Here is a 72,089-nt window from a genome sequence, read left to right on the forward strand (position 1 = left end):
CTGCTGCTGACACGCCTGAACCCATGCAACTGGGCTTACTTAGACCAACGCTCACCACCGAGGAACGACAACGCCGGCAGTTCAACAATCTGTGTCTTTACTGTGGGGAATCCGGACATTACGTGAGATCCTGTCCTGCCAAACTCCGTAAGCATTCTTCTGTATTTTCTCCTGTTTTACCTGCTGTGCCTAGTAATGCTACTCACCTGGCTGTTCCCGTCTCTCTTCAGCTACCCGGAGGGAACATTCAAGTCCCCGCAATAGTTGATTCTGGAGCGTGCAGTGGATTTATGGACTTATCATTTGCCCAAAAGTTCCAAGTGCCCTTACGGCCCAGGGTGAAGGGGTTGTCTGTACACCTTGCCGATGGGTCAGCTATCAAATCAGGACCGGTGACACAGGAGACATGTCCTTTGACTGCTACTATTTCCGGTAACCATCAGGAACAACTCTGTCTGGACATTATTGAATCTCCTCTTTTCCCTATCATACTGGGTATGCCCTGGCTCCGGGCACACAACCCGCAAATAGACTGGTCCACCGGAAACATCTACTTTCTCTCTCCCTATTGTCGTCAACACTGCTTCCAAGAATCAATTAAGGTCTCACCCCATTTAATGTGTATGGAGACCGACGTTGAGACACGCCAGCACGTTCCTGAGGCCTACCACGACTTCTTGGACGTGTTCAGCAAGAAGGGGGCAGAAACACTTCCCCCTCATAGACCCTACGATTTCCCAATTGAGATACTTCCCGGAGCCGAAATCCCTTTCGGGAGAATATTTCCCTTAACAGAAGTGGAATTGGAGACTCTCAGGACTTACATTGATGACAATTTGAAAAAGGGGTTCATACGTCCTTCTACGTCCCCAGCTGGGGCAGGAATCTTTTTTGTAGAAAAGAAGGACCATTCTCTCCGCCCTTGTGTTGACTACCGGGACTTAAATAAAGTTACAGTCAAGAACCGGTACCCACTGCCCTTGGTACCCGAATTATTTCAGCGCCTTGGATCAGCTAGTATCTTCACAAAACTGGATCTGCGCGGAGCCTATAATTTGGTCCGTATCCGAAGTGGGGACGAATGGAAGACTGCCTTCCGCACCCGCTTCGGACATTTTGAATATCTCGTAATGCCCTTTGGGCTGTGCAACGCTCCTGCGACTTTCCAGCATTTTGTGAATGATATCTTTAGAGATTTTCTCGACCTGTTTGTTATAGTATACCTGGACGACATCTTAATTTTCTCCCCCTCTCTGCCAGCTCACAGGGAACACGTTAAGAAGGTTCTCACTCGGCTTCGCCAACACGGCTTGTACGCAAAACCTGAGAAGTGCGAGTTTGAACGTCGCAGCATTCAGTTTTTGGGGCTGATTATTTCGGTGGATGGAATCAAGATGGATCCGCAAAAAGTTTCGGCCATCCTGGACTGGCCAGCCCCTACTGATAAGAGAGGAATTCAACGCTTTGTGGGGTTTGCGAATTTTTATCGAAAATTCATCAAGGGATTTTCTACAATCATCGCTCCAATCACCAGATTAACGAGACAAGGTATTAAGTTCCAGTGGACTCCGGAGGCACAGGCCGCATTTTCTTCCCTTAAAGAACAGTTTGTGTCAGCATCTGTCCTGAAGCATCCTAATTCTGCGCTACCCTACATCCTTGAGGTGGATGCATCCAAAGTTGCAGTGGGAGCAGTCCTTTCTCAGAGACAGGGCCCCAAGGCTTTATTGCATCCGGTGGCGTTTTTCTCACGTAAGTTGTCTGAAGCGGAAAGGAATTATGATGTCGGGGACAGGGAGCTACTTGCTATCAAAGCTGCACTTGAGGAATGGCGCTATCTCCTAGAGGGAGCAGCCCATCCCATTCTGGTATACACTGACCACAAGAACTTAGAGTATTTAAAGACTGCTAAGAGGCTGAAGCCGCGTCAGGCCAGATGGGCACTTTTCTTTACAAGATTTTCCTTCCACATTGCCTATAGACCCGGATCGAAAAACACCAAACCCGACGCGCTATCCCGGATGTTCAGCGAGCCCGAAGTTCTTCAACCCACAGACACCATCCTTACGCCCGGAAATTTCCTTATGCTCCAGGAAGATCTTCTATCCCAACTTAAGCAGGCTTCATCTTCAGCTTCACATCCCTCAAACACCACCTTACTCTCTAGCAATGACTTATTATGGCATGAAAATAAGATCTACGTGCCCCAACAACTACGGGTTGCTGTACTTAAGTCTTGCCACGACCACAAGCTGGCCGGTCATTTTGGGGTACACAAGACCGCCGAACTTCTCCAACGCAACTTCTGGTGGCCTCAGCTGCTAAGAGACTGTAAACTTTATGTAGAATCTTGCATTACCTGTACCCAGAACAAGAGTAGCAAGGCCAAAGCCTGGGGGTTGCTGAAACCACTCCCCATCCCGGAAAGACCTTGGAAAATGATTTCCATAGACTTTATTGTAGAACTACCACCGTCAGAAGGCTTTACCACTATCCTTGTGGTGGTCGACAGATTGTCCAAGATGGCTCACTTTCTGCCCATGAAGGGTACACCTTCTGCCCCTGAGACCGCAAGGATCTTCATTAAGGAGATTGTAAGACTCCACGGTATACCTGCGAACATTGTTTCCGATCGTGGAGTACAATTTACATCAAAATTTTGGAGAGCTTTATGTAAATCCTTGAAAATTGATCTTTCGTTTTCTTCTGCCTATCATCCCCAGACCAACGGCCAGACCGAACGAACAAACCAGACCCTTGAGCAATATTTGCGTTGTTATTCTTCTTTTTCCCAAGACGATTGGGTATCCCTTTTACCACTTGCCGAGTTTGCCTACAATAACTCTGTTCATTCTGCAACTAATCAATCTCCCTTCTTTGCGAACTATGGTTTTCACCCTTAGTTCTTATCAGCCAATATCCCAGAATGCACGGTTCCAGCAGCTCAAGAAACTTTGAACTTTTTCTGCATCAATAACAAGTTGCTTCAAGAAACGATGGCAAGAACCCAAGAGCGCAACAAAACAGTTTTTGACAGAAAGAGGAGAGGGGAGCTCGATCTAAAACCCGGAGATTTGGTTTGGTTATCTACTCTGAATCTAAAATTAACATGCCCATCTAGAAAACTGGGCCCAAAATTTGTGGGTCCTTTCCCAATCACCAGGAAAATTAATAATGTGGCTTATGAACTGAAATTACCAGAATCGCTGCGTATTCACCCGGTGTTTCATGTGTCCCTCTTAAGACCTTCAATCCAGGATCCCTTCACTGATCGGAACGTGGGCCCTCCTGAACCTGTGCTTATTAATGGTGAAGAAGAGTTTGAAGTAGAAGCAATTTTGGATTGCAGAAAGAGACGCAACCAGGTCCAGTATCTGGTGAAGTGGAAGGGGTATGGTCCAGAAGAGAACTCCTGGGAACCGGAGACTGGCATCCACGCCAAGAGGTTGGTTCTGGCATTTAAAAGATCTCACCCAGGTAAGATGTCCCAGTTGGGCATCCGGAGGCTGCCCATTGGGGGGGGGGGGCAATGTCAGGAAGATCCTCCTCACGGACATCTGAGCGGCGAAAGTCGCAGAAGATCTTTTGCCCAGTATCAGGAGCGTTACCGCGATCAGCGGTGCGCGCGTGCGCGTGCACGTGCGCGTGCGGCCGTTTGACGCAAATTGGCGCCAATAGCGCTATTTAAACTGGAGCCATGCTTCAGTGCTTTGCTGCCTGATCAACAGCGTTCCTGTGCTTCCTGGTGATCCGTATCTGAACCTGAACCTGTACCTGTACCTGTATCCTGATCCGTATCTGAACCTGAACCTGTACCTGTACCTGTATCCTGATCCGTATCGAACCCGGCTTGTTCCCGACTCTGCTGATTGCTGCCTGCCTCCCCGACTTTGGCTTTGTACCCGACTACTCTTCTGGATTCCGTTTCTGTACCTGATCTGCCCGCCTGTGCCTGACCTGGACTGTTACACCATCCGTCAACTGTAAGTTGCTTGCTGTTGTACTACAGGACACCTCCCAGTCCTCCGCAATATTTGGCTGTACTCCTTCTGTGTTTGTAGCCTTCTACCTCTGGCTGCAGACTACTGGACTCTTGCACTTCCGCTTATCCATTGCACCTGCATCCGTTGTTGGACTACAATACCCCTCCGTTGTTTGTCACCTCCTGCAATCACTTGTATGCCGTTGCTGGACTACAGGAACCCTTCTGCTGTCTGCTGAGCCTTATCTCACCTTTGCCTGCATTCTGACACCGGACTACAATACACCTCCTCCTTCAACGGTCTTTTGCCTCTACCACCTGCTATCCAGTCAGGCACTTGTGCCCCTCTGTGCTCCTGAGCCCCTGTCACCACTACCAGGGTCTCTCGAGTCAGAGGTTTACGAGAGGCCACTCCCTGCACTCCGGGCTCTGCTTAAAGGTACGTGACAGGTGGTCTATAACAAACTCCAACGATTAACTTTGAACTACACCCATCTAAATGCAGTTCCACCCATAATGCTTCGGACTCATCACACTCTCCATCCACCAGGTCCTCTTTCACACTTGCTTTGAGATCACTTCTCACATAGAGACAGACCCCGCCACCTTTCCTTTTTACCCTGTCTCTCCGAAAGAGTGCATAGCCAGGAATATTAATAGCCCAGTCATGTGAGGTTCATCAGAATTTTTTAAAGAAAAACGATCGGACTATCTCACATACGATCGGATTATCCGACGGAATGGTTCCGTCTGACCTATTCTGCCGGAAAGTCTGGTCGTGTGTATGCGGCATTAGTGATCCTGCCAGCAACCTACTTTCTAGGGTAACAATGCTTACTGAACTGTATTAATGGCAGGTTTGTCGCCCTGGGACAGTAGGTCTTTTAGGACTACAAAACACAGCTTGGGATGACATAGTGAGGTCCAAACTCACTGTATTTTTGGCAGAATCATTAGGTACTCTTTTAACAAAAGCTTTCAATGTTTTTTTAACGGGCCAAAGAGGAACAAATTAGAAAACTTAATTGTTAGGGTTGAAATACAAGTCTCTCCTGTGGGGTGAACTTGTTATCTGCTCAGCATGGGCACCTTTTGAGGTGTATACCCCCGAGACCAGAGCCAGACGCCTCCCTTGTGGTCTGTGAAGGAAAGATAAAGATGATCCCTGCTGTAGTAAGCTCAACAGACAATTGTAAATATTACTCTATTGACCACTCCTCGGCGTTACATGATAAGATACCCGTGAACAGTATGCTCTATGTATATTTTGTAGGTTCATTGCCAATTAAAGCCATTGTTCCTTGTTAACAGCCTGTGCTGAATTTTTTGACATTTGTTACAAAAAAGCTCTTTTGATGCAGAAATATGCGCTCGGCGGTGGAGCGTTTTGACAACTTTCCAGCAATTATAATTATTACTTCACAGTTCATTTATGCATTTCAATTTCATTTCCTTTTTCCTTTGTCCATCAGAAATGAGCCCCACGCTGCTGCAAATGAAAGTGAGTTTTCACCGGAGACGTCACAGCAGCAGATTGTGCTACAATGGGGCCCTGAATGGGCCTCGTTCATTGTTCCAGATCCTCATTTTCTTCGCATGGTATAGAACCACATCAAGGTTTGATTGTAGCAGGTGCAGACCAACTCCTGTTGAGAATTATTACATTCATACCCACTGACACTCCATTCCAGAAAGATATTATGCAGATAAAGCTCACATATTCTGTTTAACTCTTTGGTCAGCTGCTTGCGGAAAAAAAGTTTTCGTTTGGAGAAAGCTAAAGAAAGCGCCAATTTTGTAGTGAAAACAGAAATCAACTACTTTTTTGTTTTATTTTTTATTGGTTGAACTAGATTGGACTTTTTGTCAACCTAGCTAACTATGTAACATACATCGGAAGGATGTTAGATTTTTAATTTTTTATTTTTTTTACCCTCTCTTCTGCAGATACTGAGATAGGCATTTCCAATCTATGTACATAAAGCTGTAGGCAGAAATAAAAGACATAAAATAACACATCTCTGTATTCATTAAAAAAACATTAAATGTTTTTGTAGAAACAGTTAATAACCGATTACAGCTTAAGAAAAAAATAAAATAGATGATTTATATTACATGAACTGTACATAGCAAGCCATCTTCTAAAGTGTGTCCTTTCCTTACTTTAATTGATGAGCCATTATGATCTTTAGCACTCTTCTCTCTGGCTCAACTGGCAAGATAATTGAGATACATTATTAAAGTGTATGCATAGCCAGAATATTTGTTAGTTTTAAATAGGGGGGAAAAAAAAAAACCTGTGCCAATTGTTTCCTCAACACCACACACACACAGTTTTGTTTTTTCCTGTCTGTGTCCTACTGGGGGAATTACTTCCAATGTCCCGTCTTGCAGAAACCTACAGGAAGCCAGAGGAAACCTCTACAAAATAAGGGGAATTCTCATATGAGACAGTTGTCACATGTTCCCATTTTCCTGTAACGACTAGAAAATGTAAGATTTCCCCTTACATTCAATTGAAATTTTTGAAGGAATAGAGCAACATTTTTCAAGGCATATAATATTTGCAGCACATCCCCGTAGGGACTGCTTATGAACGTGGATCCCCCACTACTGCACAGCCAGGCACACCAAAATTCCACAGGTGACCATAGTCAGAGAACAGTTTGTGACTTTGTTTTGTTTTATTAGAGGGTTAATAGCTTGGATAGGGATGGAGGGTGATGGGATGCCCACTTGACTGCAACAAAACTTCAGCAAAACCTCAGGGACGTCTTTCTATATACAGTCTATATACAGTCTTCTTCACTTTCCTCCTGCACAGCACTTGTTTGCTCCAGCTGAGTCACTTTGGATGATCTAACAGGCTCCCAGTCAAATTAGCAATAGCCCATTACAGGCAGGAACTCGTAGCCCCTCTTTTGTGTAGCACAGATGTAGTGAAACAGCTGGTTGCAGATGCCCCTTTCACCAGCCCTGCTGGCTGTCTCTCTACATCAGTCCACCCGACTGACTCTTCAACAACCCACCTGGCTCACTCTCAGGAGATCGCTCAGGGAAGGATGAAAACTTAAGCACACTGCTGTCTTCAAGGGAGACTGGCTACATGTGGGAGTCTCCCCTCTGTGTTGGTTCCTACAGTGTTGCTCTACTCACTATGTTCTCTCTCGCTGCAATGCCTGCAGGAAAGACTTCCTCCTGTGTGTTTTGCCAGAATTCTTCCAGTGCCTGAGCCCCAGCCCAAGGCAGGACACCCCCCCCCCCCCCAGACTAGGGGAAAACCCTGAGGGCCACAGACTGCCTCCTCAACACTGTATCTCCATCTTTCACCCAAACTGCTCCCACTGGCATGGCCCATGTCTATTTATGGAGTGGTCTCAGCTACCTGCCAGCCTACCTCTGAGGATTGGTCAGGGCTCATTAAATATTCAAGATAGCGCCTCCCAACCTCCAACCTTCTAGATAAGGGTGAAGCATCAGAAAGCTGCCAAGATGAGTCACCCAACCCTGAACTTTAGTAAACCCCTGACCCAGATTCAAGAGACTCATTTTACCATGAGCCAGTAAATCTACCTGCAATAACTCCTAGCATACACTAGAGGGGGCTACATATTGATGAAATGTCATGTATTGAAGAGATGTACTTGAGATATAAATTATATATAGTCATGGCCGAAAATGTTAGCACCCCAGAAATTTTTCCAGAGAATCAAGTATTTCTCACAGAAAAGTATTGCAGGAACACATGTTTTGCTATACACATGTTTATTCCCTTTGTGTGTATTGGAAAAAAACAATAAAAGGGAAGAAAAAAAGCAAATTGGACATAATGTCACACAAAACTCCAAAAATGGTCTGGTCAAAATACTTGGCACCCTTAACTTAATATTTGGTTGTACACCCTTTGGAAAAAATAACTGAAATCAGTCGCTTCCTATAACCATCAATAAGCTTCTTACACCTCTCACCCGGAATTTTGTACCACTCTTCCTTTGCAAACTGCCCCAGGTCTCTCTTATTGGAAGAGCGCCTTTTCCCAACAGCAATTTTAAGATTTCTCCACAGGTGTTCAATGGGATTTAGATCTGGACTCATTGCTGGCCACTTTAGAACTCTCCAGCGCTTTGTTGCCATCCATTTCTGGGTGCTTTTTGACGTATGTTTGGGGTAATTGTCCTGCTGGAAGACCCAAGATCTTGGGGTCTTGGTGTCAGCTTTCTGACACTGGGCTCTAAAGTGCGACCCAAAATCCTTTGGTAATCCTCAGATTTCATGATGCCTTGCACACATTCAAGGCACCCAGTGCCAGAGGCAGCAAAACAACCCCAAAACATAATTGAACCTCCACCATATTGTTCTCCCCTCGGCGCCGGCTGGGGAGAACCTTTAATCCCATTGTTAGTTTTATCCACTGCTACCCGGTAGCAGTACTACGAGATGGGCTTGGCTTGTCTCGCCTGTTTTTTTTTTTTTTTCTAGTTATAATTGCCCTGTGCAGGGGCGGTAATAATGTAGTAATATTCTAGTAATATTGTAGTATTATTGCTGTTATTGCTGTTATGTTTTGCTATTTGCTAGCTTTGTGGTTGGTGGTAGAGCCACACCTTTTAGTGTCCTGTAGCAGGATGCAATGCCCACCAATTGTGGTGTTTATGTGTTTCACTTGTCTACTCTGTGTTTCCTTTTCTCTCTCTTTCTCTTTCTCCCTGTGTTTCCCTCCCTCTCACTCCCCTAGTCGGGTTCGGATTGCCTCGCCATGGGACCAGGGTAAGCACGTACCTTGTTGGCCGCTCTATAATGATATAGACCTTCCTTTACCCTCCAGATGGCTCAGAATGTGCTGAAAATATTCTCGCAGAACATCCATGGGTTTAATTCCCCCATTAAGAGGTCAAAGGTTTTCCGTCATCTAAAATCTCAATCTATTGATGTGGTGTGTCTGCAGGAAACCAGGTTCTCCCTGTCCTCATCCCCCAAATATTTGTCCTCCCATTATCCAGTGTTTTATACGGCTTCCGCCTCTGAGAAGCAAAGAGGGGTGCTGATGGCCTTTAGGCGTAACCTCCAATTCACCTGTTCTAAGGAAATCGCGGACCCTACGGGTAGATATTTGATCTTGCAGGGCACCCTGTGGGACCAGGAGGTCACTTTGGTTGGATACTATGCTCCTAACTCATTTCAACAGAGGTTTTTCTCCCATTTGCTTCAGGTGATCACTAGGCACCAAAAAGGCCTCCTGATTATGATGGGAGACTCCAACTCTGTTTTTAACTCCGATTTGGACAGGCGTAGTCTCCGGGAAGTGCCTCCGTCCCGTGATGCCTCCCAAGAGCAAATATTGCGTGATCTCTTCCAGTCATATGGCATGGTGGACGTGTGGCGCGAGCAACATCCGTTGTCACAGGAATTTACCTTTTTCTCTAACCCCCACCAGAGTTTTTGTAGGATAGATCACGTGTTTCTGCAACTTAATTCCCTGCCGTTGGTACATAAGATCATTATCGCCACTTCTCCGTGGTCTGATCATGACCCCCTGATCCTCGGAATCTCCTTGGCGGGATTCTCCCGCCCGGCCTTTCTCTGGCGGATTAATGAATCCCTCCTGAGTACGCAAGCAACATCATCTCAAATAGAAACACATATCCAAACCTATTTCACAGAAAATGTAGGCTCAGTTGATTCTCCAGTTGCCTTGTGGGAAGCTCACAAGGCGACGGTCAGGGGACATCTAATCCAGATCACTTCCCGTACAAATCGGGCCAGGGAGCAGCGGATACTGGAGTTGACTTCCTTGTTAGAAGCGGCAGATGCGATGTGGAAGGCGCGTCCTACGGTAGCCCATAGGCGGACACGTGACAACTTGGCCACTGAGTTGGACCTACTCGCCTCTGCTCAGGCGGAGAAAGCCCTGCGCTGGTCCAAGTATAAATTCTACAGTTGCTCGAACAAACCTGGTCCTATGTTAGCTAGGAAACTTAATTCAGCGGGATGTTCGGGCAGGCCAATTCGATTACAGGTGACAGGTGGGGGACTCACGTCAAATCCATCCAAGGTAGCGGCTGGCTTTGCCTCCTTCCTCTCCTCCCTCTATAGTGGGCCAGCTGCCTTCGACCGGGACAAGGCCGAGAGATTCTTCCAATCGATTTGTCTCCCTTCATTGTCCTCGGCGGCACAGGCCAATTTGAATGCTCCTATAACGGAAATGGAGGTCGCCCAAGCCCTAAAGTCCCTTAAGCCATCCAAAGCCCCGGGCCCGGACGGCTTTACCGGTCTATACTATAGGACATTTGCGTCCCTGCTTACACCCCATCTAACGTCTTATTTCAACGCCTGGCGGGAAGGTGCAAGACCCTCGCCAGACTCGCTGAAAGCCTATATCTCTATGATTCCTAAGTCACACGAGGAAGCCACAGACCCACAGTCCTTTCGTCCCATATCCCTGTTGAATGTTGACCTGAAGGTTCTGGGAAAGGTTCTGAGCACAAGGGTCAACAGATATCTTCAGGCCCTCATTCACAGGGATCAAGTGGGCTTTGTGCCCGGTCGCCAGGCGGGGGACAATGTCCGCAAGGTGGTCCATCTCCTTCATATACTTCATCAGCGTAAAATACCTGGACTTTTGCTCTCCCTAGATATTTATAAAGCGTTTGATTCGCTCTCCTGGGACTACCTTTATTTTGTTCTAACCAAATGGGGATTTGGACCACATTTTCTGCAATGGATCCAGGCCCTCTATTCCGCACCGTCGGCGTCGGTTAAATATGCGGGCTTCCTTTTTGACCCTTTCCCGATACTCCGGGGGACTAGACAGGGATGCCCCCTGTCCCCGGCACTATTTATCCTAGCATTGGAGCCGCTGGCGGCGGCGATTAGGGCCAATAGCGATATCTCGGGAATCCCTTACGCGGGCACTCAATACAAAGTGAACCTCTTTGCGGACGACGCCCTTTTGACCATATCAAACCCGCTTATCTCCCTGCCCAACCTGCAACTGGTATTAGACCGATTTTCAGCCTTCTCGGGTCTTCAAATTAACCCTGCCAAGACCACAGCGCTGAACGTTACTCTCCCTCTGGAACTGGTGCAGCGTCTCCAGGATCATTTTCCATACCGTTGGGCATCCCACTCGATTGATTATTTGGGTGTCAAATTAACACCGTCTTATTCTTCCCTTTTCTCGACCAATTACTATCCCCTGTTGCGAACGGTGTCCACCCTTATGCAAGCCTGGCAATTCTCCACGCTCTCATGGGTAGGCAAGATTTCGGCGGTGAAGATGACGATTCTTCCTAAAGTCCTTTATTATTTTCGTACTTTGCCTGACCGGGTACCCACTTTTTTCCTTAGACTCTTGCAGAATAAAATCCTCCAATTTATATGGGCGCGCAAACGCCCCAGGGTACCTAGAGCGACCCTTTATACCCATAGGCTCCGGGGAGGCTTGGGGGTCCCCAATATCTCTAAATATTACACAGCAGCCCAGATCTCTCCGTTGACTATGCTCCATGCAACCGCGGATGTCCCTCTGTGGGTGCTCCTGGAGGTGCCTGGCTGTGACCCTTGTGCACTTCAGGCACTCCTCTGGCTCCCCAGGAATCTGCGCCCCCCCCTCCCTAAGCCCCATGCTGCTCCATGGTCTGCGGGTGTGGGACTCAGTTCGCTATTCCAGTAATCTGATGTCCCCCTTTCTACCCCTACTTCCCATCACTCATAACCCTCTTTTCACCCCGGGTCTGGAGGAGCCCCAGGCATTCTCCTGGTGGTCCTCACATGGCTACCCACGAGTCCAAAATTTTCTTTCCTCACGCTTATTCCCCTCCTGGGAGAGTATCCGGGAAACACATGAGGCGCCGGCTAACGAGCATTATCACTTTATCCAATTAAAGCACTGGATTGCAACGTTGCGCCGCATGTCCACCTACCCCTTCCAAAAAACTTTTTTTGAACATTCATGCCAGCACACCCCAGGGTCCCCAGGTCTTATTTCGGCCATTTATGCCTCTCTGAATGGTCGCCCGCCATCAGCACCCCTCTCTTACATGACTCAATGGGAAAAGGACCTTCAGGCCCCAGTAGACCCAGAGGACTGGAGCAGGGCCTGGAAAACGGTCGCTAAATGCTCGTTCAACACAAATACCCTAGAGGCTGCATATAAAGTAATGTTCCGATGGTATTGGGTACCTGCCCGCACAGCCCGGGCTTTCCCTGGGAGTACTGACAGATGCTTCCGCAACTGTGGACAGCGAGGTGATGTTCTGCACACATGGTGGGCTTGCCCAAGGCTGGTGGGATTCTGGTCTAGGATTTTCGGTTTGCTGCAGACACTCTTCCACCTTACGATCCGAAGGGACGCTAAGCTAGCTCTTCTACATTGCCCGGTACCTGGTTTGCGAGGCCCTCAACAAAAGCTGGCTACTTATTTATTTATAGCGGCCAAGCGGACCATTGCCCAAGCCTGGAAGTCCCAACGGGTAGATTTTCAAGGGGTTAAAACCCGCATGACTGCTATGTTACTTCAGGAACGTATGTCCAGTATTGTCCATAATTCTCATGCTAAGTTTCTAAAAATCTGGGAGCCGTGGATCTCCTATGAGTTCCCCGGGCTCCTAGCTGCAGGCCTGGGCTTGGTCTAACTCCTCTTGGCGAGGCGTCCACACCCGAACTTTCCCCCTCCTTTCTTCCCCCGCTTTTCTCCCAACCTTTCCTTCTTCTGTTCCCTATCTCTTTTCACTCTTCTTTGCAATCTCTCTCATTGCTAACAAATACTGCTGCCCCCCGTAGGAGGGGGTAGTGGGAGAAGGGCTTGCCCTCCGGAACCGATAAAGGAACGAGTTGCTTGGTACTGGAGCCTGTCTCGATACCATTCCCTACACTTTTTCCTTCCCTTCTTGTGTTTTTATAAGTATAATGTGATGGTTTGCCCTTCGGTTTCATATTCATGTTTTGTAGCCCCTGCGAGGGCGCACAAGGAGCAGATTGTAGTCTCTTGTTTATTCCTGTTTATTCAAAATTTTCAATAAACATATTGAAACAGAACCTCCACCATATTTTACTGTAGGTACTGTGTTCTTTTCTTTGTAGGCCTCATTCTGTTTTTGGTAAACAGTAGAATGATGTGCTTTACCAAAAAAAGCTCTATCTTGGTCTCATCTGTCCACAAGACGTTTTCCCATAAGGATTTTGGCTTACTCAAGTATATTTTGGCAAACTGTAGTCTTGCTTTTTTATGTCTCTGTGTCAGCAGTGGGGTCCTCCTGGGTCTCCTGCCATAGCATTTCATTTCATTTAAATGTTGACGGATAGTTTGCGCTGACACTGATGCTCCCTGAGCCTTGTTTGGGGCTGCTAATCCACCATCCGGACTATCCTGTGTTGCAACCTTTCATCAACTTTTTTCATCCGTCCATGCCCAGAGAGATTAGCTACAGTGCCATGGGTTGCAAACTTCTTCATAATGTTGCACACTGTGGACAAAGGGAAATCTAGATCTCTGGAGATGGACTTGTAACCTTGAGATTGTTGATATTTTTCCACAATTTTGGTTCTGAAGTCCTCAGACAGTTCTCTTCTCCTCTTTCTGTTGTCCATGCTTAGTGTGGCACACACAGACACACAATGCAAAGACTAAGTGAACTTTTCTCCTTTTTATCTACTTTATGGTGTGATTTTTATATTGCCCACACCTGTTACTTGCCCCAGGTGAGTTTAACCACTTTCAGACCGGACCAATGGTCTGGTCAAAGACCAGACCACTTTTTGCGATTTGGCACTGCGCCGCTTTAACTGACAATTGCGCGGTCGTGCGACGTGGCTCCCAAACAAAATTGACGTCCTTTTTTTCCCACAAATAGAGCTTTCTTTTGGTGGTATTTGATCATCCCTGCGGTTTTTATTTTTTGCGCTATAAACAAAAATAGAGCGACAATTTTGAAAAAAACGCATTATTTTTTACTTTTTGTTATAATAAATATCCCCAAAAAATATATATAAAAACATTTTTTTCCCTCAGTTTAGGCCGATACGTATTCTTCTACATATTTTTGGTAAAAAAAAACGCAATAAGCGATTATTGATTGGTTTGCGCAAAAGTTATAGCGTTTACAAAATAGGGATAGTTTTATAGCATTTTTATTAATAATTTTTTATTATTTTTTTTACTAGTAATGGCGGCGATCAGCGATTTTTATTGTGACTGCGACATTGTGGGGGACCCATCGGACATTTTTGACACATTTTTGGGACCATTGTCATTTATACAGTAATCACTGCTATATAAATGCAGTGATTCCTGTGTAAATGACACTGGCAGTGAAGGGGTTAACCAGTGGGTGGCAGTGTAGGGGTTAAGTGTTCCTAGGGATGTGTTACTAACTGTGGGGGGGTTGGGCTTTCATTTAGTGAACACTGATCTCTGCTCCAATCACATGGAGCAGAGATCAGCGTCACTAGTTGCTAGGCAGAATGGAGAAATGTTGTTTACAACGGCACTTCTCCATTCGGCCGCTCCGTGAGACGATCGCGGGGATGTCCAGCGACCGGACTCACGGGGGTCCCGACCAGCGCGGCAGCGTGCCGCCGGCGGCGCGCTCCCGATGGCAGGGCGGCAAATTTAAAGGGACGTACATGTACGCCCATTTGCCTGCCTGTGCCATTCTGTCGACGTACATCGTCGTGCGCTGGTCGGCAAGTGGTTAAAGGTGCATCGCACGCTTTAAACAATCTTATTTATCCACAATTTAGAAAGGGTGCCAAGAATTTTGACCACCCCATTTTTGGAATTGTGTGTGACATTATGTCCAATTTGCTTTTTTCCTCCCTTTTTTTGTTTTGTTCCAATACACACAAAGGGAATAAACATGTGAACAGCAAAACATGTGTTACTGCAATACTTTTCTGAGAGAAATCCTTGATTTTCTGGCAAAAATTCAGTGTGTATATTAATAATAATCAGATATATGATATACAAAATTAAATAATATAATTAATATAATTGTCGCATAACCCAATAAAATTCATGATACGATGATAATAATGAACATGACAAAGTAAACAGTAGACCGACAGTACATTCCAAAGTGTGTATATAGTAATAACCATTAAAATGAATTGATGATTGAAGTAGATCAAACCCATAGTAGAATCACAGGTGTTCCAATATACAGCTGCTCCTGATGAGTGGAGACAATCCACGAAAAGCCTCAAGCTCTTTACCAATGGATGCCATGCCCCAGTGGCCATGATTCTACTATGGGTTTGATCTACTTCAATCATCATTTCATTTTATTGGTTATTACTATATACACACTTTGGAATGTACTGTCGGTCTACTGTTTACTTTGTCATGTTCATTATTATCATTGTATCATGAATTTTATTGGGTTATGCGACAATTATATTAATTATATTATTTAATTTTGTATATCATATATCTGATTATTATTAATATACCCACTGTACTACCTTTTGATGTGTTTCCAATAAATTAGTAATTTAATATATTATATTGATTGAATTAATTTACCCTAAGTAATTTGTTTCATATAAAGTCCCATTGCCCATTTTTTGCCCCCTTCCCTTTTCTTTATCAAATATCGGGGATGGAGTCCTGTTTACTGGATGGTCACGGCTCATATAAAGTCCCATTTGCTCTTGTTTTTATTTTCCATTTTTTCTAGAAAGTAGAAATTATCATTTTTATTTTCTTATTTTTTTTTCACTTTTTTTGCTTATATCGCAAAAAATATAAACCCAATGGTGATTAAATACCACCAAAAGAAAGCTATATTTGTGTGAACAAAATGCTAAAATTCAATTGGGTACAGTGTAGCATGACTGAGTAATTGTCATTGAAACGGCGAGAGCATTGAAAGCTGAAAATTGGTCTAGGAAGTAAGGGGGTGAATGTGCCTGGTATTGAGGTGGTTAAAAAACTGTGTGCAAGTGTACCTAGAAGAACAGATGGAATTTTGAAGTCAAAGGGTGGTCACACCAAATATTGATTTGATTTGGATTTCTCTTCTGCTCATCACTTTCCATTTTGTTAATTGATAAAAAAATTAACTTTTACTACTTCTATTTCTGAAAGCATTCTTAATTTACAGTATTTAGTTTGCCCTGTTTTTAATAGACTTGCATGTCGTTTTGCAACAGTTCCACAATTTTATTCTTCATATCAAACTCACAGCCCAACTATTTTTGAACTCGCCGCTTTTAAAATAGGCTCTTTGATCCAACATATTCAGATTGGATTCAACTAAAATAACCTAACCGGTGGCAATCGATTGCCTTCAAGAAGGAACGTTGTCATGAAAGAATAGCTTTTTGTTCAGCAAACGTTGAATGTGTGACACATTTCTCATCCTTCTGATAGGTTAATAGACCATACTGAGGAACTTACAGTCCTATAGCGTTATTCCTTGATGCTTATGTGATCACTGCAGAAGTTATGATGCAGAGAAATACATTAGGGAAGCTAAAGAAGATGTTTTTATTGTCCTCGACCACAACCTTCTGCTCCAAAAAAAGTGAAGTAAATGGAGATATGGGGGTAATAATGCAGAAATGTATGCCTCCTGGGTAATGTAGTATATATTTTTTATGGTTTATGCACTGCAGTGAAAAAAAAAGTTTCTTTGTATATGTCGTATTTTAAAGGGGAATTTAGTGTTTTAGCCAAGTTTTCAAGAAATATAAAAATACCCAATTTATGACTATTGACTTCACTTCTTTATTTAATTCTTAAAATTATATTTGCACTGTTAGTGCTTGATGACAGGTGCTAAACATGTGCTAAGTTTTATTTTATCGACGGACATTTCAGATAATCCCCACTCCTTCCTGAGGACCCCTTCTGGAATTGAAAAAAAAATCAGGACGGCATAGTTCAGTCAAGCAACCTGTCCTCTGCCTGTGTGTCAGGGTGGTGCCTGTGGACCCTCCAGCTACACGGTTTGGCATTTACAAGGGGAGGCAGTAGGTATACCCCAAAAATGTAGGTTGTCAGCCAGCTTTTAGGAGGGTGAAGCGTCATGGAAAAGATTAGACCTTAATGCTAAATGTGTGGGATAGAAACCATGCAGGATCCATGCAGAACCATGTAGGATCATGCCAGAACAGGTGAAACCTTGAAGTTGGGTCTGTGCAACATGACCCACACTAGAGTACTGTGGAGCAGAAAAGACCACAGGGCTAAATTAGATTTATGTCTTGGAAGTGAGAGCATTTGATATGGAAGTCCACAGGATGGGTAATCTAAGGGTCAGTTGGTATTCACTAGGGACCCCCTCATGGGGATTTGGACTTAACTGTATGCTGACCACAGGTCACGATCCTTGCGTTTATTCTGCTCTAAGCACCATGGACCACACAGAGAAGGAAGCCTCCAGGAAGTAAGTCTGGAGCGGATAAGTAGATTGTGGGTGTCTACATAGCCACTGAATTACATGCACATAATTACATACATCCATTGCACACTGATCAGTTTGCTCTCTTCCTGTGACCTTCTGGGGTCTGGTGTCCACTGGTGGCCTTGTCACTTCCGGGAGCTGCAATGCCTGTTCAGGGTCCTCCCCTTCCCCACTGGTTTCTGGATGGTGGGGGCGGGCACCTGATGCGCATCAGCACCAGGCCTCACTTGCGTGTGATGTCATATTGGCGCTGTGCACCGGCTTGTGTTCTTTCCACCTGCGGTTGTTTTGAGGATTTGGATGCCTACTGCCGAGCGTTTGATTGCTCGGGTTGGCGCTACTCCTCACGTTCGCATGCTTTGTGTGGCGTTGGTGTGGCCCCGTGACTTCAACCTCAGTATAGATGTCACGTGGGCAGTATCTTCTTTCTTTCTTGCTCTTGATTCACCTGGAAGCACATGCACATGGCTTCATGCTCTGGCACCATGATCACAGTTATCACTCACTTTTACATTTCCCCTTATGGGCCACCCTTGGTGTCTTCTAGTGCTCAGTATACCCTCCCTTACTCTATATTATGGTGAGTGACAATTGTGTACCACCATTTTAATACACCTATTTACTACTTAGCCCTTGTACACATGGTCGGACATTCTGACAGAAAATGTCAGATCAGACCGTGTTGTCGGATAATCCGACTGTGTGGGCTCCATCGGACTGTTTCCATCGCAATATCCGACAGACAAAGTTTTAGAGCTGGGCTATAAAACTTTCCAACAACATGATCAGATCGGACTTTGTCCAATTGTGTGTAGAGAATTCCGATCGGACAAAGTGCCACGCATGCTTAGATCAAATTCCTAGACCAAAGCTATTGGCTACTAGCCTGAACGTAGTCCCGTCGTAACAAAATAACGTCATCACGTTACATACGATCGGATTTTCTGACAACTTTGTCCAACCATGTGTATGCAACACAAGTTTCAGACAAAATCAGTCAGACAAAATCCAACGGATTTTGTTGTCGGAATTTCATACTGTGTGTACATGCCACGTATGCTGCGTACACATGACCGGACTTTCCGTCGGAATGAACTCTGATGGACTTCTCGACTGACTTTTCGCCGGAGTTCCACTGAAACTGACTTGCCTACACACGATCACACCAAAGTCTGATCGTTTAAGGCAATGATGTATGATGGGACTGGAAAAAGGAAGTTCAATAGCCAGTAGCCAATAGCTGCCCTTGCGTCGTTGTTGGTCCATTGGACCTGCATACAGACGACCGGTTTTCTCGATAGGAACTAATTCCAGCGGAAAGATTTGAAACATGTTCTATTTCTAAAGTCCATCAGATTTTTCAACAGAAAAGGTCAGATGAAGCCCACACACGATTGAATTGTCCAACTGATTCATTCCATCGGAACCTTGCTGACGAAAAGTCCGGTCGTGTGTACACAGCATAACTGTGCAACTAGCCTCACCACTTCTGGCACCTTTCTGGGTCTTCGGTCTCATCTTATTTTCATTTTTTTCCATATGATCTGTCTCACTTTTTTTTAACTCCTTGGATCTAATATCCCACCTAGATGTTGGCATCACAGGGCTTTTTCCACACATGGTTGCCCACTGTTGTATGTGCCCATCTGCTTTCTGCCAGACCATTACCTCAGCTCCTGTGCTAGACATTTCCACCATGTCCTCAGCTTCATGCCCATGGGATTGTTTTTTAGGGTTATCTGTGGGGATGTATCTATTGTTTTCTCTCCTTTTCGTTTACGTTATTTTTAATTTTTATTCTATTTTTACTTTTGGTTCTCCCTTTCACCCACGACAGATCATTAGCCTTTTAGTCATGCATTTTTCAGATACATTTAGACGTACCCCGTATTGAGCCTGACGAGTGGAGGTTTCCACGAAACGCGTAGAGCTTTCCTAGATGCGACGTCACCACTACTCATTTATTATCTGGATAGCCACTGGGGTTTTTCAGAAACATGATTGATTCTATATAACCTTTTACGTTGTCCATGTGGAATTAGGGAGGATGCATTGTTTTAATTGCAACTATCATGTTGAATTTTATGTATAGTTATACATATTTATGGTCTGTTACACATTTATGATTTTTCCTCATGAATTTATATGTACATGTCCATAAATATTATTACTTATTTGTAGCCCATGCCTCATTTAAAGTCCCGACCTTTTCCTTTCAAACAATTTATAGGTACATGACGATACCAAGTCATGGCCTAATTTAAGGTCTTGCCCCTCCTCCTTTTTAATTAAATTCTAAGCAACATCTGCCTCATTGCCAGCTTATAGAGCAAAACATAGCATAAATATTTATACACAAACATTTTTCCTGACCTTCACCAAAGGCAGGACATGTACGTAAAAAAGCCAAAAAACAACAAAAAAAAAAAACATTAGATAATTCTAAAATGCTGCATTTATTCCAACTATTAATACAACGTCCCAAATGCTCCCTTTAAACTTATCTAAAAGCCTAGCCTTTGAACTTCATGCAATGAGCTATGACTTTGTGAAACATTGATGTCACATGGAATAAAGTCAGATACCGTTTAATGAGGTTAGCAAGATTGTTTTGATGTTCTATCATTTTGCAATGCTCATTTTTCAACTGCTGCCAGTATGACCCATTAAAACTTTCCTTTAAAGCTCAAATCCTGCTAAAACTTTTTCTTTAGTCTTCGATAGAGTGTGGAAAAGCTGGGACTTCTGTAGACTTTTTATTTCTCTAAGAGAAATTCCTCCTCACTTTCTATTTATTTAACAAGTGTCAGAAAGAAAAGGAAATAAGGTGAAATCCCTCCAGTGGCAACACTGTGAAAAGAAACTTAGGATGTACCAATACCATTTTTTTGCAAGTACCAATGCTTTTTTTTAATACTCACCGATACCAATTACCGATACCTACAGCAACTGTTTTGTTCACATTTCAGCTGTCAACAATGGTACAAAGTAGGGTTGCATTGATACCACTTTTTTAACACTGAGTAAGAGTACCGATACTTTTTTGTAAGTACTCGCCAATACCAATTACCGATACCTATCGGGTAGGTTCGGGGGGTGGTTTGGGAGGGGGGTTGTTAGGGAGTTGGGTGAGGCTGGGGTGAGGACAGGGTGGGAAGTAGAGGGGTAAGTGAGTGCAGGGTATACTACACTAACCTGTTTGCAGGACTTGATCTCCTCATTACTGGGTTCTGCTTCAAGGGACGATTCCACAGCTGCCTCACATATAAACACATATAAACACATGTACTGATGCTGTCCAGCCTCTTTCCCTTGGCGACCCACCCACTCTCTGTTATTGGATAGCGGCCAGCCATCCAGCTAGCTCTCTTTCTCTCTGTGCAGGAACAGGATGGGAGGAGTCATGACATCACCCTGCCTCTTCTTGTTTACAGAGACAGGAGAGGATCGCAGCAGTGCTGCATAATGAAAAAAAGACAGCCGGGAGCAGGAGTGTTGGTGTGGCCAGCTGTCAGCCTGTTCCCGTTGTGCTGTGGATTTTCCCGACCTCGCCTCGTCCTGGTGCCATAAGGCACGTACTTCTCCGAACCCCACTGCCAGAGGGGAGGAGGAAGTGTCCTGCCCTCAACTGTCCTCAATTCCGGTATCGGTTTTCAGTATTGGAGCATTTTCCCGAATACGATACTCGGGAAAATGCCTAGTATCTGCACTGATACCAATACCAGTATCGGTATCGGTGCATCCCTAGTTCAAAGCATTTAAATGAAATATACATATATTTAAAAAAAATTTTTTTATGTGAAACGTGTTAAAGGTGTAAAAATTTTAACAAACAAAGCAAACACAAAAAAGTTTTAATTATTAATATTTTATGAATTAGAAGTGAACAAAAAAATTGGCAGGAAAATAATAATTTAATGGAGAAGGAGAATAAGGAGTAAATTAAGGCTGATCAGAGTAAGTTAAGGGTTAATAAGGGTTAAATAAAAAATATTTAATATATATATATATTTTTTTTTTTACTTGACAGGTTGCTTTCAACTGACTTCATCTGCAGATCTAAGTTCATCCCTTTGATCTGTAGATGAATAAACAGCAAGATACAAAAATAAATAATGTTTCTTTTTATCTTTCTGTTTCAATGGCTGAGCAATGTTGTTGATAATTTGCCGAGACTTTGTTTACTCTTCAGCTGCCAACAGGGGAAACTCCACTGACAGCTGAATGAGTCATCGTTGTTAAGGACACGGGACCTGGCCCTTAAAAACCGACAATTACCAGATTTTTTTATTTTATTTCACCTGTCAGTGGGGGAATCCCACTGTCAGCTGAAAGAACCAAGCCTGAAAGTATCTGTTTCAGGTATTGGAACATTTGCACTATTACCGATTCTCGTGAAAATGATTAGTATTGGCACCAATATCGGTATCGGTGCAACGCTAATAAAAAGTACAGTACTGAAAGGAAGAGTTAGACCTCTTTTGCGATGTTATTGATAAAGATTAGATTATGCACAGAAAGGCTTGCAGAGTCACCTTTAACTACAAAATATTTAAACTCTAACTTTGTATTAATTTGCTAAATGAACATTGCTTATAAAGCACATAGCACCAAATGTCTCTGTGTGTATCAAAATATTTAAAAACACAGGCCTGTCCAATTAGGTATATTTAGTAATTACCCTTATTAGGAACATCAATAATTCTTCTATGTGAAAAAAGAGCCCTTGGATTATCACTTCATCATGTATATTACGTCAACAGAAATAGTTTGAGCTTAAAAGCGAAGTTCCAATTAAAGAGGAAGTAAACTCTGATGAGTTTACTTCCTCTTTCATTCCCTGCAAAGGTAAAGCATAATGGACGACTATGCATCACATAATAGCCCATTATGTGTCACTTACCTGACACAGGAGCCAGCGAAGTCACCGCTGTCCCCTGTAGTCCGGCGCATCCATCTTCTCGGTGGGGTCTCGCTGATCCGCCACTGTCATTCGGCAAAGCCGCGATGACGTCACTCCCGCGCATGCGCAGGGAGCCGCCACGTGTGGCATATCGCCGTTGACGGCGGCGCACTCAGTGCGCCTGCGCGCCGCTGTCTTTCGGCAAATATCTTGGACCTACAGGTAAGCCTTAATCTAGGCTTACCTGTAGGTCAAAGTTGGTTGTAAGGGTTTACAACCACTTTAAAAAAAATGTATTAAAAGTCAGCAGCTGCAGCACTTTTAATAATTGGACACTTACTTGTCCCAGGGTCCAGCGATGTGGCGGAACAAAGCCCCGCTCATCTCCCCCTCCTCCCTGAGGCGCTGGCATTGTCACTGTGGGCGCCCAGCTGTGACTTCACAGCCGGTCATGCACTGCACATGCGTGAGCCACACTGCGTGCTGTGACTGGCCGGGCAATCATCTGGGACCTGTGACCTGTCCCAGATGATTGCTGAGAGGGAGGGGGGAGAGGTGATCTTATTCTGGCACCACGGGTGCGCCAGGAGGAAGTGGGCATGTGAGGGAGTCCCCTCCCTTAAAGGGGAAGTTCCATTTTTGGGTGGAACTCCGCTTTAAAGTAGAACAAGGCAAAATCTTTTTTATTTTTATTTTAGATAAATAAGGGAGAGTTATAATCCCCGTCAATGTTTTTTTTGTCACCTATTGGGGAGATTTTCCTTCACTTCCTGTACCATAGCAAAAACAGAAAGTGAGAGGAAATTCTTTTAACCTTACGGACCACCCGCCGTCGTTATACGTCCCTATTTTGAAGAGTAATATCGTTGCTATGGCAGCAGCTAGCTGCCATAACCCTGCGATCCTCTTCTTCAGTGGGTGGTTCGCTTTCAGATAAAAGTGGTCTCTGCGGTGGATTTGCCGCAAGATCACTTTTATTGGTGGAAGGAGAGGGGCCCCTCTCCCGCTGCGCTCCAGTGCCTTCTGACGCTTACCGGAGTGGTCGTTAGCAGCAGAGGCGATCGGGTTCTATGCCCTGTTAGGCACGAGTGAGGGGAAGATGGGCCCCACTGGTCTCCATATCATTGCAGGGCGGAAGCGATGTCAAAACGTCCTTTCCGCCCATTTTTATTAATTTTTTTAAAATGACATTTCATTTTTTTTTTTTTATTATTGCATTTTAGTGTAAATATGAGATCTGAGATCTTTTTGACCCCAGATCTCATATACAAGAGGTCCTGTCATTCTTTTTTTCTATTACAAGTGATGTTTACACTGTTCTTTTACACAGTGTAAAAATAAAAAATAAAAGGTAAAATAAATATGAAAAAATATTAAAAAATTTATTAAACGCGCCCCGTCCTGCCAAGCTCACGTGCAGAAGCGAACGCATATATGAGTAGCGCCCACATATAAAAACAGTATTCAAACCAAACATGGGAGGTATCACCGCGATCGTTTGAGTGAGAGCAATAATTCTAGCTCAAGACCTCCTCTGTAACTCAAAACATACAATCTGTAGAATTTTTTAAACGTCACTTATGGAGATTTTTAAGGGTAAAAGTTTGTTGCCATTCCACGAGCGGGCATAATTTTGAAATGTGACATGTTGGGTATCAGTTTACTCAGTGTAAAATCATCTTTCCTAAAAAAAAAAAAAAAAAAAAAGGGATTAACTTTACTTTTTTTTTTATTTTATTCAAAAAGTGTATTTTTTGCAAAAAAAGTGTGCTTGTAAGACCGCTGCGCAAATACTGTGTGACAGAAAGTTTTGCAACGACCCCCATTTTATTCTCTAGGGTATTAGAAAAAATATATATAATGTTTGGGGGTTTTAAGTAATTTTCCAGAAAAAAAAAATGTTTTTAAGACTCGGTCCTTAAGTTGTTAAAGTCAGGGAATATCTGGTTGGCACCAGGATCACCAGAACTAGTTGTCTCTGTTGAAAGAGTTCCTCTCTATTCCTGTTCTTGGGACAACCAAAAATCGGTGATTTTTCTTTCACTTTTACTCTTGGTTATAAAGGTAAGCATAACAAAAAGAGAGGGTGAATCTTCTCCTTATCGAAGGCATAAAAGCAATACTAATTTTCTATAAAGAAAAAGTTTACCTTTCGTTATGCTTTAAAGTTAAAAAAGCATAGGTTACCTTTAACATCCGGCAGATTACTCTAAAGCAATGGGTAATTGTATCAAATAAAACAAGGAATCGTGACTTGGAGAAGCCTCTATGGTCAGCATTCAATTATCAATAGGAATTCTTCTTCTTAGATGGTAATATTTCCTGTGGGATATCGCAAATACATTGTGGATATTAAACATCAAGAGAGCACTCTAAATACTCCAAAGGTTGCAAATAACTAGAGTTCCTCCAATGTGGTCAATTACGCTCTTCAATAATTCTACCACTCTGAATGCTACTAACATAAGCGTGTTTTCATGTGAAACCCCACAAGAGGGTAATTGACCATACTGGAGGAATTATAGTTATTTTTAACCTTTGGAGATCAGAGTTCTGTCCTAATGGCTACTATCCACAAGGTTATTGTGATAGATCATAAAAGCCATTACCAGCTAAGAGGACAATTTTTTTTAGATATAGATGAATATCATACCGACTATAAAATAATGTTCAAGCCATGATAACTTTTTTGGGTTTTGACACAAATACTCATAAGTATATAGTAATTTCTCAGAAATGAAAGCTAACCTAAGCTTTTATTACTGTGAGGTGAAACTATTTCTGTGGAAATAATATATAAATGGTAAAAAATATGGATGTGCCAAAAGGTTGGTCCCTGTATGTTCTCCATTGGAAAAGCTTATGCAGATGCTTTCATATTTTGATATACTTGATGATGTTGTTTAGGTGCTGCTGGTATATACTTTTTAATTTTTGCCAATTATTTAAAGACAGATTTTAAATATTTGTAGCTGATGGTAACTATGTAGCTCTTTTATATTCTAATCTTAAGTTTATATTCCACCATAAATGTGACTCCACCATAAATGTGTTTAGTTGATGGGTTATCATTGGATGGTATCAATGTTTCTTTTTTTTTTTACTTGTTCAAACCTTTTTTTAAAGGGGTGTTTCGGCCACTATTATAATTTTTTTAAAAGTCAGCAGCTGCAAACACTGTAGCTGCTGACTTTTAATAAGGACACTTACCTGTCCAATGATCCCGCGATGTCGGCCGCCCCGAGGCCGATCCGTCCATCGGATCATCTGCCGGCGCCTCCATTCTAACAAAGGGAAACAGACAGTGGAGCCTTGTGGCTTCACTACCCGTTTTCTACTGCGCATGCGCGAGTCGTGCGGCGCTTTGTGAATGACCCCATTGTTTTTTGGGACACACACATGTCCCAGAAGGCAATGGGGCCGCTCACCCAAGAGGAGGAAGCGCCATGGAATAGGAAGAGGCAGATTAGAAGGTTGCCTAGCAATAGTGTTTCAGGTAAGTGAAAAAAAAAATATATATATATATATATTTTTTAATTTTATTAATGCATTTTTTTTTTGGGTGGCCCTCCACTGTAAATAATAGAGTAAGAATACAAGCATAAAGGACACAGAAGTATTATCCCCAAGGGAAAAGGGGACAAAACCGAGTGCACATTAATGCAGTATAATGATAGCAACAGAGCCCATACAAGTGTAAGGTAAGTGGAGGAGTACACACATGAGAGCTGTTAAAAGTACATATCATTGAAGAAGGACTTGGGTATACAGTAATATGACTGCATATTATTAAAGTGTCAGAACCTTATAAAGTAGTACCGTATAACAATACCTTATAACATAAGTCTCAAGTGAAAATGGACTTATTGCAAACCAGAAAACAGGGCACTAGGGGGCCCTAAAAATAAAAAGGGGGGACCTTGGTTGGTAGAAGCCTTGAGTCTTGTGGAACAGATGTGGTTGGCATCCTGTCAAGTCAGTGCGTACCGACGGGTCTATACTAATAGCATAGACCTGCAGAAAAGAAAAACTGACTGAAAAAAGGGAAAAAAATAAGAAGCCAAAGGAAAGAGGAGGCTAAACAGGAAAGAAGGAGGAGAAAAAATGTCAGATCGTGGAAGAAAGTTGGGACAAAATCTGACCTGGGATAAGGGCAGAGAGCTCCTGAACAGGAGCTCTTATTGACTGTATTGGAAATATATAGGGGAATAAAAAATGTGTTGTCAAAGTCAGCCAGAAGGTAATGATCCACCCAAGGTTTCCATAAGCACTCTTATTTCTTAACTCTATACAGCAGGATTGTTTCGACCTTGGCATGTGTAGCGGATGACATTTGGGATCAAATGTCACACGCATTGTAAATTTAGTTTTTGACCTCAGGACAATAAAGGTGCTGAGGGTTAATTATTGTAGGGAAGCCTAACACCAGTCTGGTCAGGCTGTGTTTAAAAGTTCTGCCTGGTCATGTGGACGGTGAGGTGCACATGATAGGCCAGAACCAAGTCTGGTTGGAGGTTTTGGTATCGGCCCTCTCGGAGCCAATCAGTGGGAGTGTCGAGGCCCGCTGAGGAGTCTGGGAGGGGGTACCTAAACAGGTGTGGGACACGTGTTCGGGGTTCCGGAGTTGTTTGTGAGACCCATGTGGTCTGTTCTGCTTCCAGGACCAGGGTAGCCCCGTGAGGGGTCCCGGTCACAGGGTGTTCGACATCCCGCAACATGTTCCTGTCAGTGGCCCCTGACAGACCCGCCTGGTCTGGGGTAGGGATCCGTCTGTTCCCGAGTCTCGGAACCTGTTGGTCCGAGGCGCAGTAACTGCGGGAGGATTCAAAGTGTCCGGGTCTGCTCTCGGCTTGGAGGGACACCACAGCTCGTGGAAGTGACCGGGGGAGGAATCTTTGGAGGAGGGCCGGCAAGTGGCATCCTGAGAAGTGCCTGGTTACTGAGTTGAGAAGGACATTGACAAATTAACACTTTTCCAGTACCATAAAGGAGACAGGAAATGTTCCAGGTATGGAGGAAAAAGGTTCCTGTTTGCCCTTAGTTGTTTGTTCAAGTCTGAGTCAACGTGCTGACTGCCATGACCTCTGGCTAGAGATCTGTTCAGCCTTGAAGTGCCCAGCTGCGAGTGGCTACTCTCTGGGTGGAAATAAAGACTTTGCTAAACCTGCAGATGCAGAGGAGCAGGCCAGGAGAAGGTAACCGGTAAGCCCATTAAGTCAAGGCCACCCTGCAACGGGTTTTGGCCGCTACACATGTATCATGGCTCTGGTGATTCTTTTCTTAGTTTCTGTGATGCTTTTTATTATTATTATTATTATTATTATACAGGATTTATATAGCGCAGACAGTTTATGCAGCGCTTTACAACTTGAGGGTAGACGGTACAAATACAACACACTTTAGGAATCGGAGGGGCCTGCTCATTAGAGCTTACAATCTAAAGGGATGGTCAAGAGAGACAAGAGGTATTACCTGTGGAGGGTGTGCTGATGGAGAAAATAAATGTACAGTTGTTAGGTGGGGGCAGGATGGCTTCTCTGAAGAGATGAGTTTTCAGGGATATTCTAAAAGTGGACAAAGAGATAGTCAGACGGATTGGGGTAGAGCATTCCAGAGGATGGGAGAGGTTTGGGAGAATTCCTGAAGCATGCTTGTATGTGTGTGTGTGAGCATGCTTGTATGTGTGTGTGTGAGCATGTATATGTGTGTGTGAGCATGCTTGTATGTGTGTGTTTGAGCATGCATGTATGTGTGTGTGTGTGTCTCAGCATGCTTGTATGTGTGTGTGTGTGTGCATGCTTGTATGTGTGTGTTTGTGTGTGAGCATGCATGTATGTATGCGTGTGAGCATGTATGCATGTGTGTGTGTGTGCGTGTGTGAGCATGCTTTTATGTGTGTGTGTGTGTGTTCATATATGTATGTGTATGTATGCATGTGTGTGTGCATGAATATGAGTGTGCATGAATGCATATGTATGTATATATGTGAATGTGCATGTGTTTATCAGTGGCGGTGCATCCAAAAGGGCGCACCAATGGATAGATTCATGCATAGCATAGCATAAATCTATCCATGGCCACCACTGCCACCCCCATATTTAGGTGTCTGGTCCCTTTTGGGGTGCCATAGGCTCTAATAGGCTTCAAAATAGGTGAACTGCGAGCACCATGCTTGACGCTCACAGTCCACCCAGGTGTGTTAGAAAAGTGAATAAATATTCACTTTCCTAACACTGAACCGCCTCTCCACCAATCAGGTGTGCGGGTCTGTTACCCGTCACCTGATTGGCTGAAATGATAGGCGCAGCTATTGGATGCCTATCAGGAAGAGAGGAATGGAGATGAGGATGGCAGGAAATGCATGGAGGACCCCGCTCATGGCCGTTACCCGCTGCCCCACCAAAACAGGGTAAGTGGCAGGCAGACAGCGAGCGGGCGGTGGGGATTCATGGTGCCAGCATTTGATGGACACACCAACAGCATTTGATGTGCACAGTGGCGCCATTTGATGGCCACAGTGGCAGAGCTTGATGTGCACAGTGGCAGAGCTTGATGGGCACAGTGGCAGCATTTGATGGGTACACTGGCAGCATTGGATGGGCACACTGGTGGTATTTAATGGCACAGCGGCAGAGTTTGATGGCACAGCGGCAGAGTTTGATGGCACAGTGGCAGAGTTTGATGGCACAGTGGTGGCGTTGGATGGTACAGTGGCTGCAATTGATGGGCACAGTGGCTGTAATTTATGTTTTTTTCTGAATTTTTCAGTTTGCTTGCGCCCCCCTAAAAATTTTGAGCACCAGCTGCCACTGGTTTATATGTGTGTGCATATGTGAATTTTCCTGAATGCCTGTGGGTGGGAGAGGAGAAGCGGGGGGAAATTGAGAAATCGGTTCCTTTATATGCAGCCACCCACTTGGGACTGGGCCCTGGTGTTCCACCATCGGGCTCAGAGAAAAGAGACCTGTCCGGAGTCCGGGGGGGGGCCCTCCATGGTTTCTTGCATCGGGGCCCTGAAGGTTCTAGTTACGCCACTGCATTTATATGTACTTGTATGTAATCTGATGTGCACCTTTTAAGTTAGGTTTTAATCTTGGGCTTTATTTTTTTTTATTTTTCTACACGTGTAAATCAGAGAGTTCACCTCTTTTGAGTTGCTTTTTTTTTTTTTTTTAATACAATTTTTATTGAAAAAGAAAAAGGCACTGGAATACAGAGGTACAGAGATCTCCAACAACTGGAGGAGTAAGATGCTAACAAAGTTTAAAAATAAACAGGAATTGAGTATGGTGAGGTTGTGCATGTAAACACTCTTAGAATGACATGTCCATAAAGGTGCGAGATACAGAGATACAGTCTGGTAATTTCAGGTCGGCAACCAAGAGTGAGAGAGAAGGGAATTAGAAAATAAGAAGGGCCTGATATGGTTCGCAACATGGCACTATGGAGGTCTCCATCTCGGTCTGTTAAGGGGTCTGTCTGGGGGTGGAAGTTGGGACCAAAAGTGAGGGGGGTTGATTCTGCCCCAGTGAGGTCTTGGAGCAAATGGTGGGTCATTCTAGGTGTCAGACTTTCCGGGTCGCATCGTGGGGTTACCTGAAAGGATTCCATAGATAATGGTGACAGTGATGTGTTGTTGGGAACCTGTGCCGTTGAGATGTAATGGCATGTGTGTGCGCCTAAGCTGGGATGCCAGGGGACAGAAATCGGTCGAAGGTAGGGGGCAGGAGGGGGAAGAGGAAGAAAAGAAAGGAAAAAGAAAGAGAAAATGAGGGGGGGGGCAGTCGGGAGGGCTGAGGGGGTGAGCATGGGTTCAGGAGAAGCTTACGTTTTCTGGGGTCCCCTTCCCCATGACCCCCCTCAGAGCATGTTAAATGATACGTGGCTTGTCTCCTCACCCGCCTCCCAGGTACTGAGATCTCCATCTCCAGTGTATACTAGGATTTGTAGGTCAATGGGCTTTATTTTTAATAAAAAGTAATCTTAAATATATGGAGAACACTATGTATAGCCTTCTTTTTTGAACTTCCTATATACAACCACTTAAGGATTCCTGTGGATGGAGGTAGATTGAATTACATCTCTATACAGCAGAGGGGAACAATACTTCTGGTATATCATACCCTGTTTAAAGGGAAAATGCATGCAATTTTTATTGGGTCAAACCACAAGTTGAGTATCGGAATGTTGGTAATGGGTTTTGCACAATGGAAGTTGGAGTGTTTCACAAAAACTTTGCAGAAAAAGTACAGTATTTATGAGTACTTTTGATGTTGGCCTAGCAAGATTAGCACTCTTTTCAGGGATATCTCCGCTTTAAGCATGGCCCGCTGCCCGCTGTTTGCCTAATGTGTTTTTATTGTCATGTGAGGTTTTAACAAATTTGTTGGGTTAAATAAAACTTTTTTTAATTTGTGTCTTTCTGGGAGTCATGTCTGGCACCTAAAAGTCCTATTTTCCACTCTTTCCTTTTCTGCCGTAGAGAAAATTCAAGTCTCCTGCCCTGTCAGTCAGGGTTATGCTATGTGACAAACCTGTAAAAATCTCAGAATTGGATGAACAGAAATACAAATTTTTTGGCAAGTAAAACAGCCACCATCTATGTATCTCTTCTGTGTATTTAGCTTTTGGGATTTCAGTTTGTATTTAGGTTGCTTTTAAACCGAATTTTCGAATCAGTATATATTTTTTAAATAGTGTTATTTAAAAGTAAAATATCAGCAGTTAGAAAGGGAAAGAGTAAAAAAATTATTTTTAGCTGTAAGATTATAGCGGTTGTTTAGGGCATTAGCAAGTTTAATGCTGACCAATCAAGTCCATCTGGGTAAGGTGACCTCGTTATAGGAGGTGGAGGTGAGGGCGTTTCTGGAACAGCCAACATCTGTACAATGTTCCGGAAAATTAGTTTTTACTATCTCATCTGTGACACACAGGAGGCATAAATCAGGTGTGATAACATTTAGAAAAAAAAGAAGTAATTTGTGTTAAAAAAAAAAAAAACTCTAATAAGTTACCATAATGTAGCAGTACTATAACATGTGCATTTGTCAGAAAATATGGAAATAGAAAACAAGCATTTAACAAAAATAAAAAAATTTCCACTGGTGAAAACTGCATGTCAAAATGTTCAGCAGTTCCAGAGAGATCCAGAGGAAGCCAAATCGATTTACACATTTTGACTTTCTCTGTAAAACTAAAGGTGCCCCCCCCCCCCCCCCCATCTCCCAAAGCTCTCTAGTGGTCTTTTGATGCAATGGGTGGTCTTCCTGAAGCCTATAAGTGTCTATGACAGAAGTCTTGGCTTGACTTGCCAGGTTGATTACCCTGGTAGATTTTTTTTTGTTTCCATAAAATTTGGTAGATTTTCATAGTGCACCAGTCCACTGCACATTTTTTCTTTCAGTAATCAGAGAACCTTGGCTTGTGTAGGAAGTTCAAAAAATTCAAACACTCACAGCAGGTCCTTTACTGTCTCTCAGATACAGATCCCTGATGTAAAAAAATAATAAAATGAATGTAAAGGGGTGTCCCCTTAATTTAGTAGTCTTGCACATGGGTTGCTAGGGCCCTTTTTGGTAATCATCCTAGTCAGCAAAAGGCATATAACCCAACTGTGGAAGAAGTTGAAGGAGAGCTAGTGGATAGAGTCTAGTGCATGGGTCTTCAAACTATGGCCCTCCAGTTGTTCAGAAATTACAATTCCCATCATGCCTAGTCATGTCTGTGAATGTCAGAGTTTTACAATGCCTCATGGGATGTGTAGTTTCGCAACAGCTGGAGGGCCGTAGTTTGCGGATCCATGGTCTAGAGAGATCGGGGGGGGGGGGGGGGGTTGAATCGAGATGGCGATTTTTTAACAATTAATCATGCAGCTCTACAATGTAGTGGCATAGTGATACACTGCTGCCTGTTGGAAAGATGTAGGACTACCCTTAAATGGAAAGGAAGAATAGTGCTCTTGTGTCTTCTCCACCATGTTATGCTCAACTGAATTGGAATTTGGAGCACTAGGTCAACACCTCAAACTTATTGTTGTGTTCCTTAAATCATTCTTGAATCCATCAGACCAGGCCACCTTCTCCCATTGGTCCAGTGGTCCCGTTCTGACATACCCATTATAGGCACTTTAGGCTGTGGACACGGGTCAGCATGGGCACTCTGAACCGGTCTGCAGCTATGCAGCCCCATACACAACACACTGCAATGCTCTGTGTGTTCCGACAGCTTTCTATAGGAACCAGCATTACATTTTCAGCAATTTCATCTACAGTGGCTCTTCTATTGGATCGGACTGCATGGCAAGCCCTCCCTCCAGTATATACTGTATATACAAAAGTATAAAAAGGCCATGCATGTTATAAAACAAGCAATAAATAAAAACTTGCACCAACAGTCCCCAGCATAATTACAGAGATGTATAATTACACATTAGATGCAGTATGTTGGACTACCATAGATGGGCTGTACTTTATACATTTCATGAGCATCAGTTCACTTCTTCAGAAGATACGGATGAAAATTGTCTATAATGTATAACAGTACAGTGCCTTGAAAAAGTATTCATATACCACATTTTTGTCAGGTTACAACCAAAAAACATAAATGTATTTTATTGGGATTTTATATGATAGACCAGCACAAAGCGGTACATAATTGTGAAGTGGAAGGAAAATGATAAAGCGCTTTACATTTTTTTTTACAAATAAATAACTGAAAAGTGTGCGGTGCATTTGTATTCAGCTCCCTTTACTCTGATACCCCTAACTAAAATCTAGTGGAACCAATTGCCTTTAGAAGTCACCAGACTAGTAAATAGAGTCCACCTGTGTGTAATTTTATCTAAGTATAAATACAGCTGTTCTGTGAAGCCCTCATATATTTGTTAGAGGATCTTAGTAAGCAAACAGCACCATGAAGGCCAAGAAACACACCAGACAAGTCAGGGATAAAGCCGAGGAGAAGTTTAAAGCAGGGTTAAGTTATAAAAAATATCCCAAGCTTTGAACATCTCACAGAGCACTACTGTTCAATCCATCATCCGAAAATGGAAAAGTGTAGCACAACTGTAAACCTACCAAGACATGGCCGTCCACCTAAACTGACAAGGAGAGCATTAATCGGAGAAGCAGCCAAGAGGCCCATGGAGGAGCTGCAGAGATCCACAGCTCAGGTGGGAGAATCTGTCCACAGGACAACTATTAGTCGTGCACTCCACAAATCTGCCCTTTATGGAAGAGTAGCAAGAAGAAAGCCATTGTTGAGAGAAAGCCATAAGAAGTCCCATATGCAGTCTGCGAGATCGCTACTTTATCTTTTCACAGGCTACAGATGGGTTCAAAAGCCAGTGACCAGATGCTTCTTACAGATGACTATCTATATATGACCTTGAGGGAAATCCTTGTTCCCTCTGTGAGACTTATGCTGCGTACACACGACCGGACTTTCCGGCAGACCAGGTTCGATGGTCTTCCCGACGTACTTTCGGCGGAGTTCCGACTGACTTTCTGAACGAACGGACTTGGCCACACACGAATGGACTAAGTCCATTCATTTTGAACGTGATAACATAAGACGGGACTAAAAAAGGAAGTTCAATAGCCAGTAGCCAATAGCTTCCCTTGCGTTTTATTTGGTCCGTCGGACCAGAATACAAATGAATGGTTTTCCCGATACGAATTGAGTCCGTCGGACAGATTTGAAACATGTTCTATTTCTAGGTTTGTCTGATTTTTTTTACAAAAAACAATCGGATTAGCCCACATATGATCGGATTGTCTAGTCTGCCGGAAAATCCGGTTGTGTGTACACGGCATTAGTCTTGGATCTGAGAGCAGTCTTTGCTCCAATAGGTTTAATATCCTTTGAAGTACCTCACGGTAAAACTGTAAAACTAGTTCTCCTGACAGCAACTACTTCAGACAGAAGGATGCTGAAGATTGCAACACTAATCAAAAGTGCTAATTTTAAAGGCTTATAATGCAAGTTATTATCATAAAAAGTGTTTGGGGATCTGTATCAATGAAAACATTTTTTTTTTAAATGGCATGTCCGACAATGTCCATTCATCTATCTCGCTGCGACGGAACAAAAAAGAAAAAAAATTTTTGAAACCGATCCTCCTCTATGGGACGCTTCTTCACTGATGACAATTCTTATATAACTGAGGGCGGGGCTACATGGTGACATATATGGGTGACCCCACCCCCTCTAACGCCACAGGGACTTCCCTATGGTTTACCCGTGGTGAGGGGGTGGGGTCACACATTTATGTCACCAGGTGGCCTGAGCCCTCTGACGCCACGAGGACTTCCCGCCCTATTGATCAACTTGGGTACACTAAGCCTGACCATACATGGTTCAGAACTGGGCTAATTTGAACTGTCTATTACCAGCTTAAAGCAGAGTTCCACTCGTTTATATTCTTTATTAAAAGTCAGCAGCTACAAAAAGCCTCGGTTCTCTCCCCTGCCTCTTGTGGCACTGGCATCACTAGCGTGAATGGCTGAGCAATCTTCTGGGACCTGTGACATGTCCCAAAGGATTGTAGGGAGGGAGAAGGAGAGGAGGAGTCGCCTAGGAGGCACAAGAAGAAGTGAGAGATGGTTACCTGTCAAAACTAGGTACCCACTCCCCCCTCACCCCCCCAAAAAAATGACATGCCAAATGTGGCATGCCAGGGGATGGGAGTCCTTAAAGCAGAAGTTTGACTTTTGGGTGGAACTCTGCTTTAAGCCACCACCTACATGTACCATCTTTTTTGTGCTGAGTTCAGAACCTTGTAAAGAAACACCTCTATAATGGCAAACATTCTGGCACATGGAACATCCAGAAGCACCCAAACTTGGGGATAAAGAAACTACAAAGGATAAAAAGACACAGAACAACAGCCATGGCCCTGCCGCATGGACAGTTGTTCAGAGAAGTCTAAGCCCTTATACACATGGCCGGACATTCCGACAACAAAATCCGTCTGATTTTGTCCGAAACTGGTGTTGCATACACACGGTCGGACAAAGTTGTCGGAAAATTCGATCGTTTGTAACGCAATGACGTTATTTCGTTACGATGGGACTACATTCAGGCTAGTAGCCAATAGCTTTGGTCCAGGAATTTGATCTGAACATGCGTGGCACTTTGTCCGATCGGAATTCTCTACTAACGATCGGACAAAGTCTGATCGGATCATGTTGTCGGAAAATTTTATAGCCCAGCTCTAAAACTTTGTCGGTCGGATATTCCGACGGAAACAGTCTGATGGAGCCCACACACAGTCGGATTATCCAACAACACGGTCCGATCGGACATTTTCCATCGGAATGTCGGACCGTGTGTACAAGGGCTAACATGGATCAGCCCACGCTGAGCATCTATCCTTGTGATTTATTGCAGTCTGATCACTGGGGGTGGAAGACCAAGGAAATGCTCAGTCTTTCCTGCAGCTGACTGATGACCGCAACTCAGCCTAGGCAAAGTCACTTGAAGCACATAGCGTGCTTGAAAGATACAACTTTTTTGAAAACGTATAATGTGGCTGAATTTTGTGCCACCAGCATTTTATTCATATACTGTAGATTTTTAAAGTATCCACTTTAAGCATCCTTTCAGCTAATTGAATGATAATAGCAAATTGCAATAATAGGGGCCGTAATGATAATGAAATAATGATAATAATGCATAAATGAAACAATTATCTTTTCAAACCTTTATATGTTCTGGTAAGCAGTCCAGAAAGTGAGCAAATGTATATATTGTAGGTGTTTATCTTTGCTGTGTCCTTTCTGTAAAATCAACAAGCTTTCCCAGGACAGATCCGTCACTGTCATCTTTGTAAGTACAGTACCCGAGGAGAATTAGGTTCTGCCACTAAATAGTACAGAGGCAGTTTCAGCCAGCAAATCAAGAAGACAGGAAAAATCTTCTGGTTATTGCCTATTGATTTTACACAATACTGATGATCTTTAAATCACAAACAAAACTTTATTTTTTTATTTGGAAAATTAAGGTTTTTATATGAAATCCAATCAACCGACTTTAAGTTACTGCACATCAAGAGCTTTACAAGTCTGTGTGTATACATTTCTAAAATGTCCTCCAAAACTGGCAAAGTCCAAACAGAAGATGTACTCCTCGTAGCACTTGACCTTTACATAATGGGGTGGTGCTCAAAGTGATAGCTATGGATGGTGCTGTGCCAAAACCAGATAGGAAGTCACCAGCATTCCAAATAAATGTGTTTTACAAATGTATTGTGAAAGCAGCATCACAGGAAAATTATATTTTGAGCTCCTGCAGGGTCCTCTCCTTAAGATGACACAGTCATGAAAGTCACTATGTTGCTTTGAAGAAGAGACCATACTAGGTCCTGAAACATCATTTTTTATCACCTATCTGGCATTGTCTTTAAAATATACTGGTAAAATGCATTTTTTTGGAGTGACTTTGTATATTCACCCCCCCATAAAGTCTACTTAATATCCAGGGCAGTCTTTAATACTGACTGGACCCTGGCCAAACATTTTCTTGGGCCTCCTCTTCCATGCAATTTCGCTCTCCACATGCTTTGAGACATACAATAAATAGCAGCTAGACTCAAAATCAGTTTACTGAATCAGATCAGGCAGCGATTGTGATTGGTTGCCAGAGGATACAGTGTATCATTACCGCTCACTGACTGGCTGCTGGAGGTTACAGCACACATTGTGGCTCACTGTTTCTTTTCTAGAGTCTACAGAACATGACTTCTGCTTGTTGATTGGTTGCTAGAGATTACTGTACATCAATACTGCACACTTACTGATTGCTAGAGGTTACTGGACATCTATACCACTCACTAATTGGTTGCTAGAGGTTACTGCACATTATTACTGCTCACTGATTGGTTCCTAGAGGTTACTGCATACCCTTACCGCTCAATGACTGTTCATTACTGTTCACATGCACCAAATTCAGGCTGCTGTGGCACCATGTTATTTTGAAGAAGGGTTTCACCTTAAATTTTCTTACCTTTTCAGAACAGGCTAATGTTAGGTTTAATAACTATAGTTGTAGGCAGGACTTTTAAGCATGCCCCTTTACCACCCCATTGGGCAGCATTCTGCAGAAGTGATGGTAGATGTGACCTCAGGGGGACATGATATAAATATGAAAGTCGTCTCTATTTACATATCAATGCCGTGGTCCACAGCTATTTACATATTAATGTTGCCACTATTTACGTATCAATGCAGGTTATTTACATGTTTATTTACATATGTACACAGGGTCTGCAGGAAGGTCTTCTGTACATGGCAAAAGGGCAGAGCTGGGCAGCAGCAACAGAACTTTACACTGTGATATTGGGACATAGCACGGGACTAAAACTTCAAGGGATAAGGGAATTTAAACTGGAATAGTTTGCAAGTATGAGGCAGCTGCTTTGGGCCCCGCAACAATGATGGGGCCCAGGGCAGCTGCCCCTTTTGTCCTGCCTTAAAAAACGGTCCTGCTAATATCATGAAATACCAATCCATGAGCTTCAGTCAAGTACAGTAACTGCCCTTAGGCTAAGAGAGGCCTCCTGGGAGAATAATGAGTTAAATTTGCTATTGTCTTGTCTCCCTCAGTGATTACTCACAGTAGCAAAGGTGTAGCTCTCTGGCATTGTGTCGGCATGGCCATTGGAAGCATATTCAACAGGGTGACAACACAGAAGAGCTATTCGGAGACAGGGTCAGTGCATTGTCACCCATTAAAGGGAAGTGTGTTCTATTTCAAACACAGCTTTATGCATTGGCATACATTCATATACCTAGGCTATCTGGACAGTATAGAAACCTGCAGACTTGGTCCATCCACAGGCAACTTAAACTGGAGTTCCACCCATTTAACTACTTCCTGACCGGTGCACGGTGATGAATGTTGGCAGAATGGCACGGACAGGCATAAGGGCGTACAGGTATGTCCTTTTGAATTTGCCTGCCGTTGCGCATGCGCCACCGGCCGGGACCTCTGTGAGTCCGATTGCGGGGACTCGATCGGGGATACCCGCGATTGTCTGCCTAGCAACAAGTGACACTGATCTCTGCTCCCTGTGATTGGAGCAGAGAACAGTGATCTGTAAAACACAGCCATGCCACCCACAGTTAGCAACACGCCCCTAGGACACATTTAAACCCTACACTGCCACCTCCTGGTTAACCCCTTCACTGCCAGTGTCATTTACACAGGAATCAGTGAATTTGTATAGCACTGATTGCTGTATAAATGACAATGGTCCCAAAAATGTGTCAAAAATGTCCGATGTGTCCGTCATAATGTCACAGTCACAATAAAAATCGCTGATCACCGCCATTACTACTAAAAAAAAATATTAACAAAAATGCCATAAAACTATCCCCTATTTTGTGAACGCTATAACTTTTACGCAAACATCTCAATAATCGCTTATTGCGATTTTTTTTTTTTACCAAAAATATGTAGAAGAATACGTATTGGCCTAAACGGAGAAAAAAACGTTTTTTTTTACATGTTTTTTGGAGATATTTATTATAGCAAAAATTAAAAAATAATGTTTTTTTTTCAAAATTGTCGCTCTTTTTTTGTTTATAGCGCGAAAAATAAAAACCGCAGAGGTGATCAAATACCACCAAAAGAAAGCACTGTTTGTGGGAAAAAAAAAGGACGTCAATTTTGTTTGGGAGCCACGTCGCACGACCACGCAATTGTCAGTTAAATTGACGCAGTGTGGAATCGCAAAAAGTGCTCTGGTCTTAAGCCAGCAAAATGGTCCGATCTGAAAGTGGCTAAAGTCAGCAGCTACAAAAAGTGTATCTGCTGACTTTTAATAATCAGGCACTCATCTGTCCCATGGACCAGCGATGCGGGCGCACGAAGTCCCGCTTATCCCCCTCCTCTCTGCAGTGCCAGCAGTGTTACTGTGGACACCCAGCTGTCATTGTCTGAGCAATCTTCTGGGACCTGTGATGTGTTCCAGAAGATTGCAGGGAGGTAGGAGGGAGAGGCGCCAGGAAGGAAGTGGGAGCTGTGTGCCTTTAAAAACAGGGTACCGCTCCCTCCCCAAAAAAATTACATGCCAAACATGGCATGTCAGGGGGTCAACTACACTTTAAGAGGAAGTTCCATTTTTGGGTGGACTCCACTTTAACTCTTAAAAAGACACAGAAGTTGAATCCAACAACAAATGCGGGCTGTTTTTCTATTCCTTTGATGTGTAAGAAGACAGAGCCTTTCTTAAGCCCTGTCTGTTGGAAGAGCTAACACTGACTGAGGAAGAGGAAACATGGAAGATACAGGGAGGGTCTAGCTTAGACTAAACTAACTAGAACTAAATAGGAGGGTTAGACAAAGTTACACTATATTACCAAAAGTATTGGGACGCCTGAACTTTAAACACGCACATGAACTTTAATGGCATCTCAGTCTTAGTCTGTAGGGTTCATTATTGAGTTGACCCACCCTTTGCAGCTATAACAGCTTCCTCCACCACAAACTAGTTCATCCACACTATATTGCCAAAAGTATTGGGCCACCCCTCCAAATCATTTGGCGGAGGGGGAATTGTGGTTTGGGGTTGTTTTTCAAGGGTTGGGCTTGGCCTCTTAGTTCCAGTGAAGGGAACTCTTAAGGCTTCATCATACCAAGACATTTTGGACAATTTCATGCTCCCAACTTTGACCCTGACCTTAACCCGATAGAACACCTTTGGGATGAATTAGAGCGGAGACTGCGAGCCAGGTCTTCTCTCCAACATCAGTGCCTGACCTCACAAATGCGCTTCTGCAAAAATGGTAAAACATTCCCATAGACACACTCCTAAACCTTGTGGACAGCCTTCCTCGAAGAGCTGAAGCTGTTATAGCTGCAAAGGGTAGGCCAACTCAATATTGAAACCTACGGTCTTAGCCCTTGTACACACGGTCGGACATTCTGCCAACCAAATCCATTGGATTTTGTCCAACGGATTTTGTCCAACGGATTGTGTCCGAAACTGTTGCATACACACGGTCGGACCAAGTTGTCAGATTTTGCAGTTGCCAAGAACGCGGTGACGTAAGCCGTGTATGACGGGACTAGAAAAGGGAAGTTCAGCACCACGCCCAGCACCCTTTGGGCTCCTTCTGCTGATCTCGTGTCTATCGCGTGTTAGTAGAAGTTTGGTGAGAGATGATTCGCGCTTTTCAGATTTGTGATTCAGATCGCTACTGCTCTTCGGTTTGTGCTTGTCTTTGTGTATCTGATAATCATTGCGTGCAGTCAGTAAGTATTTGTTGATCATTGTGGACTATATCTTGGTATAGTACGCTTTGAAAGACATTTATTGTCTGCTTGCTTCTGCTATTCAGGTCGTTCTTTCAGGCCTTGCTGTTTATCGGTGCTTTCTGGTGTCCGTTCTGACGAGCCGACCGTTTTCAAACCATGTTTCGTCTACGTACTCGTCGTAGAGTTTGTGCTGTGCAGGGGTTTCGTGTTGGGGTTCTTACTTTGACACAAGCCCGGTCCATGAACAGGGAGGGGAGGCGTTTGTGGACCAAGAATTGGTTGCGCCAGCGTGACCAGTTCTCGCACATGCCTTTGCTCCGTGAGATCCGGGAGAATAATCCTGATGATTTCAGGAATTATCTCCGGATGACGGACCCCGTTTTTCACCGTCTGCTGGCTTTGCTGACCCCTTATATCACCAGGCAGGATACCTGCATGTGGCAAGCCATCACTCCGGAGCAGAGGCTCATCGCCACGTTGCTCTACTTGGCGACTGGGAGAAGCCTTCAGGACCTCAAGTTCTCTACAGGCATCTCCCCCCAGGCTCTGGGGATCATTATTCCAGAGACCTGTTCTGCCATCATTCAGGTCCTGCAGAAGGACTATATGAAGGTAAGTTTTATCATTTAACATCACATTCTATGTATTTCATGCTTGCTAATGTCTTGCATTTCTTTACTCATTCCCTAATTACCATCATTGCAATATGCTCTAATTCATATGCTCTGCCCCTTTGTCCTCATGCAGATTTGCCTCACTAACTTCCCCACCATGCTCTTCTTGGCCCATAAAACTATAGTCTAGTCACTTACCAATGTCTTTTGTCAGCTCCATAGTATTTAGTATAACACCCCCTAAAATGTCTACAAATGTTATGTGTGTGCTTCAATTCATGCAGAGTGACATTTTTTTTTTGGGGTTGTGCCAAACTCATTAGGAACCCCCTCCCACCAACTGCTAGCTCAGCTGATAGCAATCCTCTATCTGCTGACTTTACCAAACCCAATACACACTATACCTACCTTTTTGATGCTCACATTTATGGATGAATTCACCTAAGCATGTAGTGCAAGGGCCTGCCTCAATACTTTCAAATGCTATATTTTTATTTTTTAACCTATTAATTATCTGGATATGTAATAGCAGAATGTCGAAAAGTGCTTCCATTTTGGTTTCTTTTTGTTATTATGACACTTCTTACCTGGCCGGTGGGCTGCCAATAGTGTAACTAAGGAGGTGCTTCCCAAAGTAGCACACATTATTTAGCCATTCAGCTCGCAATCAAGTGGAGAGGGTTACCTGTCCTAAACACCCCCCCCCCTCATTTTTTAGCAAGGGCCCATCAGATGGGGGATATGGGGGGTGGGGGAGGGATGGGGGGGTGATGACTCTCATAAGGGGACATTAGACTTTAGGCTTTAAATACTCAGTTTCCAAAATGTTATACTAATTTTGACCAAAAATGTTGGTGTCTAATCTGCTTGCAATGTTGATTTGTCAAATTACAAATTTTTGTTCTTGTTTCACTCCACAGTGTCCTTCAACGCCACAGGAATGGCAGACTGTGGCCTCCCACTTTGCCAGTCGTTGGGACTTTCCCAATTGTGGAGGAGCAATAGATGGGAAGCACGTCCGCATCGTCCCACCACCCAACTCGGGGTCGTACTATTATAATTATAAGGGGTTTCATAGTATCGTGATGTTGGCGGTGGTGTCTGCGACATATGACTTTTTGTATGTGGACGCGGGGCAAAATGGACGGATGTCGGATGGTGGAGTGTTCTCACGGACGGAGTTCTACTGGCGTCTCCAGAGTGGCAGTCTGGGCTTGCCACCCCCGGAGGATAATCAGGAAGGACTCCCGTTCGTCTTTGTCGCGGATGAGGTGTTTGCCCTGGTGAACCATCTGATACGGCCTTTCCCCATGAGGACCCTCACCCCAGACCAGAGGATTTTTAATTTCCGCCTGTCCAGAGCCTGAAGAGTGGTGCAGAACACTTTTGGTATACTGGCCAGCCGGTTCCGCCTTTTTCTTCCGCCTATTCATATGACGGAATACAAACTGAATCACATAGTGCTGGCGTGCTGTGTTCTGCACAATTTTATGAAAAAAGTTTCTGTGAACTATGCGGTCTCAGTTGGCCAACAAGAAGCAGACTTGCTGGAAAATGAAGATAACCTCACGGGCCTTCAACATGCTCATCCTGGCTTGCCCCCCCAAAGCGCCCGTGAGGTTAGAACACAATACATGGACTACTTTGTGGGTAGGGGGGCCATTGATATGCCAGACAATGTCTGAGCGGCTTTTTAAGAATACATTTTTATCTGAAACTCCTTCATTTACTGCTTGGCTTGGTTTTAGGTGTCTCCTAGGTATAATTAGGTTTTTTCAAGTTGTGCCTTTTTCACCAACAGTACAAACCCAAGTTCAGAGCGAGATGAGGGGACAGTCTCTTCTTCAGATAATGTTATTATGTTGTGGGTCTGCTACACACACACCTTGTTTTTGTAACTAATGTATGTAGTGCATTACTGACCAAAATCGTGCTCATTTTCTGCACCATGGCAGGAAAATGGCATGATTGTCAAAATTTACACCTCACTGTGAGTGTTTTTTACTAAAGGCACATCCACTATGCACTACACGTAAACTGCAAAAGTACACATGAAACTGCACTTGGAGTGCAAAGTGGAGTTGCCTTTAGTAAAGCACACTCCTTCTCAGCACAAACTAAAATTGTAGTCCAAATACATTTTTGGTGCAATGAAAAAGGAAGCCACACATTGTTGATAATTAAACTTTTTAATCCAAGCACATTTGAAAAGGTTTTTACAACAAACCAAGAAATTGTGTGTTTCAAAAACAGAGTTTAATCAAAATTTGGTTTACTTGGTGTTTTTGGGTAAACAGGCATGTATCAAACCGTAAAATACAGAACACAGGAACTTACAAAGTTCAACTTTGAAAAGTGAAGACAATATCAGACATGAGTATGTACAAACTGGGCTGATATTGCCTTCATCACATGGGGTGTGACCCCTGAAAAAACTAATTTGGAAGATGCACACAGCATGTCAACATGTGCTATCTCCCATCATGGGGGATCAATGTACATGCTTTGGGGCTGCAACCCCTTAATCTCAGACACTTAACACAAAACATGTACATTGATCCCCCATGAAGGGAGATAGCGCATGTTTACACACTCTGTGCATCTTCCAAATTTGTAATTTCGAGAAATACAACATTTTGGTTTTAAAATAGCAAAAATAAAACCCTATCTAGTTTTTGGTGTTTCACACTCTCCCCAAAACATCAATGATGTTCTTCATTTTATTTTTAACATCATTGATGTTTTGCAGGCTATTTTCCAAATCCAGATTGCACCCCATTATCTCCCCAATCTGGATCTGGACACTTTCACCGGTAAAACGGGAATCTTCTTCTACATCACCTACAAAACAAAGAAAAAAAACACACCATGTAATAAAAATATGGTGACATACATTGATGAGTTTACTGGAAGCGGTGTTCTCCGACACTCACCTGTTGTGGTGACAATTTGCCCAACCGCCATGATCTCTCCTTCCTCCTCCTCCTCCTGCTCCTCTGTTTCTGCTTTTGGAAGTTGGCCTTCTTTGGGAGGGGTGTGGTCCCTGGTGTCCTCATACTTGCCGAGTCTTCTCTCCCCTATGAGAATGGAAAAAAATAAAGAATTAGCACACAGAGGGCAGAATTAACAATATGAAACATTGTTTGGAAGTGTTGTCCAATTGTTTATTTTGGCCGAGCTTCAATGTCATAACATTATTGGGGACACTGTGTTCAACTGGAATACTTACCGGAAGAACGATGTTTCCTACGAATGAATGAAACCATGAACTTGAAAGTGGCCATTTTAAAATGCACAACATGAAATCAAAGCACATGGAGCAGGATGCAAGCTAATAATCATATGAACACACGACAATTACTTACTTTTGTCAAGAACATGCTTGATCCTTAGGTACTGCTCGTGCTCCCTCAGTTTCAGGTCTGACCAGCGTTTTCTCAGTTGTTCCATGGATCGGTGTACCCCAAAATTCTTATGAAGACTCTTCCCAACTTTATTCATGATCTTGGCCTTTCTGATATTTGAGTTTGGGTAAGGTCCATACTTCCCATCATAGTCGGTCCTGTTCAATATGTCGACCAGCTCCAACATCTCTCCAAAAGACATATTTGAGGCCTTAAATCTTCTCTTCCTGGATCGGGACGTTTCAGGCTCCGGACTTTCCTCACCCTCCTCCTCGTTAGTGGAACTATTATAAGTGCGCACCTGTGTTCTCTCCGCCATGTGCTATCCCCACTGCGCTGGAAGCGAAGGGGCGGGGAATAGTCTGGAAAGAACATCAGGGGCGGGCGGAGTTTCACGCATGTGCACTGTATATAAAACATGTGTCGTCCGTACGATCGGTGAACAGAGGGAGAAGCTGACGCGACGAACGTGCAAACGAAGGTAACATTTTGAACTTGGTACATCACTAGGCTACACTGCTTCTAGATTGAGGCCTGCATTAGTGGAGTTTAGACTGACATTAGGGTTTGTCTTGTGTTGTGTCTTGCAGACATTATGGGCAGCTTCAATGACCATAGCTTCCTCCCTCTGTTCATCGATAAATACAGAGACATGCCCATCTTGTGGCAAGCAACACACCCACTATATAGTAACAAACAAAAGAGGCAGGCAGCAATGTTGCAACTGGTTGAGTTTGTGAAGCCGGTGGTCCCCAGGGCAGACGTCAAATATTTAAAAAAGAAAATTGGTAGCCTCAGGGGGGAAATGTTGAGGAGTCTGCCCTGAGGCTGATTGGTGAGGCTTCTGTGGCACGCCAAGCAAAACCCACCTACCAAGAGTCCTTTGCCGCCATGGTTGCGTGCAAGCTTGAGAAAATGGAGCAGGGGCAACAGATCTTGTGTGAGGAGGTTATTCTCCACACCCTCAACAAGGGTCTGTTGGGCCAAATGACACAAGAAACACACTTGTGTGGTTTGGCCCATGCCCCTGCTCCTCCTCCTCCTTCTGCCACACCTCCAGCACCACAGCCACAGCCTGGAAGGAAGCGTGGAAGGAAGACCAGAGAGTGATGACCTGGGTTCAGTCTGGTCTGACAGAAGATGCAGCCTGTTGTAGTACCACAGCCTGGGAACATAGATGTCATCTGATGCTGTTCCGGGTTTCATGGACTTCAGGACCAGACTTCTCTCCCTCAGACATGTATTCCTCAGGCCACCAATTTTTGCGTTAAAATAGTTGATGTGTGCCCTGGGAGCCAAAGGCTTCGCTAATCTCCCCAGTTTCAACATTGCTGCCTCCCTCTTTATTTGTTACTGACACCGAAATAAAGGTATTTTTTTGTTTGGATGAAATACTTGCGTATGTGTTTTCCTTCCAAAAGGCCAGTTTATTTGTGAGCAGGCAGGTACATTTCAAAAATACAAAGTGAAATAAATAACAAGGGGTACCAACACTAAATAACCTCCTGTAGATTAAAAAATAAAAACAAAATATCAAAAATAGAATAATGTTGTTGTGGTAAGTTTACACACCAAAAAAAAAAAAGGAGAAATGAGCAAACTGTCTTTAAAGGAGATTTTTAGGGAATCCAAAAAAAAAAAAGCATCCAAAAAAGAATAAACAAACTAAAATTGTATTGCTGAAATGGTTAAAAAGAGTCATGAAATACGTTCCGGAGAAGTGCGTGTGACTATGAGCATCAAAAGAAGTTGGTTCTTGCAGCATTGTAAAGAACAAGAGAATGTGCTTGATAAAAGAATTTTTAACATTGCAGCGTGACGAATGTGCTATATCGCTAACGAGCAGTAGTTTTACCTGAACGAGCGCTTCCGTGTCGGAATTTGAATGTGAGCATGCGTAGCACCTTGTCCGTTGGAGTAGGCTACACATGATCGGAGTATGTCCGATCGGACCAGTTTGTCGGAAAATATTTCCAGCAAGTTGGAAAATTTGGTCCGACGGATATTCCGAAGGAATCAGTCCGATGCATACCACACGCAGTCGGATTAACCGACAACACGGTCCGATAGGACACATTCCGACGGATTCTCCGACCGTGTGTACAAGGGCTAAGACTGGTTTGCTATTAAAATTAATGTGCGTGTAAAGGCAGGAATCCCAATATTTTTGGTAATATAGTGTAGATACAAATCACATAAGTTGTTATGGCCCTAAACCATCACTAGTTGTCAGCATACATCATAACAATAGTATTCTGATACAAAGTAATTCATCTACAGAAAAAATATATTTAAGTGGGACAGGACAAAGTACCTAAACCAGGACCTTCATGGCAGATTCACTAGGTGTTATTTTATTAAAAGCTGTAGATTTAAAAGGATTGAAAAATACTTATATGATAGGCAAGGTTGGAAAAAGATAAGTCCATCAAGTCCAACCTATATGTTTGATTTTATGTCAGTATTACATTGTATATCCCTGTTTCTTGTGGTCGTTCAGGTGCTTATCTAATAGTTTTTTGAAATGATTGATGCTCCCTGCTGAAACCATCCTTACCGCTCTTACAATAAAGAACCCTTTATGCAGTTTAAGGTTAAAACGCTTTTCTACTAATTTTAGTGACTGGCCACGTGTCTTATTAAATTCCCTTTCGCAGAAAAGTTTTATCCCTATTGTGGGGTCACCAGTACGGTATTTGTACATTGAAATCATATGCCCTCTCAAGCGTCTCTTCTCCAGAGAGAATAGGTTCAGTGCTCACAACCTTTACTCATAACTAATATCCTCCAGACCCTTTATTAGTTTTGTTGCCCTTCTCGGGACTCTCTCCAGGTCCAGCACATCTATCATCAAAATTAAGTTTAATTAACTCCTTTTTAATTGTATGCCAATATTCTGCTTGCTTTGCTTGCAGAAGCTTGGCATTACATGCCATTGCTGAGCCTGTCATCTACTAGGACCCCCACGTCCTTTTCCATCCTAGATCATTCTTTATGGGACCAATATGATCTGACCTCCCTTTCTTACTATTTATGTACTTAAAGTGGAGGGCCACCCTAAAAAAAAAAAAAAAAAGCATTAACATTCTTAAAAAAATAAAAATAAAAACATTTGAAATTTTTATTTTTTTTTACCTGCCCAGAAATCCCTGTTGCTAGGCAGTCTTCCTAATCTACCTTCTTCCTGCTCCTCGGTGATCTTTCTCTTCTCCCCTCCTCCGCATTGTCTTCCGGGTAATGGGGCGCGCTGTGTTCTGGGAACTGTGTGTTCCCTAACACAGCGCATCCCATTCACAGGGCGCAGCGTGACTCGCGCATGCACAGTTGGAAACGGGCAGTGAAGCCGCAAGGCTCCACTGCCTGTTTCAACTAGTGAGGATGGCAGCGCTGGGACCCAAGAGCCGAGGGACATGTCAGCCTCGGTAGCCAACATTGTGGGCGCCCTGGAAAGGTAAGTCTCCTTTATAAAAGTCAGCAGCTACTTTTGTTTCAGCTGCTGACTTTTAAATAAATTTTTTTAGGGCTGAAACACTGCTTTAAATAATTTTTATTACTCTCCTTCGCTATGTGCCTTTTGTGTTCTATCTTAGCAGCCCTGATTGCACCCTTACATTTCTTGTTGTATTCTTTGTAAAGTTGGAATGCTGATGATGATCCCTCAGACTTGTATTTTTTGAGGCCTTCGCCTTTGCTTTTATATGCATTCTTATATTGGAGTTAAGCCACCCATTATCTCTTTTAAATGTATTTCCCATTGGGTTGCACCAGCTAATACCCTTATTTAATATGCTCTTAAAGCATACCCATTTTTCCTCCGTGTTCATTGTTCCTAAGATTTTATCCCATTTAGTATCTTCTAGCAAGGATCGTAGTTAGGAGAAGTTGGCTCTTTTGAAATTCTAGTTTAGTAAATTATGGAAATGGTATTGAGAATGCTTAAAGTGCAGTGACCCAGAGCAGCCAACACTCTCTTTACCAATCTGTGGTCTTATCGATTGCAAGGGGTTACTTCAAATTGTACATCCTCATCACACATTGCCCTTCCTTATAAAATATTGTGTTGTTTTTACTTTTATCTTTTTGTGTAGCATAGTTATTCTATTTAGAAAGAGCATAGTGCTTTCAAAATCTGATTCCATCCATAAAAGCTGACACCTCCTGCCAAACATAAGTCAGATACCTCATAATTTAAAATAGATATAAACCAGAGGGCTCTTTCACACTGCCCTACTACGGTTTGACCGCAGTGAGGGTGCTGTGGAGTATACCGGTGGCTTTTGTTTCTGGTTACCTGTAGTGTCCTATAGACTTCTACCATGTCCCTTGTTTTTTAAGTGTTTTCTGAAAGCACACCAAAGAAGCAGCATGAAGGACTTTTGGTGCACTTTAAAAAAATGCACAAAAGCAAGGAACATAACAGAAGTCTATGGGAATATGAGGGAAACCAGCACAAAACACGAGGGTACATTGTGCTGCACCAGTACTACAGCCAAACCACAGCAGGGCAGTGGAAAAGCATCATAATTGAATTTGATTAATTTTGTCAAAGCATTGTGTATTATAAACCATTTTGAAAATAACAGCAGATTTTTCATACGTTGTTCTATCTCGTGATGCTAATATTCCTTTAGCCTCTTTGCAGCCACTACTTACCTACATGAACTCTAGCGATGATTGCATGCCATTTCTTAGGGTCGTTTTCCTGGTAGTTACAACAATAGCTAGAGTGGGCCATACCTGTGTAACAATTATTCTAGTAGTGCAGCGCTGCCTCAAAAAAAAAACATATATCACTTGTGCAATTGCCTATATAATTAACCAGTCTTATGCAGGGCTTTTTTCAGCAGGAACTAGGGGGAACTAGGGGGAACTAGGGGGAACTCCTCTGGCTCAGGTCTTCTGCTCCCTGCTCACCACTATCACTTGGTAACACTGAACTCCACCTTCTGCATTGTGATAGCTTATCTCCCAGTAGCTCCCACAGGTCAGATTCCACTGAGTGCTGGACAGGGACAAGGGAGATACAGAACAGGTGCCCAGGTTTCAGTGCAGTCATGGGCAGGAGAGGGCTCATGGTAGGTTGCACCCTCTTTGGTCTCCATCAGGGGCGGACTGACAACTCACCCCGGGTAATAGGAGATTATGGGGCCCCAGGCAATAGATTATGGGGCCACACAGTAGACACACACACACACACACAAACAGTATACACACACAGACACACAATATACACACACAGAATACACATACACATACTGAAAAGGTACTGGAGAGGCTGGGGAAGCTATAATCTTGGGATTTTTTTTTAAAACACAGATTTTTACGTACTCTCCCTGGTTTTAATGAGGCTGGCAACCCTGATGGGGCACCTTAGTGGCATGGGGCTCTCGGGCAGTGCCTGAGTGCCCGAATGGTCAGTCCGCCCCTGGTCTCCATTTTTCCCTGGTGACCAGTTGTTGATGCTCCTACTGCATAATCTCCCTTGCAAGTGACTGTAGTATAGTACAGTATGCTGGGAGGTACTACAGCCGGATAGGTGCTTCAGCTTAATATTGCAACAAAGGTTAGACATATGACAGATGGAGGAGCTTTTAAGGAGGGGGGGGGGGGAAGATGGGTGCAGTGGAGAAAGGGGGTTGTATGTAGAGGGAAGGGCTACTATTTGATGCCATTTGGCAGGTATGTGAGTGTAGCGGGCATGGTTGAGGTCCTGCACCTATTCTCTGAGAAAAAAAGCCCTGGTCTTATGTGAACTAAAAATATGTGCTCTAACGAATTTCCAATGTATACAGTTTATATATGAATATTTAAATCTTGATTGTTGTGAACTTCAGTCCTTATATACAAAAACACCACTGTGCTCCTCTGCTCGCCAACAAATCACCCTTAATTTTGCACACCATCACCAGCTGCAAAGAATAGCCCACAGCAAAAAAAAAAAAAAAAACATTCCTAGCTTGCTATCATTGTGTCATAGTCGGCCAGCAGGGGGGGGTGGTGTCTGCAAGGGTCAGCCTTTGGTTATATATGGGGAGCAGGATATCCGGGCCTGCCCTACATCTCCTGTTCTACATCGTTTTGGTTCATTATATGTATGTTTTTTCAGGCCAGTACAGTTGGGGCCTTTGGAGGCATTTTAAAATAACCTGCTGTGATGATGTTATTATGGGGCCATCTAAGGTATGGAGTTCCTGCAGTTATGGTAGAATACCGGTATCTGCAGAATGTGGTGTGATTCGGCTGTGGACCATAGAAGTAGGATGCAGATACGAAGTGATAATTTGATATTTGGTGCCTCCAAGGATCGACAACCTTAATTTCATGGTTATTGTATATTTTTTTTTCCTTTATTATCCGGATCCCAACCAGCGCACGCCGATGTACGTCGGCAGAATGGTACGGGCAAGCATATTGGCGTACAGGTACGTCCAATCTTCAATGCTACCCTGCCATCACGAGCGTGCCGCCGGGGGCGCGTTAGCGTGCCGGTCGGGACCCCCGTGAGTCCAGGCGCGGGTCCCGCGGACTCGATCGCCGCGGGCATACCCACGATCGTCTCACGGGATGGCTGAATGGAGAAATGCCATTGTAAACAGCATATCTCCATTCTGCCTAGCAACTAGTGATGCTGATCTCTGCTCCATGTGATTGGAGCAGAGATCAGTGTTCACTAAATGAAAGCCCAACCCCCCACAGTTAGTAACACACCCCTAGGAACACTTAACCCCTACACTGCCACCCACTGGCTAACCCCTTCACTGCCAGTGTCATTTACACAGGAATCACTGCATTTATATATCAGTGATTGCTGTATAACTGACAATGGTCGGAAAATGTGTCAAAAATGTCCGATGTGTCTGCCATAATGTCGCAGTCACAATAAAAATCGCTGATCACTGCCATTATTAGTAAAAAAAAAATAATAAAAAATTATTAATAAAAATGCCATAAAACTATCCCTATTTTGTAAACGCTATAACTTTTGCGCAAACCAATCAATAATCGCTTATTGCGATTTTTTTTTACCAAAAATATATTAGAAGAATACGTATCGGCCTAAACTGAGGGAAAAAAATGTTTTTTTTTATATTTTTGGGGTATATTTATTATAATAAAAAGTAAAAAACAATGCGTTTTTAAAAAAAAAAAAATCAACCGCAGGGGTGATCAAATACCACCAAAAGAAAGCTCTATTTGTGGGAAAAAAAGGACGTCAATTTTGTTTGGGAGCCACGGCGCACGACCGCGCAATTGTCAGTTAAAGCGATGCAGTGCCGAATCCCAAAAAGTGGTCTGGTCTTTGACCAGCAAAATGGTCCGGTCTGTAAGTGGTTAAGGAATGTTTGTTATATTTGTTACTGTTTAATAAAGAGGCTGAAACGGCCAATTTTACATCAACATTTTGTGTCGTGGTTTTTGGTAGCTTTTGTTGGGGTAAGAGGGGAGGTGTTGGCGGCGATCTGCGATTTTTTTCGTGACTGCGACGTTATGACGAACACTTTTGACACTATTTTTGGACCACTGCCATTTATACAGCGATCAGTGATATAAAAATGCACTGATTACTGTGTAAATGACAATGGCAGCCAACAGGTTAACCACTAGGAGGAGATGAAAGGGTTAAGTGTGTCCTAGGGAGTGATTTTAACTGTGGGGGGGTGGGCTTCCACCCACACGACAGCGATCACTGCTCCCGATGACAGAGATCGGTGATCTCTGTCATGTCACAAGGTAAAACGGAGAAATGCCTTCATGACGCGATCACAGGCACGGTGTCCGCGGGTCCCGCAGTCACGGAGAATGCAGTAGACATGTGCACACTGAAATATTTTGCTTCAGAATTTTGTTTTCGTCCGAAAAATACATTTATTTAGTTACTCCCAAAATTCGTTTTTATTTATTTATTTTGGTTAAAAAATGCATTCGTCCGAAAATCCGAAATAATTAACTATTTCCGGTCGAATATTCCGCCTACAAGCTATAGTCAAATTCTAATGTTGTATGACACTAGTAATAATTATATTTATTATTATTACTAGTCAACCAACATTAGAATTCCTCTATAGCCTATGGGCGGAGCATTTGACCATAAATGTCCGCTCGCGGCGACTGCTTCATCAAATCTTCATGTCAAATCGTTTCTCTCTATGTAGAATAATCTTGGACTAATAGAGTTAGGTTAGGCATATTCAACCTTTTTTGCTATTGTCTCTATAATGTCGAATCGTTTCTCTCTATGTAGAATCTTTTCTCTCTATGTAGGGTCCGTTCACACAGGGGCAACACGACTTTCAACACGACTTTTGGAGGCAACTTGGACACGACCTGAACACGACTTACAACACGACTTTAAGTCGCCCCAGGCCAGGCGACTTTTGCCGCGGCCAATCAGAGAATGAGCTCTCAAGAGGGAACTCCACGCCAAATTATGAAAAAAATTTGGCATGGGTTCCCCCTCCGAGAGCATATCAGGCCCTTAGGTCTGGTATGGATTCCAAGGGGAACTCCCTACGCCGAAAAAACGGCGTGGGGGTCCCCCCCAGATTCATACCAGACCCTTATCTGAGCATGCTACCCGGCCGGCCAGGAAAGGGGGTGGGGACGAGCGTGCGCCCCCCCCTCCTGAGCCGTACCAGGCCGCGTGCCCTCAACATGGGGGGGTGCCTTGGGGAAGGGGGGCCGCATGGCCCCCCACCCCAAAGCACCTTGTCCCCATGTTGATGAGGACAAGGGCCTCTTCCCGACAACCCTGGCCGTTGGTTGTCGGGGGTCTGCGGGAGGGGGGGCTTTTTGGAATCCGGGAGCCCCCTTTAATAAGGGAGCCCCCGGATACCGGCCCCCCACCCTATGTGAATGAGTATAGGGTACAATGTACCCCTACCCATTCACCTGTAAAATAAAAGTACCAAAAAAAGTACCGTCGTATAAACGGAGATCCGACTTGGAGGCGACCTCCATTGAAATCAATGGGTACCGGTCGCCTACAAGTCGGATTCAAGTAGTACAGGAACCTTTTCTGAAGTCGGAGCAACTTCAGTAGTGTGCATTAAGACGGCTCTCATTCACTTACATTGCTTTTTAAATGTTGTCTGACCTGAGGCGACTAGGGGCGACCTGAAGTCGGATCGGAGTTGCCCCTGTGTGAATCTTTTCTCTCTATGTCGTATCCTTTCTCTCTGTGTCAAATCTTTTCTCTCTATGTCGAATAATCTTGAACTAATAGAGTTAGGTTAGTCACATTCAACCTTTTTTGCTATTGTCTCTATAATGTCGAATCTTTTCACTCTATGCCAAATCTTTTCTCTCTATGTAGAATAATCCTGGACTAATAGAGCTAAGGTTAGGCACATTTGACCACAGGTTCGATGGACACAGATCGCTATTGTCAGCGTCATGTTGAATCTCCTATCTATATAGAACTGTTGTTAAAACGAAAATGAAAATAAAGCATTTGTTTATGCCGGATCTTTCGGTTTTTGGATTCTGCCCGTTCGTTATCGTTTGTTAAAACAATAACGAAAATACCCGAAATTCTGACGAAAATGCATTCAGACGAAAATGAATGCACATGTCTAGAATGCAGTGCGCCCACAGCACCGTTTCTTAAAGGGGACGTACCTGTACGCCCTTTTGCCCATCCGTGGAATTCTGCCAAAGTAAATCGTCGCGCAGTGGTCGGGAAGCGGTTAACATATTAAAAATAATTTTTGAAATAAGATTAACATGTTAAAGCTTATATGAGATTTTAGTGATAAAAAAAGGAGAAAAATAGGGTGCCAGGTCAGTATACGTAAAACCAACAATGCTTTATTCCAATATCCACTTACATCTATGAAACTTGCATGTAGAGGTGGCGTGATATGTATGTGATGATCCAGGATGGTAGACAAGGCGGACTGGAGGGCGGCTGTGAGTGTCCGGTGAGTGTGGTTCTTACCTATTCATGGACTAGTTGGACTTGAATCATTGTCTATTACTTTTTATTTTCTGTTTTTAATAGTCCGTATTATTTTTATTTATTTCATTGTTATTTCAGTATATATTATACACAGATACTGAACTTTTTAGTTGGTGAATTGTTTGCATGAGATTTTAGTGGATGGGTTTACATAAAATACTCATTACAATGAAACTGCTGGAAAAGTAATTTTTCTTATTAAGCGGTTCATATCGGTTTTGTGTCGGTCACTTTTAGTAGCACATACTGTGCTTACTCCCAAAGCCCAACAAAATGAATTTGCTTAAAAAAAAAAAAAAAAAAAAAAAGATATTTTAGAAAATATAACTTTCTGTAACCTTTTTGCCCACTAATGGTTTTATAAGCTGTTGGAATTGCTAATACCATATCTTTAAGGAAGGTAATTTATTTGAAAGGTCTTTGCTGAGGTCACCCTCTGCCAGCTTGAAGTGAACAGATATAATTTCCCAATTTTACTTTTATTAATTATACTTTTACCAAGATCTGACGCCCTATTCCAACTGACACTGGGCACTGAAAACCATTTTTTCAATTATCATTGTATTTTTAGAATGAATATGTCCCCAAGAAAAGAGCAATTTAGATGTTCTGCCACTGTTGACCTTGTTCTGAAGTTAAGGAATATGAAAAAATAGAACAAAATTCGTAAAAAAGTTATCTTATTGGTATTGGTATAAACTCAAGTGCCACACCACTGCTAAAAATTCCAGATATGACTTTATTCCAATAAAATTCAAGGGGGGGGGGGGCAATTTCAAAAGTAGCCAACACACTTCAGGAATCTAAAAATGCCTCCTTCATCAGGGCTTGAGACTGAAAACAATGTGAATGTACTAGAAGTGAATGGAAACTTTAATGGTATTTCTTCCAATGTGATTACAAGCACATTGTTTTCAATGGGGTGAATATAGGCAACCCTGTTAGTAGATTCTGGTAATTTTTACTTCAAATGCAAATAGTGCAAGTACCTGAATTTTGCTTGATATCGTTTCCATAATATTTTATTAACCACTTGCCGATATACTTCCTGACTTTGATGGGGGATATCGTTGTTATGGCAGCAGCTAGCTGCCATAACCCCGGTATCCTCATGTTCGGCCAGTGGTTTGCTTTAAGATAAAAGTGGTCTCTGCAGTGGATTCGCTGCAAGATCACTTTTATCAGCGGCGGGAGAAGGCCCCCCCTCCCGCCGCTCTCCGATGCCTTCCGCCACTTACCAGAGCTGTCGGCATCGGCGGAAGCGATGGGATGCTTTGCCTTCCCTGGCATGGAGACAAATGAGGGGAAGATGCCCCCTCCCGCCCATCTCCATGACATTGCAGGGTGGAAGCGACCTCAAAACTTTACTTCTACCCATAGCTCTGAAAGGGCCATTTTTTTAAATTATTTTTTAAACGATATTTTTTTTTAATTGCATTTTAGTGTAAATATGAGATCGGAGGTCTTTTTGACCCCAGATCTGATTTTTAAGAGGTCCTGTCATGCTATTTTTCTATTACAAGGGATGTTTACATTCCTTGTAATAGGTATAAAAGTGACACAATTTAAAAAATACATAAAAAAACAGTGTAAAAATAAAAAATAAAAGGTAAAATAAATAAGATTTTTTTTTTTTTTAAACACACCCCATACCGCCACGCTTGCGTGCAGAAGCGAACACATACGTGAGTAGCGCCCACATATGAAAACGGTGTTCAAACCACACATGTGAGGTATCGCTGCGATCGGTAGAGCAAGAGCAATAATTATAGCACTAGACCTCCTCTGTAACTCAAAACATGCAACCTGTAAAATGTATTAAACGTCGCCTATGGAGATTTTTAAGGGTAAAGTTTGTCGCTATTCCACGAACGGGTGCAATTTTAAAGCATGACATGTTGGGTATCAATTTACTTGGCGTAACATTATCTTTCACAATATAAAAAAGAAATTGGGATAACTTTACTGTTGTCTTATTTTTTAATTCAAAAAAGTGAATTTTTTCCAAAAAAGTGCACTTGTAAGAGACCGATGCGCAAATACGGTGTGACAGAAAGTATTGCAATGACCGGCTTTTTATTCTCTAGGGTGTTAGAAAAAAATGTATAATGTTTGGGGGTTCTAAGTAATTTTCAAGTAAAAAAAATTGTTTTTAACTTGTAAACAACACATCTAAAAAAGAGGCTCGGTCCTTAAGTGGAAGGAAGAGCATAGAAAACCAGAATTTAAATGGGATCAACGCCCTGAAGATATACATGCATACCATAACAATGGTTTATCATTTAACCCAGATATAGTGACAAAAAGTTGTATAATAACACTATAATGTGCTAAAAGATTTACAGAGGAGTAGAAAGGGTTATATGGTGAGTATGAGCTTTGTGTCTCGGAGGACGGGAGGGAACCTATTTTTAGATAAGTCAAGTCCTTGTTGGAGTTGACTATATTGTGAATTGAGCTGGTTTCTTGAAACAAGAGGGATTTGTTAGGGAAATCTCTGTAGGATAATATATGAGAGCAGTTTTCCGGGTGGCACATGACATAGGGTGGAATTGACATAGGTCTACGGGGTTTTGATTGTTTACAGACCTGCTGAAAGCCTTGGTTAGATACATTAGTTTGTTTGGGGTAATAATGGGGTGTGGTACAGAGGGTGCTGAGAGGGCAGAGGGAATCTGCCCATTTTTAGGGCATACTACTGTCAAAAATCACATGGGGGCCTGTTCCAATGCCAAAAATATAAAGAAATATTATAGTGGGGACAGGGCATTGTTCATGTGGCTTTGAGGGCGACATGGAAAATAGACAAATCTTTCAAATAACAGTTGTGAGGAATGCACTAAAGCTGTATGTTGTATTTTGAAACCAGCATAATTTCAAAGGGCTTTCTTGGTCATAGAGTACATTGACAGAATATTGTTGGCTGAGCAATTACAGTATCAGAGCCCCAATTTACTTTCATTTGATTAATATCACTTTCTAGGTTGCCTGACTGGTATAATACAGTGGGGAGAATTTATCAGAACTGGAGCAGACAGAATCTGGAACAGCTGTACTTGAAAACCAATCAGCTTCTATCTTCAGCTTGTACAGCTAAGCTTTAAAAATAAAATATATACAATAATTGGTTACCATGCGCAGCTGTTCCAGGTTCTGACTGCCCCAGTTTTGATAAATTCCCCTCTGTACATTTTTTGGTCAGAAAAATGCACCTTATTCCTTTCCCTCCATTAAACCTCCCAGAGGCCTTTAACTTTTAACGAGTGGAATTTTTTGAGCACTCTATTTTCGGCTTGCTACAGGAACATGTAGACAAGACTATCCAGGGGCCACCTTCTCTATCCTTTCTGCTCCTGTTGGTATGCATGTCAGGTTTAAAACCCCACTATGAAATCCCCCCTGGTCTATTGCAGCACTATCGCTTCAATTCGGTCAGGAGTTACATGTCAAAGTCTTGCATTCCTCTTGTGGTTACAGGTTAAGGCTGCAAAAGTCCAACTGGACACCTGGGGCTCATGGGAAATGGGGGCTCAGGTCACTTGTAACATGTTTCGGCGCAGGGTCCTCTCTTCAATACTATGAGGATGACCTCTTCCCTTGACTACCACCACCACTAACTCTCGACCCAACCAGGTGGATTCAGTATCCCTTTCACTTACACCAGTGTAGCATATTATGAGACAGCAAATGTCCAGCCACCTGCACCCTAACTGTGCATAGACCCATTTACAGCACTATCACTCGGTTACACAGGCATCCTCTTAATATGTATTTTACACCTCCTGTCAGAAACACGTCTATCTTCTTAACTTGAGGTAAAGTCAATACAGCTTCCAAATCGTGGCATTGAAGTAAGGCACATAACGACATTTGGGGTACATAACACAGTCCAGGGACGCATATCTATTGGCATCACAGAGAGGAACTTTTCCCACAAGGTCAGGGGTTACCTTGAGTGCAGGAGGGCTCATCCTAGGAAAAGGCCATGTAAGGGAATTGGGAACACAATACCACAGCCTTGTCCCTACATGTTGCTTGCCCAGTCCACTACTACTCTCCAGACTTCGCACACCCAATTTATGGGGAATCTCTCCTAAGAGCAAAGGTTAGACATCACTTCCTGGGAGCGATGATACTGGGCCTAGATAAAAGAAAGCAAAGTTAACCCTTTCCGACAAGCAGCCACAAACAGGTTGCAGGGAAGATTATAGCTATGCTCGGCTCTCCTTTGGTTCTTTATTTCTTCTTAAATTTCTCTATATTATCTATCTATATACTGTATCTGCCTGTGCTTAACAATGTACAGAATAATGCTAATTTGAATTGACTCTGACACCTCCATTGACACTAAACATTTTTTCCCTCCCACTGTCACCCGGAAATTTTTCTTTTCCACTGATATTTGGAAATTTTCCTTCCCATTGACACCAGGCCATTTTTTGTCCCACTGTCACCCGGGCATTTTTCCCTTACGATGATGATGGGATGTTTCTGCTTCCTACTGATGCTGGGATATTTCTGCTTCTCACTGACAATAGCAAATTTTCCACAGAAGCACTCTACTGTAAGCCATGCCCAATATTAAAGTGGATTGACAGGTGAATTACAAGTCTCGTGTACTAGCCTAAGACATGAATTATTTTTTTAATTCTCACCCCCACGCCTTTCTTCAGCAGCTCTGGCAGGATTGGCTGTTTAACACCTCAGCATGATTTGGCATGCTGAAGTCATGTGGGGACTTTTCTGGGTTTTGACTGGGTGTTAGTGATCATAGCAGAAGTTCAGTGTAAGAAATACACAGGAGAAAATGCATGTTGATAAGGCGAGTGTAGAGGTGGGCGGGGAGTCTACTGACATCACGACTCCACCCACTGAGCTCCAGACAACAGGCCCACCCACAGAATCTGCAGTTTTTCGGGTCTTATAGCAGACAGAGGGGAGACATTTGACAGATAAGTATACATGCAGGAGACATTTATATCCTTCTAGATAACCAATATTGCAGTAGTTTAGAAAGGATGAGAGTGGATTTACATCCACTTTAAGCATAATCTAGCCACGCCCTTTATTCAAAATGGCGAGCTGTATGCATGTTATTCCTGCTTTAGGTTGTCACTGATTTGTCAGATTTGAAAGTTGGTGGGTATTCTGCTGTCTTCTACCTTTGGCCTAGGACCATAACTGTAGCTCCAAAAAAAAAAACCCAAAAAAAACAGAACAGTCCGAGGTTTATCAGTCAGTTAATTTTTTGGCAGATTAGACTAATTGATCCAAATTCACTGCTTTCAGTTAAATAAAGCTGTTTGTACTTAATTCTGGAGGAACCTTTAGTTTCATCGAGGAGGATTTGTAACCAAACAGATGCTCCAGCTGCCATAATGGCCTTTCTATGTTTATTCCCATTAATGGTTGCTGTATAAAGCATAAGAAAGAGCAGGCCATCTAGACTGATGCTGGGACTGGCTCTAAAATGGTTTTAGCATAATTTTATTAATGAAAACGAGGGCAGATGGATTCTGTATGCTAGGATTAGAGCAGGGAGTAATTAAACATTTTATTGCTTCCTTTTGCTGGATTCATACATCACCCAAACTTCATAAAGTGTTATTCCGATGAAGAAGCTGACCTGCATTTTCCACGCTTAATCTGATTTTCCTCTGCAATGCTGACTCAGAATTCACCAGAGTGCCGTAAGTTAATTATAAATACAAATCCCATAATCCTGTGTGGCGCAATCTTGATGCTGCACAGCTCACTGTAGCCAATGTGATGAAATGAAAACTTGTGACTAATTATGATAGCACCAAAGTGAGCTACTGGGGCAATGCCATCCCATCATTCAGAAAGTATTAATGTCCTTTACTGCTATCCAGTATGAGATTATATATATTATATATATATATATATATATATATATATATATATATATAGATATAGAGATATAGATATATATATATATATATAGATATATAGATATATAGCTATATCTATCTATATAGATATATCTCATTTCTTGAGACACTAACAAGTCGGAAAAGTACAAACACCCCCCAAAATTATCCCTTTTTAGAAAGTAGACATTCCAAGGTATTAAAGTGGAAGTAAACTCTTCTATCATTTTCAGTCAAGGAAACTGCCATCTTGGCCTCTAATGATTATTCAACTGCCATAATGCTGCACATGTGATCAGTTATGAAACCAGCCATTGGATGGTTTGAAAATTTGGTTGAGAGCACAACCAATGTGAAAGTTAGCATTTCCGGCATGCCGGGAATGTAAGTGTTTTTTTTAAGCTGGGCTTACTCCCGCCTTAAGTAAGTAGCATGGTGAGTTTTTTTAAGCTGTAATTTTTTCCCACAATTCTTTGCAAAATTAATATTTTCTTTTTTTACAAAATTGTCATATTATCAGGTTATTTCTCACACATGGCATATGCATACAACAAATTACACCCCAAAATACATTCTGCTACTCTTCCTGAGTATGGCGATACCACATGTGTGAGACTTTTACACAGTCTGGCCACATACAGAGCACCAACATTGAAGTAGTACCTTCAGGCGTTCTACGAGCATAAATTACACATCTCATTTCATTCCTACCTTTACCTGGTGACAGGTACTCGGGTACTCCGATGGGCTGTGACAGGTACTTGGGTACTCTGATGGCCTGGTGACAGGTACTCTGATGGTCTGGTGACTGGTATTCAGGTTTTCTGAAGGGTGGTGATAGGTACTCAGGTACTCATATGGACTGTGACAGGTACTCGGGTACTCAGATGAACTGTGACAGGTACTCAGGTACTCATATGGATTGTGACAGGTACTCAGGTACTCATATGGACTGTGATGGGTACTCGGGTACTGTGATGGACTGTGACAGGTACTCAGGTACTTGGGTACTCATATGGACTGTGATGGGTACTCGGGTACACATATGGTAGGTACTCAGGTACACATATGGACTGTGACAGGTACTCAGATGGACTGTGACAGGTACTCGGTACTCTGATGGACTGTGACAGGTACTCGGGTACTCAGATGGACTGTGACAGGTATTCAGGTACTCATATGGACTGTGATGGGTACTCGGGTACTCTGATGGACTGTGACAGGTACTCTGGTACTTATATGGACTGTGACAGGAAACGGCCCTGTGCAGTAGAGTCACAGTGGGTCTGTTGCTAGTAAAGCAGTAGAGCATACCTCCCAACATTTTGAGATGGGAATGAGGCACACCTGCTAACAAATGTATGTAGGCATAGGACACACCCCCTGCCACAGCCCCTTAAAGGAGAATTAACAAAAAAAAGGTTAATTAAATCCACAAGGACTATTTTTCAAGGAACTGTCCCTGATTTGGAGCAATGTCCCTTTGTCCCTCATTCCTCCTAATTTGACCCTCATTTCAGTCTGATCTATATAGTTGTATATAAAATGCGCTTTTTATCTATGAAAAAGTGTTTCCCAGAGCTAAACCTTTCATCCAATTTCTAAATTGCTGCATTTGTACATTTTAAAAGCCAACATAAAGGAATAGTAGTAATAAAAAAAGCACTTATGGGTTTAACCAATCTTGTTTTTTTTGTACAATTCTTCTTTAAGGGGGCGTGGCAAGGGGTGTGTCCTATTCCTGCATTCTTTTGCTGATGTCCCTCATTCCCATCTCAAAAAGTTGGGAGGTGTGATTCAGATTCTCACATTGTCTGAGGTTCTTGTACATTAGTTATCTATTCAATGCTACCTGAATTAAAATATATATATATATATATGTTTTGTATAGAGTGGAGAGGGATTAAACGGCTTGTCAGTTTTAATTGCTATCTTTGCCCCTATTAGGGTGATCTACCCTCTCTATTTGTCCTGTTTACCATTATCATTGAAGGTGAAAGTAAAGGAAAATCACAAATTTTGTGTTGTCCCCAGAAAAGTAATAGAGGGGAAATCTCCCAATGGGGACACAAGTTCTAGTGACCTGGGGGTCCCCAAGAAATTCCCTTAATTTGCAGGGATTTCATGTCACTTTCTGTTTGGCTATGGGGCAGGAAGTGAAGCAAAATCTACGCGATGGGACACAGATGGAGAAAAAAATCTGACAGGGGTTATAACCCTTGCTTGATCTATCCAAAACGATAAAAAAAAAAGGTTTGCCTATATTTCTACTTTAATTACCTCATTTTTAGATGTAGCACCCTCTTGGGTAGGTGCTAGAGAGAGAGCATAGTTTTGGGTCTCCCTGCATACCAGGGATGCTATTAGGCAAATTTAGGTGTTCTCTGCCTACCAGGGAGCAGTGATCCATTGATAGGGTCTGCTCATGATGCTCAGGTGCTGCTCAATTGTTGTCTGCTTGTTTCACAATAGTCCAATGAGACAAGGCATATTGGACAGTGGGAGGAAACCTGACACAAATGGGAGCATAGGCATAGTTACAGCCCTGGCCATTGGCAGAAGCAGGTGCCTCAGGGCATGCTGGGTAACTGTATATATGCATGAGGCACATGTGCTCAGGGTCTTTGGCTAGAGAGCGGGGTCCCAGAGGGAGGGGGCAGCTGCCCCTCCTCTGTACAGGCTGCCTATCGGCCTCATGTGGTCAATCTGAGGACCAGAATTGAGGAAGCTGCAACCCAGATGTCCTGTGGAGCTGACTAGGAGGGACACACATCTAAAAGGATCTGTTTCTGGCTACAGTGAGTACAGACCTGTGTCTAAGGGCCTGTTATGTGAGGGCCATCACTTCAGGCTACAGAAGTTAGGGGATGGGTGTCAGCTAAAGGTGAGCATCTTGAAGAAAAGTGGTTGAGTCTGCTGCCAGAGCAAGCAAAGGACTTATATTGCCACATGGCCATAGTGTGGTCTAGCAATGAATCTGCTATGCGGATCAATTTATTGGGGTCAAGTTAGAGTTGTGCTCATCTGTGCATAGATTACATTGGTGTATCCCACAAATCCCTTCTCCTATCCAAGTTCTACCAATAAATGCAAAAAAAAAAAAAGAAACAACTACACTAGAGTGATTATTGGATAATGAGTAGAAGAATATGTGGGTGTAGAGTGAAAATCCCCACGTATCTGGCTGCAGGAAAATCAGAGGGAGGCCAAGGGAAGACTATACTCGGCAACCCCTAAGGGGGCAGTGCTGCGTAAACAAGACTACTCGCAACTGGGTATTTGAATTTACCTATGACCCTAAAGAGGGCATATCATAATGGTATTGTATTGATATGGAGATGACCTTAAAGTGTTACTAAACCCAGGACCCTGCATTCACTATATCTCCCACAGTACACAAAACATGGAAATGCAATAGTTTTAGTAGATATTAACTGCTAAAAAAAACTTTTATCATCAGCAGTATATAGCAGTCTTGTGACTTCTATCAGTGTCTGGTTAAAGCTTGAAGGAGGAGTTTTCATTCTCCTCTGACTGTCTTATGAGGCAGCAGGACCCTTGACCCTCTGTCTGGACAGTGCTGATTGGCCCTGTGCTGATCAAAGGCACCCTCCCAAGAAAAAAAAACTCTCTAGCAATACACACCAAACTGTGCATGTGCAGCTTGTCCTCAAGGCTCTATACTATCAGCAGATAGATTGGGGACTGTGGAAGAAGGGGAAGATTAGAGAGGACAGGACCAAATAGCCTTTTTACACAAGATTAGGTAGAGGATTAACCCCTTAGGTTCCATAGTAAGTATAACAAGCATTATTTACTGCATTTACAGACTGAGTTTACTGTTGTGGGTTTAGTAACACTAAGCTTTATTCTAGCCCTCATGGAGGAGGCATTTTTGGACCCTCAAAATGCATTGGCTACTCACTACAACCCAAGGAGACCATCTAGGGCAGTGATGGCGAACCTTGGCACTCCAGATGTTTTGGAACTACATTTCCCATGATGCTCATGCACTCTGCAGTATAGTGGAGCATCATGGGAAATGTAGTTCCAAAACATCTGGGGTGCCAAGGTTCGCCATCACTGATCTAGGGTAAAAATGTCAGCCTGCCTGGGAACCAGATCATTTATATCAATACTTTAGGATTGCAATACCAATAAGATACCCTTATGTGTTCAGGCCTGTTTTTTTTGGGGGGGGGGCGGGGGGTGGCAAATAGTATGCCACCGACACCACTCAAGCTCCCCCCATTGGTCGGTCCGTGGGACGGTCTATCACACTTATCCCATCGCGGCTACCCATGTTCGGCGGCGGCCTCCCGTTCCCCTGCTCTCCACAGGTATCCACTGTGGCAGCACTTCCGTTTCCTCCCTCCTTCTCGGCAGCCAATCAGAAAACGGGTTTCACACCCACCTCTGATTAGCCGAATTGAGGATCAGCGTTACAACAGCGAACATTCATTGGGAATATTCATTTGCTGTTGTAACACTAGGGTAAACTCATGTTGCAATGCTCTGCACGACAAGCCACCCTATGGCTCTAATCAGGTGCTTCAAAAAAACAAACCTACCACAGTAATTCAAGCACCCGGCATCCTGAAAGGGGCCTGATATCTGAATAGGGAGTGGCCTTGGATAGATTCATGCTATGAATGAATCTATCCCTTATTCATATAGAGGACAGAGGGGGCGATGCCTGGGCGCCCCAATGGACAGGCCATCACTGCCTGTGTCCCTGCCACATGCCGTAGCTCCACAGATTTCTAAATCAAGCTGCAATCTTATATTAAATCCGTCTCATAATCAGTCCCATTTAGCATTATCACGTGTGACGAAATTTATAAAATGTCCCCCATTGTTGTATGTAAAAGTCAATTTCAGAGATTTGTTCACAGATCTAAGTACAGATAGAATAGTCAGTATGCTGCTCTGTTAAACAATGAGCACAGCTTGTATACTTAATGAGCAATCTGTCTGACCTGTGCATGTCTTTGATTAAACTTTAAACAAAGAAAAAATTGGACTGATCAATAAATGATGCAGTCCTTTCCAATATTTTATGAGATTGCTTCTTAGAGTAGATACAATCCCTAACTTAACGACATTTTGTTTGCTATAGCACTGCATATCATAAGCTTTTGTTTCATAAAATTCTGTTCTCAGTGCTTTCTCCAGCAATGGCTGCATAAAATTTCTCAAAATGGGTTTCCCGATGGTGGAAATGGTGGGCCATGTCTGTATATTGTGTTTTGAAACTACCATTCCTTTGGAAGCCCATGTGCCTGAACATAGGTGTGCGCAGCCTGTTGCATTAGGGTGTGCACCCCAAAGCTCAAACACACACTACCGATCACTCGCGATGTTCATTCAGAAAAGAAAGGGGCTGGCAATCTACATATTTACCGGCCCCTTCCCCTACCTATTTACCAGCCCCTTCCCCTACCTATCCTAAAACATCCTCACAGCAACAGCTGGGGGGAGAAGAGAGAAGAGGAGGGAAGCCAGCAGGGGGGAGCCAGGGCAGTAGGGGGAATCTGTGCTGCACAGGGTGATTAGGGTGTGCTTGGGAACAGCTGGCACACCCTGTGCACACGCCTATGTGCCTGGACTTTACCTCCCACTAGGATCACTACGTGTTATATGATTGAAAACTGCAAATCAAGTCGATTTAAATCACTAGTAATAAAGGATGTTGGGAAAAAACGGCCCCAATGCACACCCCTCCGCACTCCTCGGACCAATCACCTTATGGGTTTACGTATGTTGATAAAGTTGAAAAAAGCAGCTACTTAATTATAAACAACAAATAGAAAAATGACAATATTAAAAATTCCAATACACGTCCTTTTGTAATATTGCAGGAGCGCTTTTGTCCATTTAAATCACTAGTAAAACAACTTGATTTACAGAGCATCCAGAAAGTATTTACAGCGTTTCACTTTTTCCACATTTTGTAATATTACAGCCTTAATCCAAAATGGATTAAATTAATTATTTTCCTCAAAATTCTAAAAACAATACCCCATAATGACAACGTAAAAGAAGTTTGTTTGAAATCTTTGCAAATTTATTAAAAATAAAACGAAAAAAAAAAATCCATGTACATAAGTGTTCACAGCCTTTGCTCAATACTTTGACACCAATTACAGCCTCAAATCTCAAGATGTTCAATCTCAAGGACATTCACAGAGTTGTCCCGTAACTAGGGATGAGCTTGGTGTTCGAGTCGAACGCATGTTCGACTCGAACACCGGCTGTTTGCGCGTTCGGCGAAGCCAGAACTCTGTGGGCCGTTCGCGCCAAATTCGTGTGGCGCTCACGGCCCACAATGCACTGCGCCATCGCAGTGCATTGCTGGCTCATGATTGGCCAAGCATGCACTGTGACCCCACATGCTTGGCCAATCACAGTGCCGGCAGCGAGGAGAGCCATGATTGGCCACAGGCAGGATGCCTGTGGCCAATCATAGCTCAGGCTGTGTAGTACACGCCCCACACTATATAAGGCCGCCAGCGCGGCGGCCTTGTGTAGTGTGTTTTGGCGTCTGCAGGAGTTAGTGGGTGTTCTCTGTGTACCTTCAACGCAGTATACACCGTCCGTTATCCACCTATTTAGCGTTATTGCTCTTCTGTAATTGAGCTATCAGCCATCTGCAGGAGTTTCTGGGTGTTGTCTGTGTGACCTGAGTGCAGTATACACCATTATCCACCTATATAGCTATATTGCTCTTCTGTAATTGAGCTATCAGCCATCTGCAGGAGTTTCTGGGTGTTGTCTGTGTGACCTGAGTGCAGTATACAATTTTATCCAGCTATATAGCTATATTGCTCTTCTGTGATTGAGCTATCAGCCATCTGCAAGAGTTTCTGGGTGTTGTCTGTGTGCCCTGAGCGCAGTATACACCTTTATCCACCTATTTTGCTCTTCTCTAATTGAGCCATCTGCCATCTGCAAGAGTTAGTTGGTGTTGTGTGCATACAGCACAGCACAGTATACACTGTATAAGAATTAGGTGCGTCACAGCCAAGTGCTTGCGGGCACTCTGCTAGCAGTACAGCCACGTTTGATTGTAGCAGGCAAATTTCCCTGCCCCAGCTGCTGGACCATAGAAAGAAGTTCACTCCCAGCCATCCACATGCCCAGCGGTTGAATGCTAGCTTGGCTAAATTGCTAGCACTTCAACTGCTACCTTTTCAGTTGGTAGACTCGGCCCCCTTCCGTGAGTTTGTGCAATCTGCGGTTCCTCAGTGGCAGAAGGCGATTCCGGCTCTCTACCGGCATGTGGAAGGCAATGTCCTTGCCTCGCTGGACAGGGCGGTCAGCGGTAAGGTGCATATTACCACTGACTCATGGTCCAGCAGGCATGGACAGGGACGTTACCTGTCTTTCACGGCCCATTGGGTCACTCTTCTGGCAGCTGGGAAGGATGCAGGACAAGGTGCAGTAGTGTTGGAGGTTGTTCCACCACCACGCCTCCAAAATGCTACTACTGGTTGTGACACACCTCTCTCCTTCACCCCTCCTCTTCTTCTTCCTCCATGGCCTCTTCCAGTGCTCTGTCCTCGGAACCAGCGGTGCTCCGTAGGCGTTCAAGGGGCTACGCAAGTACGCAGGCCAAACGATGCCATGCCGTGCTTGCGCTGGTTTGTTTGGGGGACAGGAGCCACACTGGGGCAGATATTTTGTCAGCTCTGCAGGGGCAGGCCGAGAGGTGGTTGACGCCACGCCAGCTTAAGCCAGGATTGGTGGTTTGCAACCATGGCACCAACCTCCTCTCCGCCCTCCGACGGGGACAACTGACCCATGTGCCCTGTGTGACTCACATCCTTAACCTGGTGGTACAGCGGTTCTTGGGCAGGTACCCGGGCTTACAGGATGTCCTGAAACAGGCCAGGAAAGTCTGTGTGCATTTCCGCCGATCATTGAATGCCTGTGCTCGGCTGGCTGAGCTCCAAAAGGAGTTGAACCTGCCCAAGAACTGCCTTATATGTGACATGCACACCAGGTGGAACTCAACGTTGGCCATGCTGCAGCGGCTGCACACACAGCAGAGGGCCATAAATTAGTACCTGTGCGACTACGGCACCAGGACAGGGTCAGGGGAGCTCGGTTTTTTCTCACCACGCCAGTGGGGCATGATCAGGGATGCATGCACTGTCCTATCACCATTTGAGGAGGACACAAGGATGGTGAGCAGTGACAGTGCATGCATCAGTGACACTGTACCTCTTGTCAACCTGTTGGAGCATACGCTGCATGGAATAATGGACAGGGCACTTGAGGCAGAACAGAGGCAGGAAGAGGAGGACTTCCTTGCCTCTCAAGGCCCCCTTTATCCAGACAGTGTTCCTGCTGTCCCACCCATCACACAGGAAGAGGAGGAGGAGGAGGATGATTGTGTCAGCATGGAGGTGGAGGCTGGCACTCAGCATCAGCAGCAACAGTCTTGTAGGGATGATTTACAGTCCCAAGAAACCTGTGGACTTGTACATGGCTGGAAGGAGGTAGCTGCGGATCATGTTGTCCTTAGTGACCCAGAGGACTCCGGACCGAATGCCTCAGCTAACTAATGCTGCACAGCCTCCCTGATCCTGCAAAGCCTGCGGAAGGATCTTCGTATTCTTCGGATCAAGGAGAGGGACCATTACTGGCTGGCCACTCTCCTAGATCCACGGTACAAGGGTAAGGTTGCCGACCTTATCTTGCCGTCGCAGAGGGAGCAGAGGATGAGACATCTCCGGGAGGCCTTGCGGAAAGGTCTGTGCAACGCGTTCCCAGAGACTGGGAGATTACAAACTCCTGGTCCTGGACAACGCGTTGCTGAGGCATCGGTCAGAAGGAGCGGTGGAGAACGTGGCCGTCTGACCGATGCGTTCAGACAAGTTTTTAGTCCGCAGCCCCAAGGTATGATTGGTTCCAGCAACCATCGCCAGTGTCTGATTTACATGGTGCAGGAATACCTAGGGGCAAGGTCAGACTTGGACACCGAAAATCCTCTGGCTTACTGGGTCTTGAGGATGGATCACTGGCCAGAGCTTGCACAGTATGCAATTGAGCTACTGGCCTGTCCTGCATCCAGCGTTCTTTCGGAACGCACCTTCAGTGCTGCTGGTGGCTTTGTTACCGATTACAGGGTGCGCCTGTCCACCGACTCGGTTGATCGACTGACCTTCATAAAGATGAATCAGTCTATCACATCCCTTCAAAACTGCCTATGCTGATGTTGAGTGACTGTCCTGTTATGTTGACTGTCTATCCTCTTCCTCCTCCGTTGATATCTTGGAAGAACATTTTTGGTTCTGAGTGATGCCACCAGCCCAATTTTTCTGTCTCTGTTTTAACAGGGGTGTTTAATTACAATTTTTGATGCAATGCTTTGCAGCAGTGCTCATTCCTGCACTACAACTAGAGTATATGGGAAAGGCTGCAGTGCCTAAGGCCCAATTTTTCAGCCCCTGTTTAACAGGGGCATGTAATTACAATTTTTGATGCAATGCTTTGCAGCAGGGCTCATTCTTGCACTACAACTAGAGTATATGGGAGAGGTTGCAGTGTCGTGGCACCAGCACCAGTGCCTAAGGCCCAATTTTTCAGCCCCTGTTTAACAGGGGCGTTTAATTACAATTTTTGATGCAATGCTTTGCAGCAGGGCTCATTCCTGCACTACAACTAGAGTATATGGGAGAGGTTGCAGTGTCGTGGCACCAGCACCAGTGCCTAAGGCCCAATTTTTCAGCCCCTGTTTAACAGGGGCATGTAATTAAAATTCTATATATAATATTTCACAGCAGAGCCCGTTCCTGTGCCCACCGAGACTAAGGCCGCGTACACACGGGCGGACTGTTCGCCCAACCTTGTCCTCTGAACAGTGTTTGGGCGGACAGTCCGCTCGTGTGTGGGCTTTCAGCGGACAGTTTCAGCGGACAGTTGGACGGACAAAGTCTTTCGGAAATTCCGAAAAACTGTCCGCTGAAACTGTGTTTGAGCGAACAGTCCGCCCGTGTGTGGGCCTGTCCGCTGTACTTTCGAAATGAGCGGACTGTTCCCGCTCGGAAAGTCCGCCCATTTCGAGCGCGTGTACAGGTAGGCGGGGCCCGCGAAGGAGACGTCGCGGGCTCCGCCGCCTGGAATGGGCTTAAAGGGGAACTCCAACGGCGAAAAAAATCGGCGTGGGGGTTCCCCCAAAGTCCACACCAGACCCTTGACAGCGGCGACAGAAGACCGGGCCACCGCCTGTAAAAGAGCTACAAGAAGGCGCGGTGGCCCGGCAGAAGAACCGAAGGCGGCGACAGAAGAACGGAAGGCAGCGGCGACAGAAGACCGGGCCACCGCCTGTAAAAGAGCTACAAGAAGGCGCGGTGGCCCGGCAGAAGAACCGAAGAGGGGGACAAGACCCCCGAAGTCGGGAGAAGAGGCCGGCGGCGGGGAGGAAGAAAGCCGGACTCCTCCGCTAGTAAAAGAGCTACACACAGATAGCGGAGGAGTCCGGCGAGAAGACCCCCGAAGACGGAAGACCCCCCGGAGCTATGCAATAAAATATTTTTTCCCTGTGTTGTGTTTTTTTTTGTACTTTATTTCACAGGTGAATGGGTAGGGGTACATTGTACCCCATACTCATTCACATAGGGTGGGGGGTCGGTATCCGGGGGCCCCCTTCTTAAAGGGGGCTCCCGGATTCCGATAAGCCCCCCGCCCGCAGACCCCGACAACCAACGGCCAGGGTTGTCGGGAAGAGGCCCTTGTCCTCATCAACATGGGGACAAGGTGCTTTGGGGTGGGGGGGCCGCGCGGCCCCCCCTTCCCCAAGGCACCCCCCCCCATGTTGAGGGCACGCGGCCTGGTATGGCTCAGGAGGGGGGGCGCGCTCGCTCGCCCCCCTTTCCTGGCCGGCCGGGTAGCGTGCTCGGACAAGGGTCTGGTGTGGACTTTGGGGGAACCCCCACGCCGATTTTTTTCGGCGTTGGGGTTCCCCTTTAAGCCCATTCGAGGCGGCGGAGCCCGCGACGTCTCCTTCGCGGGCCCCGCCTACCTGTACACGCGCTCGAAATGGGCGGATTTGCCTCCTCCTTACGTGGGCGAGTCCGTTCATTTCAAAAGTTGAGCCAACTGTTTGGCAAACAGTTCGCTGAAACAGTCCGCTCGTGTGTGGGCAAGTCCGCTCATGCAAATTTTGAGCGGACTGTTTGCCGAAACTGTTTGACGAACAAGGTTGGGCAAACAGTCCGCGCGTGTGTACGCGGCCTAACTGTGAGGACTTATAGTGTTGTGGCACCAGCACCACCACCACCACAACCACCAAAGGCCCAATTTTTCTACCACTGTTCAACAATGGCATGTAATTACAATTCTTGATATAATCGTTCACAGCAGGGCGCTCCAGTGCCCACCAAGAGTCACTTTGAGGGCTTATAATGTTGTGGCAACATCAACACCTTGTTCCACCATTTCTGCAGAGCATATAGGGCAGGCCCTACTTTCAAACATCCAACTTACAAACGTCTCCTACTTGCAAATGGAAGGAGACAACAGGAAGTGAGGTGGAAAAAAGACGGACGGCAAAACAAATTATACAGGGGTGATAACCCTTCCCTATGTTTTCCAAAAAGCTTAAAAATAGATTTTTTGACTGGAGCTACACTTTAAAAATGTACCAGTTCAAAATTACAAACAGAA

The sequence above is a fragment of the Lithobates pipiens genome, unplaced genomic scaffold, assembly GCF_037356315.1.
Source record: "Lithobates pipiens isolate NorthernLeopardFrog02 unplaced genomic scaffold, aLitPip1_a1.2 Scaffold_30, whole genome shotgun sequence".
Lineage (NCBI taxonomy): Eukaryota > Metazoa > Chordata > Amphibia > Anura > Ranidae > Lithobates > Lithobates pipiens.